Here is a 72,089-nt window from a genome sequence, read left to right on the forward strand (position 1 = left end):
ATGTTAATTTGTACTTTCAACCTTTGTAAGAAAACAGCAGAAAAAAATACAGTTTAAGTTTACTGTCCAGCAAGCCGGGGGGGGGGGGGGGGTCCCTATCATACTGTACTTTCATTTGAATAAGGAGTATATTTTCTCCTTATACATGTACCTAGATGTATTAAAGAAAATTCATTCTGTTATCGCTCCTTGGGGAAGAATATCTATATAAGCTTGAAGTTTTGCTTAATCATGATTGACTTTTCTAATAGTCAAGGGAAACATCTGGGTTCTACTCATTGTGCATTGAGCAGCATACCAATATCAAACATCCATCTACATGTACAGTGTACATGTACATTGAACAGTATAATTAGAGAAGAGTCAAAATAATAATAATATTGCATTTATAGAGCACTTAATATCAAGTTCTGTATAAAGCGCTTTACATTAATTAGAAGAATTCTTGAATTACAATTATTGTACATTCTACATCATTATGCTAACATTAAATATACAATATTACATGACATCAAAACCAGAGGTGTACATGTATTCTTCCTGCCGATTATTTAAAAAGAAAAGCAACTGACTATACGAAATGAAAGATCATTTTGCATGTGACACAATTTAATATTCATGTGACTAGAACGGACTAGTCTGCAACCACAGACTCACATTTGAACCAATAGCAGGTCTAGAGTGGAGACTAGACTCCAAAGACTCTGCCTGTTTCCTTGGTCGAGCCAGCCATAGTACATGGTGAATGTAGTCTCACTAATTCAGACTCTGTATTATGCACTATGTGAATTGCGAAAACCAAAGGTCTGTGCCTGCAGACTATTGAAGAACAGACTGGATCAGTACAGTACAAGGGAAGGGTGAAGGCTGTATGCAAATTTACTCTCATGTTTAATACATTGAAGTTTGAACTCACAAGTTGTTTTGACCTTACAGTGAACGTCATCCATGTTCACAGTTTATGAATTTGTTCAAACAAATCAAACTGGATACTTGTGTAATCTGTATACATGTATGTAGAGTACACCCAGAAATATCACATGGGTGACCTGGCAAGTAATATAGGACCTACATTTAGGCCTTCTTTTGTAATTGTATTAAAATGGAAAGAAATGTTATGAAATTATTGCACTTGATTTTTTTTTTGAAGAGAGGAAGGTATTAGTGGGTATGTACATATACAGACCTGTGTATTGTATTTCTTTGTCTTCAGATTACCCAAAGGCCTCATCTTTGTCAGTATACATGTAGAGTCGTGAACAAGTATTTTTGTAGTATTTTCAATCTTGTTACCACCCTCTATGAGGCAAACTTGATGTAAGTTTTCTACAGATCATGGAATTATGAAGCTGATTATTTAAGATTGATCCAACACAATAATCAATGCAATCAGTTATAAAGTCCGCCCCACAATCAATTGCTACACCTTATGTTACAGGGTTTTGGCATTGCGCGACACTGGCACTGGTCCGACGGCCCGAGACCGGTAAAAATGGCTGTCGGCCCAGTAACTTTTCAGAAATAGTCAGATTTACTGGTCCGACATTACCAGTAAATATATACATGTATATCAAACTGATACAAATGATATTTTCTCATCATCTATATATTTAAAAAATGGCTCTTTAAAATTATGAAATGGCTCCCATGAATTATGTTGTGTGTGTGTACTGTTTGTATTTGTGGGGGGGGGGGGGCAGGCGGGCAGCAATAAAAGACAGAAAAAAATAAACTCGAGTCTTTTTTATGTTTTTCTTTATTTCTCGAGACTAGTAAATTTTAGGTTCGGACCAGTAAAAAATTGAATAGTACACCTGTAGGTATCTACTGGTCCCACATGAAGAAGTTGGACCAGTAGAAAAAAAGGCTAGTGTGGAGCCCTGGCTTTGAATAATGTTGGATTGGAATGGATTGAATTTCTTCATTTAGACTACATAGTGATTGTTTACTGATACAATGATAGTCCTTGTCTATATGGGGATTTTGTAATACAGGAAATCATCTAGTTATCAATACATGTGACAAAAACATGTTGCGTTTGTTGTCACAAGACGATACCTATCCGACCTTGAGAGGAATCAAAATAAGAATTGAAAAAAATATATACATGTACATGTATATATCAAAAATATATGGCCTTTGCATTACATGTACAAAATCATGTAAAATGAGGGTGTTTTTTTTCTCAGCTATTAGCGATACACATGTATTTGTATACAGTGAAAAGGTTAGCAAAGTTGCAAAAAATAGGGTATCAACAGCTACAGTCCTATCTTGAAAATGAAATATTTGAGGCTTTATGTCTAGGGTAGGGAAAAAGTGGCAAAAAAATACTTAAATTAGGGAATGATTACTTCTTTAAGGGTCCATTTTGAAGTCCAGGACAGTGGTGTTCAGAAGTTAGTGCACCCCACCAGAAAATGAACATATTTCAAATGTTCAAGTTCCTCCATGCTTTCAATATTTAATTGTGAAGTCAGGGGTGGTAAAATATTGCATTCAATAAAGTTTGTTTCTCAGGGCCTGTCGAACATTGTATTGTTGTCTATATTCAACACTCAGCATGAAGGAGTGCATTTTGTGATGGGGTTCACTAACTTTTTTAGCACAACTGTATTGAGAGCATGGTGTCCATCTTGTAATGACAGTGCCACCCCTCTCCCCTCCCCCTTTCCTCCCCCCTCTTGCTCCAGTCCCCCTCCCCCGATCCCCATTCAAGTGATAAACATTCTTCTTGTTTTATCTATTACAGGGGTGTGAGAGTTCAGATTTTTATCTGATTTCAGATTTTTTTGTTTTGATTTTCAGCTTAATTTCAGCTTAAATGTTTGGCCTTCCTCTGTACAAAAAGTATGGGAGCTCTTTCTATTTCAGACTTTTTCAACACTCTTCCGTCTTCAGCTTTTTTCAGATCTTTTTATTTGTGACCACTCACACCCCTGCTATTAAAGTCATCATACTTTTCTTTCACACTGCAAAACTCTTTGTGACCTAGAAGAAACTCCTCTGAATTTCTTTTAATTATGAAAATAACCAATTACTTGCAGGTATTTTCTTTCGGGGGGGGGGGGGGATACCACAAGTAATTTGCTCTCACTCTTCACCAAAATACAATTTATACTTTCTGTGATTGAGTGGGTGTTAAAGCACCTCTTAATAGTCTCAAGAGAAGCTACATGTAGCTAGATATAGTGTTCTTGACCCCCTATAAATCTATCAGTAGACTATTCAATGGCTTTTTAGATAAGAATGTATGGTATTAAAAACTGTTTCTTCATCAGCCTCAGTTTGCTCATCTCCAGATTCTAGCCCAGTCTGCCCTGTTCCGATTAACCTTGAGATGCAAGAAATGCTTCATACCAGCCCAAGGGAGGGGATTCTCACTTGAGCATGGAATATCTCTAGTACACCTAATCTTCAATTTTTTTAAATTAGTATAATTTTGCCGGATTAGGAATCACATGATAATTAGAATGATAACAATATTAATGTAACGATTTGACGTAGAGCTTAATACATCGAAAAACTTTTTTAGGTGATACATGTACAGGGCCTTTTCACACGTAAATCTTGAATCATCATTGTAATGATGATTGCAGGCATTAGTGATTCTAATCATGTTCTAGTTTGGTGTCACACATGCTAAAAATCATCAGCCTTATTTTTCACTGGAATCATTTAAATTACAATTTTTTTACTGTGTGAAAGGGCGGACAGATAGGCCTGTATTGATACCCCGGTCATCACATCCCGGCTTGCCTTCATGCAATGCATGCACTTTCTCCACTTCCTGGGGAGCAATTCCAACAAGCGTTTGCAAAGTCAATTGCTAGGCATAGTAGGCTTTTGCATCTTACTAGGTACCCATTTAAAACCTGGGTTGAGAGTGGCAAAGTATGGACTAACGCCTGATACCTGGAGGATGCTTGTCCACAATGGGAACATACATACAGCCCTCTGGTTACAAGAGAAGAGTCAGAACCGCTGCACCATGACACTACTTGGGCTGTTGCAGATTGGCTTTATAGGCTATATGAAACGAAACAATTTTCAGTGTATCCAGACTATTCTTTTTTAATACTTTTTCCCCACAGGAACAGAGTATAGAAATATAGATTAAACATAATTGATTGTTTGATAGTCTCAATTTACTAGCCAGATTTACCAGTGTGAAGACTGATCCAAACTCGTTATACTGACTTGAGTAAAAACACTGCCCTTTTTCTGCTTCCTTTCCAATGAAATTTGTGTGCAAAGGTTTCATTACCCTTACATTGATCCAAGTACATGTATTTGAATCCAAATTCAAGTGTTTGCAGATCACAATATTTTGAAGGGGAACATTTTGAATTGCAAATTGCAGACGTACATGTAGTTTAAGCAGTCCAAACTTATGAAATCTAACTGAAACCTATTTGTAGTTAGCAGTGATAGACAATGTAATATTGAATTATGAATAACGGGCACAGATTCTACAGACTTGCTGAGTCATATAGACAAGTGTGTTGCATATCATGAAATCTACTGTATTCAAAGGCTACAGCATCCATGCCAGCCTTGCCTTAGTTGTTAGGATTTAATTAAAGATATTGTAGGTTTGCCAGGAAACTATATTGACAGTATTATTTGGTTGAGTATATATATATATATATATATATATATTCTGCTCAAGGGGTTTATAAAAAAAAAAGCAGATAATGTGTTGAACCTCGGTGTTCCTCGTCAGCCTGAAATTCATAAAGAGATTTTTTTTTGCACTTTATACTAAGGTCACTAAACAATTTGTTTCTTGGCCTGCTCCGAAAACAATCATTTAAGATTAGCCTTGATGTAACAAGCATTGGCAAGAAACCGACAAATTTGTTTAGCGATTTTATCCATTTATGGGCATTTTGGCACCAAGCTGCGAAAGTCGCGGAAATAACGTAACCGTGCATCATCCGTAACTGTCGCCAGGCGCTAACCCTGCGGATTGTCTTTGAGATGGGAGAGCAGGCGTGTGCAGCAGACGGTGCGGCAACAGAGGGGTGTCACATGAGGTGGGCGGGGCATGTGGGCGTTGATGGAAGGACGCAATGCTGCATTGATCATGACAGTCACAATGCTTTGATACAGGACGGTCATTGGGTTGGGATATAAACGATGCCCATGTAAATTAACAAGATGCCCAGTGGGTGATGGTGTGTGGGGAGGAGAGAGGAAGATGCACATGGATTAGAGGATTGGAATTAAAAGAAGATGATACTGCATAAAAAAACAATCTTCACTTTAATATGAATTGCACAATTGATGCTCTTGAATTTTGATAGTCAACTTTATGTAGAGATATATCAAACTTAATACTGTCCTTAGGGATTTTTGAAAGCTGCTGGGTGATGAAACAAGGCAGAAGATGCGATCTGGTGGTGTTGATGATGGATGATGATGGTGATTGATGATGATGATGATGATGATGATGATGTTGATGGTGATGGTGATGATGATAGTGATTGACGAGGATGATGTTGATGATGATGGTGATTGATGATGATGATGATGATGGTGATGATGATGGTGATGATGATGGTGATGGTGATGATGATGGTGATTGATGATGATGAGGAGGATACTGATGAGGATGATGACAATGAAAATGATGATGATGATCATCATGATGATGATCATGATGATGGATGATCCTGATGATCATGATGATGGATCTCTGAAGCTAACGGACAAGGAAGAAGAAGGTGGTGATGATGACGATGATGAGATGATGATGACGATGAGGATGAGTATGATGGTCATAACTAAGGTGATGATGATGATGAGAATGAGTATGATGGTGATGACGACGATGACGATGAGGATGAGGATGAGTATGATTGTCATGATGATGATGATGAAAGAATGGGAAGGAGCATTAAGAGGTTTGAAATGGTTTGCATAAAATTTGGGGAAAACTGAAAATATGGTTGAAGAATGGTCCAACATTGAAGATAACAAAGGCAAACTGTACATAACTGCTGAGTCTATATTTTTGTTGGTGATAATATTGGCCTATGGACAAACCAATTGAAAGAGCTTTTAAATGTATAATATCCAGGTTAATCAGAGGCTTTCGGTCTGCCACAGGTGGTCAAAAAGGAAGCGGTTTCTAAAACAGAATTATTTCATTTGTGAAGGGAAGACTTTTCAAGGATGGCCTCAATAAGGGTTGAAAAATGAGACTCAAAATGAACTAAAAGCATTATCTCTTTTAGAAATGTATGAATACTTTCATCAATATGATATTGCGGGAGACACGCCAAGTTTGATATGTACATCTTGTGGTACATAATATAAGCTCTCAAAGGTGTAGGAATGGATATAACCATCTTGCGATTCAAAGGTGAATGATGTGAAAAAGTATATTAGGTAAAGCACCAAAAGCAAAAATAACAAAGTAATTGAATTTGAAAGTTTTAAAGTGCATTATTTTAGGGAAACAGTACAATACATATTATGAATTTGCAAGAAGTGAGCTAATGATATCATATCCCAACTTTTTTTAAAGTTCATTAAATGAAATCTTAATTACTTCATTTGTTTTATATTTTGTGCATTTAAATATCTATTTGTAACAAAATACAGATATGATTGTTCCCCCAAAATCTGTAGTAAACTCTATTTTTACATTATGGGTTAAAAAAATTAAAAATGATTTTAACTGATATGATAAATTTGCATAAAATTTTCTCTATAGACCAATTCAGGATTGATGCATTGTATTTATAAGTAATGTCTATTTGGTGACTTCAATTATGCTAAACAAACATACAGAAATATCTGCAACTCCACCTCTCTCCCCTCCCCACCCTTCCTAGTCTGCTGACACAGACCCTGATTGAAACTTTGATCAACAAGTGGGTCTCCACACAAAGACTAACACATACAAAACTTGCTGAGCGAGAGGGCCTTCAGTACACAAGGCATTATAGGCTGCACATTCAGACCCTTAACTCGAGTGAAGGGATTGCACAGCAGACTACATGTACCCTTTTCCCCACCCTCCCCTTTTGTCCTTATCTCCCTGCCCCTCTCCCCTAAGTGTGGGTCCCCACCCCCAATGCCTCTGATATGAAGTTGCATCAACCCCCTGCCAAACAAGAGTACCTCAAAATCTTGGTACAACTGCCCAATATAGTAGACAGTTGCCATGTTATGTGCTAAACTTCTTTTAAAGAAATGTCAAGCCTGTCATTTTTCAGGAATTGACCTTGCTTTTGGCAGGATCTTGTATCTTTCACACATAACACTCAAAAGAGAGATAATTTATCTTTATACATATTAATATACTGTATATAGGCCCATTATATGTTTAGTGTATATTTTTTGAAAATGTGCACAGGTTGGTACCACCGCCCATTTACTTTGATGTATGATAAAAGAGCATTGTTGATTGAATGCCTTGCTCAAGGACATACCTGTGCTGTTGCTGGGGATAGAACCTTGGACTTTTTGTGTCTAGTGGGGTGCCTTAGACCACTTGACCATCGCTCCTGCTGCTGCACACTTATGCTTTATTGGTGTATCCAGACAGGAGCGCATGCCAACATACATGTATACATGTAGGCAAGTTGCAGAGGATAAAAACTTTTTCAATATCACTTTTCATTTTTTTTAAGAACAGGAAAATCTCTCTTGTGGTTGTTAATTCACCTGTGTATGGACTCTGGCCTTGTGAAAGAGGTCATTGTCCTATTGTTTTCGGTATGATATTTGTATACATACATCTCCTATAGGCCCCCTTATGACCGTGACTTAGAGGTACATTAGGTAGGGAGAAAGTGACTGGCATTGGAGTCTAATTGATAGAGCAAGGGCATGATGGGTAATGAGCCAAACCTCCATCGATTGACACATCATCAATCCATCTTTCTTTTTCTGTCAATCTTCACAATATCAAACTTTTTAAAGTTCTTTTTATTTTGAGTAAAGCAAGACAGTTGGACCTCGTTCTCATTTACATCCTTAAACTAGTTTGTGGAAACCAGTTTACCATCTAATGGGTATGCTCAAAGTGGTCTTGGAAGCGATCTTACGTGGTCTTTCAAACCGGTTTGGAAAACTACCTTGCGATGTGGTTTATACGATAGCTTTGTTTTGTTAAACTGGTGTAATTGGAGGTGAGGACAGAACTGCTCTTCGGAAAGCGATCTTCGCATTTAAGTACAAGAGTGTGTGCTTGTTGGGCTCAGTGCATACTTGTACTGTGTGCAGAATGCCTTCGCTGCAGTTTCAAATTTTGTGTAAAACATAGGACTCCACTGAGAGTGTTCCCATAGCAAGAAGACCACTTTGCGTGAAGTGGTTCTGGAAAGTTCAGGAGACGGTGATGAGGACGCGAGCAAAGTGATATTCTAAGCTTGTTTCCTTAACTGGTTTAAGGGATAGAAATTAGATGAGAACAGTGTCTATGGCTACACTGCAAAATGACAGACCATTTGTGAGATTTTCCTTCATTTATTTTAGATACAGGAGACTCTGAGAGTTGGAGGAGGAGATGGGTTGTTGTCCTTCCAAATTACAAATTGATTACCATTTATATTATATTTTTTTAATTTTCCAAAAAAAAAAGTTATAAAGAAAACATATTTTAATAAATGGAATATAATCCAAAGTGAACACACCCCATTTTTCATTCAATGTTATTATCATATATTTAATTTAATGTACTGGGAACTACTACTTACAAGTTTTTATAAACTTTTCTGTAGTTTCCAATTTTCTGATATTATTTGTCATTCCTGTACATATTGTATATATATATAATTTTTTATGCTGATAAAAATAAAAAATTTCAGCCTGAGAATTATACAGAGAGACTATACATTTTACAGGATATTGAGTTCAATCTTTATGCAGAATATACTATATCTTGAATTATGAACTTGTAAGTGAAGAAATATTTAGATACAGTCATATTTGATATAAGAATTAGACAGCTAAGCCCCAAAATATTCTGGAATCTTTTACCGGGGACTATCCTTTAACCCTATTTCTAGATGAGGCCTTTAAAATCCGCTTTTGGAAGATGATGATATTATTATGATTATAAGTGATGTGCAGCTGTTTGGAATTAGCTCGCCAGTCAAACTGAGTTGTATACATGGTAGCGCCTCACTATTAGCGGTGATCATAGACTTAAAGTCTTTATGAAATAATGAGGGGTGATTCCCATTAGATTTAGGAGGGGTTCGCTCAACGAGGTCTGGTCACGCAATAATCTGACCATTGCTCGTGTCATTGCCAAGTCTGTTGCTGGTTTCTACTGGTCATTCAGATGGTCAGTTAGCTACGACCAGGGGTCTGTTGCATGAAAGAAAAACTCTGGCAAGTTTTTTGCCAGAGTTTTTTAACGTGTAAGTTTCAGTGGCATCATTTTGTTTGCCAGAGTTTTTTTTATGGCAAGCGTTTTATGCAATAGCAATAGATGTCTTGCTCTAAAACATTTCCTTTGTAATGTATAAAGATTCCGTTGTCAGTTTCAAAACAGTGGGCTATTTCGATTAAAGTTTTAGGGGCATGAATCGTTGGGGAAACAAAAATCAAAGTCAGCCCCAATGGCTTTTTAAAAATCTAAGAATATCAATGCAACTTAAGTCCGTCATGTTTTCAAAATTACCTCATAAACTTAATGAATTTGATTACAAATCTAATAGAAAGCTTGAAAAAATAAGAGAGATTTGTGCTGTTTCATTGGCAAGCCTACATTGCCCCCTCCCCCGATTAGTTTACATGTCTACTGAATCTCATCAGCTGCTTGTTTTGACAAATATTTCCTAGCGACAATTCCCAAACAATGATCATTGTTCCCTCATTCACCATACCTACAAAAAACACTCTTAAAAATACTATGACGTATTTCACTCCCGAAGCAATGTTACATTAATCACTGAAGTGAAGGGTGTTTGGTATTTAGCAGGTAATGGGTTAAAGAAGGCAAAAATTCTTCTTTTTTGGACTGAAACCCTTCTAAAGAGGGCAGGCCTCAAGACCCGAGCCAGGATCCCTTGAAGACTCTGTCAAGTTTATTGAGCAAGACAGCAATGATTGTCTAAAGGTTTGGCAACTTTCTGTCGCATTGTATTTACAGAGAACTCACTCCTATTCTTCTTATATTGTACAGAATCCATTCTTTACAGATGGAAAGTAGTTCACATGAACCATTGTGAATTGTTATAAGTGAACATCACAAGAAGTTAATTGATTAATTTTATATGACTTGCTTTCTCTATTGAATAGCGTTGATAATTTATAAAGCAGAAAATAAGAATGAAAGGGTAGTCTTGAAATACACATTTTGACATAAATTTTAGTAATACAGTGTATGAATTCACCGACGATTTCATTTTATATGGAAACTAAAACTAATTTGAGGGGGAAATTACTTGTTTTGCTCCGTGGTAACATAATTATTGCATAAAAATGGATTCAGTAGTAAATTAGGGTTTTATGAAGGGGTCAATATTCCAAGACTACACTTCTCAGAATGTTGCATTATGGGTTATAAATAATTGGCCATAAAGGTCAAGTCCACCCCTGAAAAATGTTGATTTGAATAAATAGAGAAAAATCAAACTAGCAAAATGCTGAAGATTTCATCAAAATCGGATGTACATGTAAACTAAGAAAGTTATGACATTTTAAAGTTTTGCTTATTTTTCACAAAACAGTGAGATGCACAACTCAAATGAGACAGTCATGATGTCCCCCACTCACTATTTCTTTTGATTTTTATTGTTTAAATTATACAATATTTCAATTTTTTTGTAGATTTGACAATAAGGACCAACTTGACTGAATCATATAGTATTTAACAATACTCATTCCACATGTTCAGGGAGGAATTAATCGTTGTTTCACTTGACAATGAGGAGAAAAATAGAATATTCCCTATTTCATATAACAAAATACAAAGAAATAGTGAGTGGATGACGTCATCAGTCTCCTCATTTGCATATCCACCAGGATGTGCATGTAACTATTTTGTGAAATTAAGCAAAACTCTAAAGTGTCATAACTTTCTTATTTTACATCCGATTTTGATGAAATTTTCAGTGTTATGCTTGTTGGATTTTTCTCTTTTTATTCAAGTCAATTATGGTTGGGGTGGACTTTTCTTTAAGTGACTTGAGGTGGTGCTAAACAAGGCTTCTGGTTGGTAATGAATTACAAAACCATGAACAGGTGTTCAGAAGCTGTCAATAATATTTTATCTATAGAATCAAAGAAGAATATAGTTTAAACTGTTTATGCTGTATGCTGAGGAATCCTTAGGACTGTCTGCACCAGCCCGAGTTTTCAAATTAGCGCGCTATTTCTGATCCGGCGAGTTATCCCGATCTGAACAATCTCGAGATTATTTGTAATGGAGACGCAGTTATCACGCCAGTTCGTAGGATTAATCTCGAGATTGCAATCCCAAGTCAACTTGCGATTATTTGCAAAATAACGCGATATTTTACGAATTATCCCTCTAATTCGCAAGTGCAGACGCACTCGGGATTATTTATTCATGGGGACGCACTGTACAGTGTACACTTATACGCTTGGTCTACCAGTACAGTTTGAATGATTTTCTTTTGTTCACATATTTTTCACGAGCTTCATAAGCCTATTGTCTTTTGATTCACATTTCAATTTCAATTTTGATATTTTCATCATCACTCGTGCCATGATGACACCCCCTCCTTTCACTTCTTTGAGGCTGTTCTCACTACGTTCCTTAAACTAGTTTACTGGAAACCGATTCAGGAAACCACTTTGGAAGATCGCTTTGCTAGCATTCCCACTTGATCACACGAAAGTGGTTTTCAAAATCACTTCACGTAAAGCGCTCTTGTTGCTATGGAAACGCTCTCAGTGGGGTGACAAGTTTCGCGCGAAATTCAAAACCGCAGCATAGGCATTCTACACGAGCTTCATAAGCCTATTGTCTTTTGATTCACATTTCAATTTTGATATTTTCATCATCACTCGTGCCATGATGACACCCCCTCCTTTCACTTCTTTGAGGCTGTTCTCACTACGTTCCTTAAACTAGTTTACTGGAAACCGATTCAGGAAACCACTTTGGAAGATCGCTTTGCTAGCATTCCCACTTGATCACACGAAAGTGGTTTTCAAAATCACTTCACGTAAAGCGCTCTTGTTGCTATGGAAACGCTCTCAGTGGGGTGACAAGTTTCGCGCGAAATTCAAAACCGCAGCATAGGCATTCTACACCTGTCGTGTGGAGTAGCGCGCTCAAAATGTGCGAAGATCGCTTCCCGAAGAACGGTTGTGTCCTCACTTACGCTAAAACCAGTTTAACGAGGTGAAGCGATCTTGAAAACTACATCGCGAGGTGGTTTTCCAAACTGGTTTGGAAGATCGCTTCCAAGACCGCTTTGACCGTTCTCACTACGTGTTAAACTAGTTTCCAGTAAACTAGTTTAAGGAACGTAGTGAGAACAGCCTCTTTCTGTCTTGAGCATTCTCCTCGTTCAGAACAGCCTTACTCCTTCCCTCAAAATATCTGTCCATGTAATGTTTGATGATATAATTGGTACAGAAGTAAGCTCTGAAACAGGCAATTTTTTACAAAAATGTTAATTATGCAGTGTGTATATTTTGTATAATTAAGAATGATGTTACATAATCGAAATGATTATTTATTTTTCTTTTCTATCTTTTTTATTTTCTTACAGAACGATCACTGAGTAGTGAGTCAGATACATTATCTGTAGGGAGTGGAAGCGATCCTGATTTGCAAAGTAAGTCAAGAGTTTTTATCAGTCTTAAAGCATTTGTTCACGATATATATTGGTTTTAATAAAAGTAGAAAATAGATAGTATATTGTTGAAGATGTGATGGAAGTCCATTTAATGTATAAGAGAATTAAGTTTTTTATTTTTATTTGTGACGTCATATGCCCCCCTCCATATATCATGTGATATAAATTCCATAAATTCAGTTTTGTAATGGAATATGATAAATAAAATAAAAGTATTTATTCTTACAGAAGGGGATATGAAATGATGTATCTGATGATAGTTGTACTCATAAGTTAGTGAACCCACCACAAAATGCACTCCTTCAGTCCGAGTGTTGAATGTAGACGACAACACTACAATGTTTGGTGAGCCCAGAGAAACAATGTAATATTTTAATGTAATAATTAATGTAATTGAATGTAATATTTTATCGCCTAACTTCACAATTAGATATCTAACACATGGCAGAACTTGAATACTTTAAATATGTCCATTTTCTGATGGGGTTCACTAACTTGTGAGCACCACTGTATCATTAATCACTTTCAATTTTTTTTTTGTGGAAAAAAACATTTTTTATGGAGGAGGACATATGGAGAAGCTGCTCATCTGTGACGTCACAAAATCAAAACTTTAATGATTCTTAATTCCATTATTATTTGAAGGAATTTGATCAAACCTGCACCAATACATTTCTTTTATTTTTTCTGCTTTTATTTCTAACTAACTTATCGTCAGTCGGGGTGAACTTCATCTTTTTATTGTTTTGTGAATGATATTCAGAGAGCTTCTTATGGTGGAACATTTATTAAGAGAGTTTCTTATCACTAAAATGTGGTGTATGCAATTTCCAAAGGGGCGAGTTTTCAGTGAAGCTAAATTAATTTCTTTTAATAGTGGAAGTAGAATTATTTTGCTGGCTGAAGTGACTTTTGTTTACCCTCTTGAAATGTTCACTTGTGTTATTGTGGACTGTTTTTACCCTCTACTACTTGAAATATTCACATGTTTTTGAGTGGACTGCCAGAATGAATGTTTGGGTTCATTTCAAGAGACACTTCCAAACTCACCGAGTTGGTTGGCAGGCGGTACTCTTGGATCCTTTCAACCAAGAAACCCCAAACCAAACTCTCCAAACATAGCTGCGGTTTCTAAAAATAGACACCGGATGTACAGAACGAGCGTCTATTAAACGTTATGGTCTGTTTATGTTTTGCTTCGGCATGCTGTGTCCTTTGGGTGATCATTTATATTCAGATGGGAGGGTGGAACATGCCAAACCTCCAATTGTGGTCCAGGTTTTTTTTTTTTGGATAGTCCTTCTGCCAAACTTGTCTGACTCGGCCAATTTAAGATGGATGCAGCCCATATCGGATGCTCTGCCACCAAGCGATGCCAAGGGGGTTCCCTCATGGCTAGCAAACATCCATCTCATGCTGTTAATGAGCATTGCTGATGAATGCAGTACGCGATCATGTACCACCAGACTCTGCTCACAGAGCTGCTGGGGGAACGTGCCAAAGGGATTCCCTCACAGCAATTTTGATTCTGCCCCAGACTCTATAGAGGTTGATTCTTCAGATTTGGATTGGGGACAAACAGGAGTAGCATGTATTACTGACAGATGCAGGAGACAGGCAGGTACTACTGATAGATGTAGGAGATAGATAGGTACTACTGATAGATACAGGAGACAGACAGGTACTACTGGTAGATGCAGGAGAGAGACAGGTACTACTGACAGATGCAGGAGAGAGACAGGTACTACTGATAGATGCAGGAGAGAGACGGGTACTACTGATAGATGTAGGAGACATGCAGGTCCTTCTGATAGATGCAGGAGACAGGCAGGTACTGCTGGTAGATGCAGGAGAGAGACAGGTAATACTGGTAGATGCAGGAGACAGACGGATACTACTGATAGATGCAGGATATGGCCAGATACTACAGATAGATGTAGCAGATACATGTACATTGTAGACAGGTACTACTGATAGATGCAGGAGAAAGACAGATACTACTGATAGATGCAGGATGTGGCCAGATACTACAGATAGATGTAAGAGATACATGTAGACAGGTACTACTGATAGATGCAGGAGACAGACAGGTACTCCTGGTAGATGCAGGAGACAGACATGTACTACTGATATATGCAGGAGACAGACAGGTAGTACTGATAGATGCAGGATATGGCCAGATACTACAGTTAGATGTAGGAGATACATGTACATTGTAGACAGGTACTACTGATAGATGCAGGAGAGAGACGGATACTACTGATAGATGCAGGATATGGCCAGATACTACAGATAGATGTAAAAGATACATGTACATTGTATACAGGTACTACTGATAGATGCAGGAGATAGACGGATACTACTGATAGATGCAGGATATGGCCAGATACTACAGATAGATGTAGGAGAGGCAAGATTCTCAGCTAGTGAGGCAATTCTTTGAAACCTTAAAAGCATCTTGAAGTGAAAACATTCATATGCTGCGAATGGATGTATCCATGACCATTATCACAAGGAGTTGTTTTTAGAGGTGGATTGATTAAATAGAGCATGAGATGTAGCTATAGCTCATCAGAAACAAGAATTGAAAGATGATGCTTATTTCTAGTAGTTCGGGAATTTTCTATGTTTCTTTTTCCTCTCCTAAATTATTTTATGCCCATGCATCATAGAGGGGGGGTGTCAATGTCACTTTCATAATATTTAAAAGGGCTTTGGTATTCAATGAAATTGAAATACATCTACTGTTTACTGGATGTGTTCGTTGCATTATCCCCATTTTGACAAGACGGAATAAAAGGGGCAGGGAAGTGGGACTGGGCATAAGGGCAGTGGGCTGCATTCATACATGTACATGTACACTAAACTCGGTATGAGAGAATCCTCCGCTTCCCTTTTTACCTGCAAAACATATTCCGATCAAGGTCAAAATTAGACCTATATTTTGTGTTATGACATCAAGCTATAAGAGCATAAATTATGCAATTGTTGAAATCTGGCAGTATGTTTTGTGCCCGATGGTCTCCAGCTTTTATCAGATGTACATGTATATTTAGATTTGTCATAAACTGAATGGTATGTGTTGATTTCATAAATGTTTCCGGGGCTTGGAGCCTAGGCTTTGTCAACTTTGTGACTGAAATTGTACAGAAGACTATACCATTTTATACCTCCGAAAACTGCATCTCAAATGCAAATGACAACATGTATAACATTACATATGTTGCTACATTTTCATTTTTGTGTTAAAACATCAAAGTGTATACTATCCACTAAAATTTAATGATCCGAACGTTGGCTTATGTAACCAACTACACATTCTTGGCTGAAACACTAGACTAGATCATCTCCAATAACCTTTGACATATGATGCTATAAACAGAGAAACTTTGAGAAATTGTGCAAATGTATGATGGAAAGGTGGAGGGACCTTTTGGGATACATCTTCATCAGTTAAAGTTAGCCAACTTACGAGAAGGGGGGGGGGTGGTCAATAGGCCTGTACATGTACATATTGCATGTTGAATGCAATGATATTTTTGAGAGAGGAATTAAAGGGGAAATCCATGCCCAAAAAAAGTTGGTTTGCATAAAAAAGAGAAAACTTACACATTCAATATGTCAAAAATTTCATCAAACTCAGATGTAAAATAGTAAAGTGATAACATTTTTGCTGAATTTCATAAAACAGTTAATTGCACATCCTCATAAGTATGCCGAAGTCGCATGGTTAGTTTTGAATTTCCATACAGAACATTACAATGGATAGAAAGTTTAATTACAATGTATATGTAGGCCTGGTAAATATTTATGACATTTATGTTAATGTGTTAAATCTACTTTTGAATCTTTTACCAAAATTGTTTAATGGCTTGTTAGAACGCACTTTTCTGTTAGGACCCAAAGGATCAATTCACATAGCATTCTAACATGTTCCAAGAAAATGGGTCTTTATGTACCCCACCATGTGCTCAGAAGGTCAATAAACTTTTAAGCCATGACGCACAGGAGTGCTGTGTGCAAAATCGTGCCTGTTGTGCACACCACACCCCCCTTCTCTCTCTCTCTCTCTCTCCCTCCCTCCCTCTCGAGCTCGAGAAATCTTAGTATATGTTGGGTGGACACCACTGATAGTGATACCTGCATATCAAGCTGTGATTGCCCAACAATTATTGATATTTACTTAAGAGTAGATAAAGGATTTTCAATTATTACATATTGGCAGATCATTAATCAGTTTTGATTGACGTGAATCTGCTTGATAAAAACAGGGCCATACTGTAGACACTGATGAAATACTACGAATGGATTCAAGGAATACCCTGAGGTGTTCATTTCTACATCTCTCCACTCCGTTTGACTTCCACTTGAAAATCCTAATTGGTTTTACAATTGAAGTAGGCCCAATCCTTTCGACCAAAAATTAATAAAATTTTGAATTTTGAGTTTGTCTGATTATAGACGTCCAGGTGTCCCTTGTTCGAATCCCAGCCATGGCATGCTGTTTCCTTAAGCAAGAAATTAATCCTTATTATGCTGCTCTCGACCCAGGTGAGGTGAATGGGTATCTGGTAAGATGTATTTCTTGAATGCTTGAGCACCAACATGGTGCTTCAGCTACAGTATTAAACGCATAACATATTTGTATGAAATATTACAGTGCTGGGCACGTAAACTGCACCATGTTAAGGGATACTTTATGAAAACATTAAAATCCATACACGCTACATGAGATGGTAATTTGCCAATTCGTCTACTGCCAACTAGTCCACTCACCACATGGTCTACTTTCATTTAGTCTAATGCCATTCCGTCCATCAACGTTTTGTCTCACAACCATTTGGTCCATTAACCATTTGGTCCAATCATCACTTCGTCTAATCACCATTTTGTCTATGACCATTTCGTCTCATAACCAGTTGGTCTAATATCCATTTGATTTTCATTCATTTTGCACAATTTAACACTAAGTCCATTCAAACCAAATGGTATAATGACTAAATGGCTTTTGGACCAACTGGCTATTAGACGTAATGGCATTAGACTAAATGAAGGTAGACCATGTGGTGAGTGGACGAACTGATGGTAGACCAAATGATAGTAGACGAGTTGGCAATTGGACGAATTGGCATTAGATGAATTGGAAATAAACCCATGAGATGCATGAGAGTATGTAAAATTTGTCTTAAAGTGATTGGTTAACATTGGTTTGACTTTTAAAAAATCTGAGCTAGAAGGTCACACTTGTCACCTGTGTCTGTGAGGCTGTTCACACCGCAAGGGGGGACCGTGGGCGGACCGTGGATCGCGCTATCGTAGCGCGATCCACGGTCCGCCCATTGGCATTCGCCGGATTCACACCGCAGTGAGATAGCGCGGTCTATCGTAGCACCCCCTTTTTTGAGAGGTCCTGTTGCCATGAAGCGTGACGTCATGAGGTCAGAGCGGTCAAAGATTTCGCGCGCTATTACGAACCCGTACTAGTTAGTTGAGAGCTCGATATCGCTGTGCCTATTATGCTAGCCGGCCTACGTTTATTTCATGGCGTTGTATACATTGTGCAAAATAGAATGAGTATAAAATTCCCCGCGTGTAGAACGATGACTTCCGGCGTGCTATCGTAGCTCGGGTTCACACCGGCAGAGATAGCGCGATCTAGCGCGCGCTAGACCGCGCTATCTCTCGTGGACCACCCCCAAGAGGTGCTCCAGTGGCACGCCGTTTTGGCTCGCCGTGGCTCGCTGTTGGGCGGACCGAAACGACGTTGTACCTTCCACACCGCAGAGATAGCGCGATCTAGCGCGCGCTAGATCGCGCTATCTCTGCCGGTCTGAACAGGCTCTGTGATATGTTACAAAAATGAAGCCCAGAAAAAATTGCGTTCGAAAATAATTATTTAGTGCTTCAAAAATTGAAATATAAAGTGACCGAAAACACCATCTTAATTTCATCCCATACACTTATGGGCATTTTCACCACAGATGGACACAGAGGCAAATAAATCAAGTTGATATTCATGTAAAATGCTTTATGTTTTTTAATAAAACAAGACCTGAAGTTTCTGAGACAAAATTTTTTTCCGACTCTAGCAGCCATTTTTTATTTCAAAATGGCTGCCAAAGTATGGATACAAATTAGTGTTGAAAATAGTATATTGATACATATTTTGTTTTGACAGATTTTTAAAGAACAGGTTTGATCATGATGTTTTCTCCTGTGATTTAGCTTGCTATTATAACACTTTTTAAAATCCCACAGAAAGAAACACCAGTAATTCATTCATCTGATAAAAAAACATTGATGAAGTATGTGATATGGTATGTAATGTCAGTTACCGAAAACATGAACTTTTTTTTCTCATTTCCTGGAAAAGAGGATATATTATATGAAACTTGGTAGATTTCCTCTCTAGGTAACACCCCTCCCTTCTACACCAAAATTAAAGATTACCAATTAACAATAAAGCCATAGGGTACCATTAAATATTTGTAATGTCAGTTACCAAGTGGAAAATGTAAGGTCAGTTACCGAGATGTAATGTCAGTTACCATGATAAAACGTTGGTTACCAATATTGAAATGCAAATATGTGGTCAATTTTATGGTGAAGAAATATTGTATACTTGTTATTTAAGTCAAGTCACACCAAAAGGAGCTTGCTATTGACTTTTAAAAGGTATAGTTCACAAGGAATACTATATGAAATTATGAAGGAAGTTGCATTCCCATCATGCAAAAAAAAATTACTATGAAATTGTTTTGTACATGCACTTACCAAGTACCTAATTGTTTGTATCAGACAATTTTTTGTTTGGTCTTTTTTTTTTTTTTTTGGGGGGGGGGGGGGGTAGGGGGTACTTTTCCCAACCTATTGCCTAAATCTGCAACATTTTTAAAGCTTAACATTGTGATGAAGGGGATTTCCAGGGTCCCTTTTTTAGTTTCTAGGATTCTTTTGAGCATTGCCTCGCTAAAAGTAAATTCCTGGTTTTTATACAGTAGTGTGGATGTGTGATACAATTTTGTTTTTGGTTTACAAGTATAGATGAAAAGTGAAATTTGACAGTTCTGATCAATGTTGCATGGATCTACTAAAACTGTGGTGTTTTTTTTCTAATTTACAAATAGTTCAGTTTCAGTTTAGAAGCTGGAGTTTATTTTTTGTTGAAGGCTTATAAAAGAAATTAGCAAAGAAAATTATTAAACAAATTATGAAGAGAATTGAAATCCGACAGATATGAACAAGCATTGCTTGCACTGACCAGAATAGAAATCAATAAAACTACATGGCTGCATGAGATTTGGGGGAGGGGTACATGTAGCCTAGGGGAGGAGACCCTTATTCATTTTTGCCTTTTTTGAGGGGAGGGGGAGGTTGGAGAAGGAAAAGGTTTGAAAAGTCAATATAAAACTGATGAATATATTATGGGTGTATAGTCAGAAAAATCCATGTGTACAGTCAATGCAATATTAAATTACTATAGGAAAACATGTAGCTGCTATGACCCCCCCCCCCCCCCCGAGTAAGTAAAACATACATTTCTTATCTTTTGATAATTAAAAATGTGAAGTATTATGAAACTTTTATGATTTTAAAAAGCCTTACATATAAGTACCAAGAAAATTATGCCTTTGAAAATCATATAGCACTGGTAAATGTTAATGTGTATTGTCAGTTACCGACAAGTAATGATAAAAATGTTCAAATCAAAGAAAGGAATTAAGAAAAAGAAAAAGTTTTTCATTGAAATGTTCCTAAAAACTCGGGTATACTTCCACATCAAGCTCACTTTCATGTGAAGCCCTGCACAGAAGATACAATGCAATGATTTCACACATTTGACTTCCATGTGTTATCTCTATGGCAAATTAAGTGTAATGTCAGTTACCGTAATGTCAGTTACCAGCATGGTTGTGGAAAAATTATCATAGTCCCCAAAAGACAAAAACAAATTTTTTAATATTTTGACACATCTTAACCTAGTAACGGAGGTATATTTACATATTCAAATTATTACTCTATCTACTCAGGGACATGAGATATTTCAATTTTAATGAACACCCTGAAATTGCATGTCCTTTTGCGTAATGTCAGTTACCGACACATTTTTGCTTGCTGATGCGTAAAAAAATGTGGTTACATAGGAAAACTTAGTATCAGAGTATACAGCAAGGTTCACTTTATTAACTCTATCAAAAGCAAACTCCCATCATTTGTTGTTTTAGAGATACACACAATGAAAGGTGTGAAAACATTGTGCCGTGTAATGTCAGTTACCGTGAAAATGCCCTTATGTGTACTATTTAGGCGTCTATAAGACACCTATTTACAAAATCGGGGTTTGCCTTGTAGTTTTAGCTTTTCATTCTCAATAATGGTTGTTTTCAGGGTTTATTAGTTCTAATACATGCACTTGTACACATGTTTCATCTTGGTTTGAGAATTTTTTTAATCGGCTGCTCACAAAGTTAAACAATACCTTTAATGCTATATGCATGCCTACACAAATCACACACATACCATATTTTTGTTTTCACAATGCCTCTCTTTACTATCTTTTCACACGCGTTTGATATTGAATAGAACAATCAAGGAATTAAAATTACAGGAAAAATAGAATCTACTTTCTCAATTTCCTTCTTAGGAGATCATATACCAGGCCTGTGTATTTAAATCTTTGTTTAAGAAAAAGAGAGATATGTCTTGAAAAGTATAATTACTGTATCTATGAAGATATTCTCTGAAATTTCAGGGCAAACAGGACTACTTTGTGTACTGGTGATGAAAATTTCACCTCACAAGAATACATTTTTTCTTCACTTTGACGTCAGTGTCAGTATCGCTGCCAGTCAGATCAGTAAACCGGGAGGAAATATTCAATTTCATCTCCGTTGATATCTCTAAACGGTTGTCTCTCTCGATAGCGAGAATTGAGATTAGGCAAGCTTAAAATACTCTCTTGATTGGAGAAGGAGAGGACAATGTGAACACTTGTTGAAATGTGTACTGCATCCAGATTGAAATACACTTGACCCAGATTGGTAACCTTTGTGTATAAATGAATCACAGATTCTTGTAAGTTGCGGAGTTTGTCCGTTCGAAACCTTCACTCAAGGAGTGGTCTGAACATGCAGCCTAAAGCCCCCTGCAAATGACTTGTGTACAGGGAGTCCCGCTCAAACGGCAAGTTTTATTTGTGCCAGCTAGTCTTGTGTGAAGACCCACATTGATACAAGGGTCTGTGCTGGCAGACTAGTTTCTGGCACCATTTTGTGAGATTTCCTTGCGTGCATTCGAGCTTTTCGACCTAGTTTCAGAGACTATTTGCTGCACATTTAACATATTCTGGGAAGAAAAGGCAATATTCTTCACTGGGGAAATTAAAAAAATTACAAACATTAGTGAGGCCCTGTGAAGCGTCTTGAAAGACTCGCTCCGAAAAAAGCTTCCTCAGGTAAATTTCCATGGCAACATACAAACTGGCTTGCTGTAATTAGTTATTGCTCGATGCAGCAGCTCATAAGCTGTCAATCAATTGAGCTTCAGTAGTAATGACAGATTGTGATTCGTAATATTTGTATTTATTAATCGCCTTGAGAGCTTCATATAGGGGTTGTCACGATAATGTTGCAACATTGTCTCGTTGATTAAAGGCAAGGAACCTTTACAGTTGATATTGTATAGTTTATACAAAAGTTTTCATGACAAAGTCAGTACTTGATAAACTTTTAATCAATTTTTGACAATAGTGTATTGTCAAAAATCTTTTGTTTAATTATTGTCGAGGTGGCAGCGGTGGGATTTGCCGTAGTGAGAATGTTATTTAATCATGTAATGTGCTCAATTAAGGATTTGTTTTCATGACAAATGTAAAAAGATGTTGTTATTAAAGTTATTGTTATAAATCCCAAAATCTTCACAACAGACATTGGTGAGGTTCACACAAAACCGTGTCCACTATTTGAATTTAGGTTGTGTAAAACCATGGTCCTGATATACATGTTTCTTAAAATCTCAGACTCAATTCATGGTAGAAAATAGGAATGGTCCCTCAAAAGGAATGTCCAGTAATTTCTTGTTCAAGTCATAACTTAAGTTCTTAGAATGTTATATATCTATGTTAACTTCATTTGTACACCTGTATGTATGCTTGCCTGACATACCGTCTGCACACTCAGAATCGAACATTCATCTAATGTCCAAAGGTTTTGTGAAGGTCATCGTGAAAGTTACTGTTTATGGCAACTACCATGGCAACCATGCTCGACAGCCAATCAAAGTCCTCCATGCACGAAAGATAGCACTGGATGGTTAGACTTTCTTTTATGCAATATGCCATGGCCCTGGTAGTTAAAAACTCATTTGTCAACACGGCCATGTTCCACCATTCCCTGAAGTAGGGAGATGTAGGATGTTTTGAATTTATCACTATATCTTGGCTAGAAAGCCCATTGAACATTCTATGTATACATGCTTGGTTGGATTGGAATGTCAACATCAGTCTGGCTGCTCGCCAGGTGGGTGCTATTAGGTTCCGATTTTAGACCCCTTTGGGGTACTGGCCTGTTTGTCGATGGTGCTATGATGCCTTCTCCACTGGCGATAGGCAAGCACTAGAAAAACTGAACCAAGATCATAGGTGTAGACAGACCACCAGGGAACTCCCACTTCCCTGCTTGTACCAGGGACCCTGCAAGTCCCATGGAGGTTTAACCTCCTCACTCTTGTATGGACTTCTGATCCAAAATAGTGAATATTTTCTTAATTTTCAGTCTTAGGGTGCTTGGGTTTTAGATATTTCTATTCAGTTTGTTCTTTTCTAAGACTTAAAACCTGCAAATTGTTTTCAGTCACATTTTTGCGCAGCCAAATATTTTCTTGATCTTTTTTATCATCTTTGTTGCCATACTACCAAGTACCATCTTGATTTCAATGTTGGCCCATGACATAAGTCACTTTGCATTCACGAGCTGTAACTATACCTACATTATGAAATTAGTGCATTCTTTCATACCTTATTAAAATATTTTCTACGTAATTTCATATTGCTTAATATTTGAAGTATTATGCGCTGGTTCTGTTCACAGATCTTTGGCTTTTTTTATTTATTAGGAATGAGCCATACTTGTAAATTGTAAGCAGGCCTATTCGCCTGCCCGACCTCTATTAAAACGTCGCTGTGCTTGTTCTGTTATATTTGAACAAGGATCTATATCAGTACACACATCTTCATACATAGGAGCCTATGTAATATCATGGAGGTAGAATCATGGACCTACTCCTCTGAAGGTCTTTACATGTATATTAATCATTGGACCATTATTTCACATCCTGTGTTCTGTGTTTTGATTTAGAAAAGGGGGATGTGTCTTGGAAGTAATTACATTCCAAGGACAGATCGAATCAAACTGTGTATTGATACTTCCAGAGGTGTATTTGGACCACCTCGAGGTTCAAGAATACCAGAGCCCTGTTGCATAAAACTAAAGTTACTATTATAGTAACCTTGCCATCCAATGGTAACTACCATGGTAACAATGCTAATCAGCCAATCAGAATCAAGGATTTCATGGAAGTTACTTTTATTCAACGGGGCCCAGGTATTCTCTAGTCAAGAAATCTACACCGGTCAGAAAATACCAGTTTTTTTAGGGAGTCTTAAGCAAATTACTTGTAATATAATTATAAAAGGAAATACCCACTAAATGGTATTAAGTTGTAAAAATTACGATAATTTTTGCGGGGTATTTCATGAGGTCGCTTGTATTCGTTCAGCACTTGGGAAAGCAAATTACGAGAACGTTCTCAACCCAGTGAGCAGTTGGGCGCGAATGCCGTAGCCCCGCCTGCTGCAGACTGCATTACGCATGCTCATAGCTTCAAGAACTTACCCTGGGAGGGTCTGTCTTGGGCCGTTGTGAATGTGTAAAATAAACATTAATTATTTGGGGGCATGAACAAGTTCTTGTAATAAAAAAAAACAGGTTTTCAGGTGATTGGGTCGGTCTGAATATACCTCATGAGTCAACCAATATTATGAGTGCCCCTGGTCCAATTAAGGGTCTTGATCTCAAAGACTACTAATAGGTAACCAGAACCATATGATGGGAAGAGTCTCCTGGTAAGAAGTAGGTCATGATGACATCATCAGCTGGAGGTCACCAGGAGTGGTGTGGGGCTCCATGATTTTAGCAATATCCTGGATCCTGGATTGGACAAGATTGTTGGTCTTGAGATATTATTAGGTAATATTTTCATCTTTTTTTTTCAGTGAGAAGCAGGTTTTTATATTCATTATCAAAACTTGCGTCCTGGGCCAATACAAACAAGTTTCTCAAAGGACTCATTTATCATCTCACCTTACAGTCTGAAAACCTAATTTAAGTACATGTAGGGATAAGACAAACCTGATATGTTACCACATTGGTATTTATAGCCAAAGTGGCTAAAGTAGACTAAATGAATGATATACGGAATGATGATATAGAAGAGTCAAATATTAGACCAACTGGTAATTACATCAGGAAAATAGACTAATTAATATAGACCTTATGAATTGACATAATGCAGCTGGCATGTCTCTGACAACTCCGTTTACACATATTCCTATATCCTCTGAGGGAGGGCGCTATAAGATTATGATGTCATATGCATAAGGTCTATTAGACCAAGTGGGCATTAGACAACATGGACATAGTCTAATGGAAATTAAATGTGTAGTAAAACGGCCATAGTATAATGAGACTACTTAAGATGGTTATTGGACGAATTGGTTGTAGACCAAATGCAATGCAAGGATTGAGGGATTGATTCTGGCTATTATACAGAAAGTACAAATGAATCAAGCCATCGCATATCTGTACATGTAGCTGTCAGTGTGTTTGCTTCCCCCCCCCCCATACCCTCCTGTAGGAGTATAGGCAACAGGTTAATATACACCCCACCCCCCCCCCCCCCATTCTCCCCATTCATGGTGATGATATCACATGACCTCATACTTAGTCATGTGACCAAATGAACAGACCTATCGAGTTCAGACATATGTGCGGAACCTCTATAATTCTGACCTTCCCCCTGGTGCGCACTGAATCATGTGACCCTATGCAAATGAGCTTGAGCCGCCAACCCCTCTGCCCAAAAATTATTACCCCCCCCCATATTTCCCTATTCTTTCTCAACTTTTGAATACATAAGGAAATACTATTCGGAGCCTATGATTGGAAAGATCAAATTTGAGATTATATTTTTATGGAAAGCTATGATCATATCTCCTAAAAAACACCTATGACCAACAATTTATTTTTATTGAAACGGTGCAGATTGGTAACAAACAGAGAATCCTTACAAAAATAGTACCAAGTTTACTTTAAAGGGGAATCGGGAGGATGGAAGCAGGAAAGTAAAGTGATGTCTTGTCATTTTAAAAGAGGAACAGGAATATTAGATTTGAATATATGAGAAGGAAAGAGTGACAGAGAGGAAGTGAAAAAGGTTTATTTTAAGAACATGAAGGAAGAAAGCATGCTCGATAAGATAACACTTTTCAAATTTGCTATTTTTCCCTGTTTAAACTTTATTTCCTGTCATCATGTATTGTACCTATATTAGTTCTAAAAAAATATTTGTACTTTCAAAGTGAAATAATGTACAGTTGTACATGAGCAAGAAAATGTTTTACTTTTGCTTTACGTTATCGATTATGTTGTTTCTTCTGGGAACTTTAATACATGATTGTAGTAAAGAGATATCAAATGAAAACTGCTCTTTCGTATGTTGTGTTCTATGCAATCTATCAATTGCCATTAGAATATTTTGTGTTTTCTCCTTTAATATTTATGTACCGGGTAATTGAAATTAAATATTTCATGAATGATTGTATGAAATTAATTAATTGATCAATCTTGAACCATGAAGATGGTGATTTCTGTCATTTGAAATACAAACATATATAGTCACTATGGGAGAAGTCTGAAGGTCAGATCACATTATTATAGATAAACATAAAGTTTGAAGTGCCTAATTATCCTTGGATTTCCACCAAACCCATATTTATATATGCTCCTCAAATCAATGTTTATACTCGTAAAGAAAAAAAAAGGCCCTTTTAATGTCAGGGTGAGTTTCCCCTTTGAGAAAAATTCCCTTGAAAAGGAACAACCTTGATGACAGTTGCCTTGGAAATAAAGCTCAAGTGTTTTCAGTGTAAATACGTCTCTCTTTAGAAGAAATGTTCTTGATTTTACAAACCTACTTGTGTGATTATAAATAAATACTTTTCATTTTATATTTGTGTTATTATTTATCATTTGATACATTTGTGTGTTATGATGAAAGGGTCGATGCAGGGTGCTACATAAGTACTTGCCCGATTGCCCGGGGCAAGTAAACGTTAGAGTCGGGCAAGTGTTTTGAAGTAAAGACCAAAACTACTTGCCCAAATTGGGCAAGCAAAATTCTTTCAGTAGAATGACCAAAATTAGGGTCAATATGATATGATATTGACCCTAATTTTGGTAATGGCAGGCAAGATACTAGAAAAAATACTGGAAAAAGAAATGCAATAACAAAGTAGATCAGTTCATATCAAAAGAGAGAAAAAGGTCAATGGTTTATTTTTTTAATGATTTTTTCGGGCAAGTGAAATAGATTTTTGGGCAAATATATTCCAACTATTTAAAAATTTACTTGCCCAACTGGGCAAGTGGTTCTATAAAGTTATGTAGCACCCTGGTCAGTGGCAATTCCAGGAGGAGCATGGACCCCCCCTCCACTGGATGGAGAGTTGTCCTTATTTGTTTATTTCCTTTCTGGCTTTTATTTTTTGGTGAGAAACTAACAATTTTTGTAATTGGCAGGGGGTAGTTAAATAGAGAAAACCTTTTTGCCGTTTTGCATCTTGGTATTAAAAAAAATTAGAATATCCTGGACCCTCTTCTGGAAGGAGTTTAGGATGGGAGGTACAAGCATATGTTTTTTTAACTTGTGAGTTACACAGTCTTACCTCAATCAGTTCTTGTACACCGTTCTCATTATGCTTACTAAAAGTAGTTTACTGGATACCGGTTCAGGAAACCAGTTTGGAAGATCGTTTTGCTAGCATTCCCATTTGATCACACGAAAGTGGTTTTCAAAATCACTTTACATAAAGCGACCTTGTTGCTATGTGAACGCTCTCGGTGGGTGACACGTTTCGTGCAAAATTTGAAACGGCAGCGTAGGCATTCTACACACAGTGTGTGGAGTAGCGCGCTCAAAATGTGCGAAGATCGCTTCCCGAAGAATGGTTGTGTCCTCACTTACGCTAAAACACGTTTAACGAGGCAAAGCGATCTTGAAAACTACATAGCAAGGTTGTTTTGTGAACCGGTTTGGAAGATCACTTTCAAGACCGCTTCCAGTAAACTAGTTTCAGGACGGTAGTGAGAATGGTGTCTATCTCTCTTTCTCTTTTATTGTTGAGGCTGATATTGTTTTGACGATGACAGCCATGGTACTTGTTATACAAGCCCCATACTGACTCATACCGGAAGGATACATTCTCCTTTAACAATTAGATTAGTGAAATAAACCCATTTCTGACCATGTTTTAGAAAGAAAATTCAGGCGAATCATGCCCCAAACGTTTGACAATAATTTTTTTGTACATAAATTGGTTTGTACTTTTTCACAGCTAAGACATGTGGGTAAATTCCTTATTTTTCATCTGGATAGGAATTATTAATCCACTCAGAAATTGAAACGGGTATGAGAATCTGAGTTTCAGACTAAAATGGATTCTCACTTTCTAAGGAAATGGAGGGGGAAGGAGTGCTGTGTCTTAGGTATAGGAAACACTAAAATGACATCTCCCTGGTTAAGAGTGATAGTCAAACTCAATCTATAATATAATTTTGTTTGTTCTATGGTTTCATGGAAATCCTCATTCATGGTATAGATGAAAAATACAGACATTTTTTATATACAGTGAAACCCATCTATAGCAACCACCCAAGAGAAACACAAATCGTGACCTTTATAGACAGGTGGCTGCTACAGACAGGTTCTTATATCCACTATCTGCCTCCATTGGGTTTCAGTTTTGATGGTCAATATAGGCAGGTAACGTCATCAGTTTGCTCATTTGCATAATGACCAGGATGTGCATTTAACTGTTTTGTGAAATTAAGCAGAATTTAAGAATGTCGTGACTGTCTTACTTTACATCCAATTTTGATGAAATTTTCAGTGATATGCTTGTTGTATTCTTCAACTTTTATTCAGATCAACTTTTTGTTTGGGTGGACTTGTCCTTTAATCTAATTCCATGTGGCATGAAAGGATGGTTTGCAGAGATTACCCAATGGATGTACATAATTAAATTCCTCATCCTTCCTACCAACACAAATCAAAAAACAAAAAACAATGTTTTTGGAGAGCATTTAATCACAATATGTTCCCTTCTTTGAAGTCCACCCACCACATTGTAGATCAGCAACTTGACCTATATGTAGGAAGCAAGGTCAACCTCAGAGTGTGTGCAATACATAGTTATAGTTAACTTGTTGGAGAAATTGTGCATATGTTTATTATAAAGGGACCATGATGAAGGCCTATTGTAGAATCGTGATTGAGATCTTTATTTTATTCAATCAAACTGTATTTGTGTGTGTTTCTGACTGACAAAAAATTGATTAAACGCAGTCTTGGTTTGAACTTCTTTGAACTAAATGCCTTTGAAAACTTGTGATTAAGGGTTAAGGGTAACAAAGTGCTGATTAAAACACATCTGTACAAGCCATATAATAATAAATGATAATATAGGGGATTTATATGGTACATATTTCCACCTTGTTAGGTGCTCAAGGTGTGCCTATACCTTGGCTGAATTATTCTACCGATTCCGGTGCTCAAAGCTTTTTGAAGAACTACTTCCTGCCATTATGAATAACTTCCTGTTGTTACCCATTCACCTCACCTGGGTTAAGTGCAGCACATTGTGGATCAATGTCTTGCTGTATGAAAACATGCCATGGCTGGGATTGGAACCCCTGACCCTCTGTTTCAAAGTCTGGAGAATTATCCACCGGGCCACAACTCTCCACAATATGTCACCAAGCTTGATGTTGATGGTGGCAAGTATCTTGAACATCAGATTTCTTGCCCGTTTAATTCATGAAATATTTTCATTCCTAAGAAGCTCCAAGATTGTCTTCCCTGTTTGTAGATGTTTGCTTCATTTATTTTCACCTACCCCAATAAACCAAATCTAAAATGGAAGCATTGTGATGTAGTGGGTCTGAGTCTCGTCCTGTAATATGAGGGTCATGTGTTCAAATCCTACCATGACCAAGCTTGCTTTGGCAAGGTATCGATCCACACTTAGCCACTCTCCACCCAGGTGTTAAATGGGTACCTGGTATGATGTGATAGCCATTGTATTTCTACCAAATCGAGTCAAAACTCTTGTTGGAATGCTCCCCAGGGAGTAGAGAAAGTGCATACAGTCACGGTAATATCTGTACTAAAGCCACTTTAGATGTTGTCACAATGTACACTATATAATAGCGTAATATTATTGATTATAATGGAATACGATTTAGTTGGTTTTTGTATGCCTGTCCTAGACGGGACGTATTATTAAGTTTTGTATCTAATGTTGGCAGTAAAAAAAAGTAAAATTCTTATATTGATTGATGTTTTGGGGATACCACCATTATACCACAGGGCAATTCTATGGAATATGTACGTCCGACTCCCTATATGTGGGACCTTCTTCAATTCATGAAATTTTCTCTGTCACTGATTTCTTGTTCTTTTGACAGTCTGTAATGTTCTCAAAGGACCATGAATTGATCAGTTTATAAAGTGAAGTAAGACTTGAGAAAAAATGGGGGTCGGACGTACAAAAAGGTTGATCATTTTATGGAATCACCCCACAGTTACCCCAGCGAAACCTACTTCATACCGACCCTAGCTTGTACGTCATTTCCAATGACGTACCATTGGTCGGTTTTGAGTCCATTTTGTCGGTGTGACTGTAGTGTTATGATTGAACTGGATTGCTTGTTGCTTTGAGAAAGAAATTGCTGAACAACAAACAGTGTTTCTTAATGAATCGACTGTCTCCTAACATTGGTTAGAGGGCGCTTCACTGGTGTTCACTTCATCAAGGTCCTGTAGTCTTCGACTGGGTCCGATCCTCTCTCTCAATCTTTGCTTTAAATCTTCCTAATAACCATCTAATTCCTCCCTCAGACACGCTTCCTTAGTTACAAGAATTGTTATCATATTACATGCTTGTTCATCTGATGGGCTTGTGTGCCGTTGACTAGTAGCCCATCTTGGCTGTCTGATGTGTATGTAAATAAAGTCACAACTTTGATCTTCAGCTTGAAGTGTTGCGTTGTCACAAGTGCATACACCTCTGACATTTTGGGTATGATACGATCGTGAGCGAGGGCGGAAGTTATCTTTACTGGGAGGGGGGTTGGGGATTTGATCTTGGGACGGACGCCAGCCAGCTAGGACTCTTCGGTTGCCACGTTGCCAGCTGCATTTGTTTGCAGAAAAAACAGGAGAGGGAGGCCTGACAAAGTGTGTGTTTGTAAACATGTTTGCTGAGTAACACATTTTGATTAATCATGTTTAGCAGACGACATGGCTGTAGAAGCCGATCTTGATGTCTCTATTGGTCCTTGTTTCCGCAAACAGCAGACCGGAAAATTTCTTTTTCCAGCCTAACCATGAGAGATACTTACATGAATCTACAAAAAAATATGGCCAACAAAAAAAATATACCCTCTTCCAAACTGGCTATCGCCTGTTGTGTTGAGGCTAAACATAATTATTATTCGGAGAATGTTTATGTCTGCTTCAGAATTAAAATATCATTTCCTTTGGAAAATACTACCAGATAGGCGTAAACATATATGAGTTCTGGGGCCCGTCTTACAAAGAGTTGTGATTGATCCAATCAATCGCAACTATGGAAAGCCAGCAAAGTCAACATATGAAATGCATGTTTATTCAAAGATTGTTCTAGATATGAATGTATATATCCATAAAGTCATTGATTTCTTGACAATTTGGTGTGTTTTCCTTTGTTTACAATGGACATTGTGCAATTTCCTGTAGAAAAAATTATGACACTGATGGATTTCCATAGAGTTACAATTGATTGGATCAATCGTAACTCTTTGTAAGACGGGGCCCAGATGTCCGTAGAGTTGCTTCAAAGAAAATAGAAGCTAATTCATTATTTGTTTACAGGGTCCTAGTAAAAAAGATTTGGTTATGATCTTCTAATTATAACTTTCATATAAACTTTGATTTCATCTGTTTTGGACAGTGTTGAAAGATTTATTCAAGAGAAGCACAAAGTTGAGTTACTTTGAATGGCCTCACCTTACCATCACCATGAAGTACAGTAGAAAGTATGGTCTGGTAGGGTTAAGGAGGTCCCATGGGAAGCTTGTTCAACCCGGTTCATTTTAAATTAAGGAGTTTGAGAACATCAATTAGACAGTGGCAGCTCATTCCACTTATTGAGGACCCTTGATTATTGAAGTGTTTCCTAAGGTCAAGGCGGCTTCTAGTTCTGTCAAGTTCCATGGACTGGACTGGCCTCTTGATCCATCATAACATGGACCTACTACAACATGATCATAGATACTGTTAGCTAATTGAAAGTAATTCTAAGGTTTGGTTTTGTTGATTTGCCTATTAAAGGAAAATGAAACCTTTGGAACAAGATAGCTTGTGTGAAAATAGAAAAATCAAAGAAACAGATCAACAAAAGTTTGAGAAAAATTGAATGAATAATAAGAAACCTATGAGCATTTGAAGTTTAGATCATTATTGTAATGTAGATTCTCCCATTGGTAATGCGACAAAGATGTGTGATATCACATGTGAACAACTTTCCCATTGCTTTTATATATATTTCACTTAAAATGCCTCTTTTATCACATCTATCAGTGGATAATTAATTATTTCTGTGGGAGGGCTTGAAATACAGATTTTCAAAGAATATATTATGGATAAAGAGTTTGTATCACCATACGAAAGAGCAAAAAGAGACATTTTGGGGGTATTTTATAGTCCATCAAAGGGAAAGTTGTTCACATGTGACATCACACATATCTGTCGCATTGCCAATGAGAGGATCTCCATAGCATTAGTGATTGCAATATTCACATGCTCATAACTTTCTCATTATTTGCCTGATTTTTCTCAAACTTTCTTTGATCTTATTCTTTGATTTTTCTCTTTCCACACAAGCCCACTTGTTAAGAACAGAGTAAATGTATGGTCAAATACCTGCCATGACAAAGAACAACTACATGTAAGAAGTCTGTGTTGAAAATCGGTGAATAAGTTCAGCCGTTTTGTCTTAGATTCTGGACAAGAACATCTTTTCCATTTTTCATCAGCTCTGAAATTACAGGGTGTAAGACAAAACTTCTGCTCTTGTTTACCAGTTACCGACAAAGACTTCTTAGTTGTCATTTGATGGGCATTTGACACTATATTTACTCTGTTTATCACTGAGCAAAAACTCGCTACATTCATGTAGTAGGTGCAGAACTCGTCAAACAAAATCTAAACCCCTTGATTGATTGGCATGAGAAGCTGTTCATTGTTATTGGACATTCTGTCACGCTTACATGTTCAACAGTACACAAAACAATAGGATTAGGTAGTGTAGTATCAAGGTTGAATCTACCCTTCTTGATGAGCAAACCTCCTAGTTGTCAGTTCCCCTTCTTATTAGTCTTTGATGGATTGTGTGTGCTATTGGGGCATTGATGAATCCACCCTCGTCATGGCGAATTCATTTTAGTAACATTTATGTTCCCCGAGCGATGGGCTTTAAGTCATTGTTCCTTTTTATAGATCATTGTAAGCTAGACCTGACTGTACAGATTCTCGGCAACATACTGAAGTAATTTGCCATGGTAGCAGTTTTACTTGTAACTGTTCATCATCAGAATGTGTACGAACAGAAGATTTGTTAGAATTTCTAGATAAGTTAAAGAGGGGAATATGCATAGATGTTGATAGAGGTGTTGTGGACAAGTGGATTCAATTCCGGACTATAAACCACAAGGTCCAGGGTTCAGATCCCACCACAGCGGTTGCATCTTCTGGCAAGGCATTTATCTACTTTTGCCACTCTCCACTTAGGTGTAGTAAATGGGTACCCAGTAGGAAAAAAATATTGAGTGCCTAGGCAGTCCTGCTAAAGCAAGGGTATAATTAGTTAACAAGTAATTATCAGGTTAATCAGTGCCCGCTAGGTGAACATTTATCAGAAGTGAAGTGGCTACCCCTTGGTAAATATGAAATTATTATAATCTAATGCTTTATCAGTGGTGTTGTTTATAATATATATAGATCTCTCTTTTTGTTCTCCCTCCCTCCCATCCTACTTGTCTCCTACAGTGAGTGTGCTGAATGGTCAAGAGAACCATCACATGTTTTCTTCCAGTGGTGTCTTCACAGCATTAGAGCTTAGGAGAATCACACAAGGTAACACTATAAAAAGAATGTAGAATAAATCTTGACAACTGAACAAACAAAATATCAGTTTCCTGTCCAATCATGGATGCTTCTTCAACTGAGGGCGACGAGCGATGTAGCCCTCATCGCCGCACCCAAAACTGCCAATGAATTTCCCCAGATGTAGTGCTTTGAGGCGGCCATCTCTATATGCCGCAGATTAATATTAGCATTTGCCGCATTGCCCGCATCATTGTTCATTGCACACAAGAAATAACCTTTGAAATGAAAGAAATAACCCCTAAAATTCTCCCAAATTACATTGCATCAGCTCTAAATGCTGTGATGATAATGAGACGAGAAATTATTTTCCACCTCACTAAGTTAGAAAATGAATGTGTTGAAGATATTGTTTAATAATAATGCTACTACTACTACTACTACTACTACTATGTTGTTGTTGATATTGGAGGAACAATTAATAATAATATAATTTAAATGAATTTCATATATATTCTTTATCCTGTATAGTGCCAATCCTAATGGGAGGCGGTGATACCGGTCTAGGTAGCGCCCTCAATCTAAGCGAGCTCCCTTCACCTACCTACTACGCCAACAGCTATGCCAACAACGTTCATCCTGGGCTTGGAGTCGGCCAGAACATGGGTGGTCTGAGGCGTAACATCCCACTGTCGCTCACGCATGGCAACAAACGCATCAAGAGGAACTCGACCACGATGTCGTCAGCGGACGACGAGGTCGATAGCATTGGAGAGGAAGGGGATAACATGGGAGGTTTCTACGGGAGGTCACCGGCCAACTCTCTGAGTAGCCATTCGAGTGGATGGCATAGTGACATGGATGCAGGTCAGTAGTATAAAATATTACACACCATTGAGGGCATTAGTAAGAATTATATGCACAAGGTACCCTTGGTACAGTTCTAACACGCCCAAGGCAGAGCCGAGGGAAGTTGGACTGTTGAAAAGTAAGAACTGTGGATGCGGATCCTTGTTATTTGATAAACCATCCTCAACTCAAAACCATGATTGGTCAACAGAACAAGTCATTAGTATCAGTCATTAGCTAAACTTAATTACTGGTCATGTGATATATTTCAGCCAATCGTTGAACTAGGATCCATACTACTGTTTAATGATATCTTTCTGAAGGACGGGAGGCTGTTTTGTTTCCTTGACTTGAGATATATCATGGAAAATGTATCTGACATGACATTTGGTGAAATCACAATAAGGGGAGTAGCATCCTTAGAAATAATGGAGAAATTTTTGAAATTTCCGTCAAGTCATATTAAGAGTTGTACAGCACTAAACATGTCATTTTGAAGCAGTATTTCCGACTTGAGGATCGCCAAAGTAAGTAAATCAATAGTCTTCACAGGCTGTTGAATACAACTTAAAGGAAATTTCATTTAATTTTGAACAAAACTGTCAATTTTTTTTAATTTTTGTAAGAGTTTGTAGAAAAATTGATGTAATGTTGAGATCCACATTTATATTGTTCTCTTCAAATGCAAGATGTTCATATATAAGAAGAAAAAGTAGGAAAGAGAGAAGCATTTCCAGTTCAGTGGCTACGTCATAACTAAAGGAATGAACATGGAATAAAATTATCTTTTTTTAATGATTCTTTGATTTTCTTTGTTCCCCGCTGCAGGAGCAAGCCCAGGGATCCACTCTCCTAACATGAACAAGCCTAAAGCGGGTCTCCCTAATGCACAGTCTCCCACAGGATCTAGGCCAGGAGGCATCAAGATTGAAAGAGATGGGTCTATGAGTGCCTGTACGTTACCTGATGGTAGCCCACAAAGTGGTGAGTGTCTATGGTATCTTGTAATGTAATCTATCCAATCATGAAACAGGAAAGAGATGGTTCTTTGAGCGCCTGTACGTTACCTGATGGTAGCCCACAAAGTGGTGAGCAACTGTTGGGAAAATATGACATGAATGTGAAAGGACAAAACTGTATCCTTCTTACTTCTTGCCGAAGAGAAAAATAATGAAGGGGAAGAAAGAGTGGGAACACACATGAAATTGTATGTGCGGCACAGCACATTTTGTATTTCTCGCACTTCAGTTAAATTTAAAAAAAAATCAGGATTTTTTACTGCATAGACAAATGGAAAATTCTATTTTGGTAAAGTGCTACACACTGCAAATTTTATATCATAGCCATTTGAATCAAACTTCTTCACTTAGCATTGATCAATTCTGGAACACTTTCAGTCATGAATACAGTTTTTAATGGTTGAGAATAAAAACAATGAAACACTTAAAATATTGACAAGACAATAAATAATATATGAACAAAATCGGGTTTGATATTTTTTTTCGGAAACTGTGAAGTTGGAAGTTCTTTTGGCAAAGTCTTTGCAAAAGATCTTGCATTAATACACTAAAGTTGATCAAATGATGACAAAATATAAATATGTGCATCTAATTTGCATAATTTAGTAAAAATAGACTACAGAACAAAAAACATGTAGTTGAAATAGGTTAGCATGTTTCGCAATTTTGATTCTTAACAACAACAAAAACATTTGTATAAACATAGCCTGAATCACCCCAAAGAACGGATAAGCAATGAATCGACAGCTCAGCCATGTTACATGATACTATCCCGTAAGATTAGAACAGGAACGTACCTAAGTAGAACCAATGCGAAACACGGTTCGTTAAGCTTCCTCGATCGATCTTAATGCTGGGTGGAGGGATAAACAGGAGCTTGGCGGTTTGGAGAAACCAAGGAATACAGGAAGTGTAATGGATTATGGGATATGGGTGACAGACAAATGGGATTCTTAATGGGAAGTTATAAAGAGTGTAATGAAGTTCAAGATCAGTCGAGATAAGAGGAGGGAGAAAAGTGGCAAGTGACTTCGATGTGAACTTTCAAAAATAATTTGATATTTTGTTCCCTTTGCTTTGTTGGATTGGTTTTAGATTATATTCAGTCATTTGCTTTATGTTTTTTTTTTGAAAGACAGTATTGTAAAACAAAGCACTATGTTGTTATGCCTGTTAAAGAAGGAGAAATGAAGAATATGACTTCCATTTGAACTTTGAAAATATATGTAATTATCATCTCATTCTTTCTTGTTAAGGTTGTTAATTAAGTCATTTGATGTATTTTTTTTTAAGTTTATAAATTGAACAAATTACCATAATCAGTAATGACAGCATCAAATGTATCCTGATCAAATGTATCCTGATATAAGGTTGCAGGCGTAGACTGGTATAATGATTTATCTCTTTTACGATGTCATGACTCATGTCGTATGATGTTATAATGATTTTATTATGTCATAAACCAGGATGAATGATATCAGAAGTTTATATCCGCATTAAAGTGGAAAGATTATTTTGTGTTATCTTTTTCTGATTTGCAGTAACTTTGAATTAGATTGGTCTACAGTTTTGCTGGCAAGCAATTGCTTCAAGCACAAGCAATAGCTTACTAAGCAAAAGATCATGCATCAGAAAATGCTTATTTCGTATGCATAACCCTTTGCTAGTGCTTGAACCCTTTTCTTGCCTTCACAAAGCAATTGCTAGCGGTTTGAACAATAGCGATGTCACACTGGTGAGAACACGACTCACAGAAAAAGGCAGGACTCGAACGCAAAATTTTGTGGCAGTGCAAATATTCTTTCGTGTAACATCTTTTCCTCAGACGTGGCTGTAAATTAACTTACTTCTTTTTTGATAATTTACGTATTTGGCATTTGGTTTGCACTTATTAGGAAGAAATCATGTACATGTAAGCTACATTATACCTTGGGGTTCTCTCTCAGGTGCATAAACATGATTAAAAAACACCAACGCCTGCCCTGATCAAGCAAACGCTCAAGCTGCTCTGACGGAGCTTGAACAAACCCAAGCAAGTGCTTAAATGCGCAAGCGAAATGTTTGCTTTATGCATACGCCTTTTAGCAATAGCTTTATCGTCAAGGAAATGCTAGCAGTCAGTTAGCGATTGCTTGAACTTACTAGCAACTACTTTTTGTATAAAGCGCTTAGAGACATGCAACTTTGCTTATGTATTTTGCGCTATACAAAAACGTTTCATTATTATTATTATTATTTATGCATCTGACCTCGTGTCTTAATGTGCATTTATGCTACAGGGTTCCTGGTTTGTAATTTTCATTCAAACTTGAAATTCCTAATCAATGTATCTCTCCTTTCCTATTATGTTTACACTATCACTTGGTTCCTCGTTTTACATTCTATTCTCTGTATCTATCAATCTTTTTTTTTTAATAGTTGATCCTGTCTGTACTTCGTATTTGCTTCCAGTTGGTCAACCAAACCTATCCTATGCCAATATGGCGCCCTCGCCTGGTCCGCCTTCATCAGGTTACTATCAGAACCAGCTGAGAGTTCATTCGGCAGCAAACCAAGAGAGTGCCCAGCTTTCAGACTATGTTCAACTCGTCAGCCATCAGGAGACGACCCAGAACCATCCGGTTAGTATCTTTACAGAGATTTAGGATAGGACCACCCACGGAAAATTAACTGGGTGGGCGCAGGATGAATTAGCCCTTGAAATGCACAGAGCTCTGGAAATCTTTAAAAGAATCCTGGAATTGCCCAGAGGGTTGCAATGTAAATTGTAATACAATGCAACAAATTTTTGCTCTTGGTCTCATCAAGTAGCCCCAGAAATTTTTATACTGGGACAACCACTTGGATGGAAACCAGAAACTAGCCAATTGTAGGGATTTTCTCTGTTCTAGGTTGGTCCAAGTTACCCCTATTCTGGACTCTGATCACTAAGATTTTATTCGTTGGAACATTCATATCAAATGTTATTACAATTTCTTTGAAATTCGGATCGCACTGGCTCGCATAGTGTGCGCTGGGCTTAATACATTAAGCCAGTGTATCTATTCATGAAACACCCAGACATAACAAACCAGTGATAATTGAAATAATATTTGCAAACAAACCTTGAACCTTGAAAGAACATCTCATTCACTGACCACTTCTCTTTTCCTCTCTTTGCCTATTAGGTCCATGTGAAGACTGGTGCTGCTGTAGGTAATGCTAATAGTCCAACTAAGATTGCCGGCTTCATCCCTACCGCCATGCTTCCACCACCGCCACCTCCACCGGTAGCAAGACCGGTTGCCTTGACGACATCCATCGGTCAGATGGGGACCCTGTCTGGCGTCAGCAATGGGGCCAGCTCAACTGCAAATGGAAATATGTGTAAGTTTTTGTGGTTATTTTTGCTTTTTTTTTTTTTTTAGGGGGGATGGTATTAATTGAATGCAGGTATGAGGTAAATTTGAGCTGTAGCAAAAAAATTGAATTGTGAAATATTGAATAAAATATGAGAGAAACATGTCAGAACGTTGATCTCATTCAAATTAAATTACCTTGCATAATGGGGATCTGCAATGGATCACTACAAATTGGTAACTCTGTTATGTATCTTGTAGTCTCTCCTGCAGTCTAGGGATATGTCTACCTGGGTGAGAGCTAATGGGATTTTGATGATTTTAGTACCAAAACACCACACCAATATTCAATGTCTTCCTGATTGTTACATTGATCACATCTATTGAAAATGATAAAAGAATTTCTCTCTGATTTTGCTGTATGTTGAAGATAATAATAATAATAATAGCTGGATTTATAAAGCGCTTTTTGCCTGAGGACACAAAGCGCTGCTACTATTACCCCGGCTTTAGCTCGAGCTACCATCACCGGCGCTCAGTGCATGAAAGGAATTACTCCTGCCGGGTACCCATTCACCTCACCTGGGTCGAGTGCAGCACAGTGTGGATAAATAGGCAGTTCTAATCTTTAATTATTTCTGAAGAACCCAGATATAACGTTCCATTATGACTTACATTATGAAGAAAATCAAAAGATCTAATTTCTGTTCTTCTCCCCCCCCCCCCGACAGCCACGAGCACCACCCCCTTGAACCTGCCTTCAACGTCCATCTTGACCAGCTGCCCTACCACTCCTCCGGTCAGTAGAAGCATCATGACCAGTCCATTCACTGTCCTTGGGCGGCCAGATAACTCCTTCGTCCACTCTCAACAACAGGTCAGTTCAGACTAAAGATGACTCTGCCTAAGTCAAGTCCCTTGGAACAACAGACAGTTTGACTTAGGCAAGATTTGACATAGAAGGTGTTATTAAAGGTCAAGGCCACCCCAGAAAATGTTGATTTGAATAAATAGAGAACAATCAAACTAGCATAACACAGAAAATTTAATCAAAATCGGATGTAAAATAAGAAAGTTCTGACATTTTGAAATTTCGCTTATTTTTCACAAAACAGTGATATGCACAACTCAGTGACATGCAGATGAGTCTGTCGATGATGTTCATCACTCACTATTTCTTTTGTTTTTTATTGTTGGAATTATGCAATATTTCATTTATTACAGACTTGAAAATAAGAACCAACTTGATTGAACCATATGTAGTGTTAAACAATGCTAATTCCTCATGTTCAGGCAGGAATTATTCAGTGTTTCACTCGACAATGAGGAGAAAATTAGAATATTTCATATAATAAATACAAAAGAAACAGTGAGTGGATGACGTCATCAGTCTCCTCATTTGCATACCGACCAGGATGTGAAATAAAGCGAAATTTCAAAATGTCAGAACTTTCTTATTTTACATCCGATTTTGATGAAATGTTCAGTGTTATGCTTGTTGGGTTTTTCTCTTTTTATTCAAATCAACTTTTTGTTGGGGCGGACTTGTCCTTTAACACATCTTTTGCATCCGTTTCATAAACCTTGTTGCAATAACAAATTTACAATAACAATTAAAAGCTACTGAAGTCCTTTACTCTGATGGGTTGATAGTAAATTTGTTTTAGAAATTTTGCATTTGTTATAATAACAAGGTCTATATGAAACAGAATCAAGGTCTAAGATATTGATTTGATTTAGGCAATTATTTTACTTGTGTAGGTCGACTTATGTGGAGTCTAGAGTGTCAAGTGTAGAGTGTCAATAAATTGTAATAATTAGCCTTCATTTGCACGATGAAATATTCCTTTCTGGGCCCCATTGCATAAAAGTCACCATTATGGTAACTTTGTATGTTCTTTGGAATCTAAACTTGTGAGGTGGAATACTAATAATTGAACTTCATTTCAATCTTATCTAAACTAGAATTTAGACCACACTTTTCCTGAATGCTGGGTTTCATAATATTTCTTTCATATTCATGGCAAAAATAATGTACCACGATAATCATTCATTGAAATTCATGTTATTCTAGTATTTTTCTATTCTCATCACACGAAAATTAATTTTTTGACAACTAATGTTGCGAGATTGGGAAAAAAAATTCTTGGTGAATGAGTGAACAAGTGGCACTCCATAAAAGTTTGGTTTTATGCAAACCCAAGGTGAGCTTAAACATGGCTATCAGAATTAAACCTGTCATGGTCTTAAAAGACAAATGGTCCTTTTATATATAGATGTTGACATAAACTTCAGTTTTGACTCTTTTCGACAAGAAGGCACCAATTATATTACCATAATTTTACTTTTTTTTACATTTGATTTTTCATCTAGATGCTGTCTTATCCAAACATAAGCCCTGTCAACATCTCTCCGACGTCTCTATCGCTTCTCACGTCGCCTGTAGCCACTCCCCGGAGCACGCCCAGATCCACCCCTATCCCGCGATGGAATGCTCCACTCATATCCATTGATGAAAGCTCGGACTATTCCTTGATGTCCAGTAAGTAGGGGGTTTCATCCCAAAAGGAAGGACATACAGTACTATTTATGTTAATAGGTGTAACAGCCTGATAGGGTATTATGCCCAACGATGTTGTACATTTATATTATTTCAGGATTTGTAATTGGTTGGAAATTTGGAATTGATAATTTAATCAGTGTGGTAGGATATTGGGGAGGGGCAGAAATGTGTAGCCCTTATTCTTAGACCATGAATCCAGATCATGCACTCCATACCAAATACAGATCCCAATTAGCCATATATTACCATCATGAATATCAATTTGTGGGACTACATATATGAATATCCTATTCAATAGGTGACTGTTTTGAAACTTGCATTGTGTCAGTGTAGCATTGACCATAGTTTATAATATATCTGCCTAACCCAATAGTTGCAGCTCAAGAAGCCTTCCTGCAGTTTGTTATGGAGGCTGATCTATCCACTAGAATGATTTACTCAAAAGCACAAAGTGAGTCGGCCATTTTGTCTTTTTCAAATCCTGTCTGTGTTTGTGTGAGACCACTCGAAAGAATCGCCCTTAGTCCCACCTAATGTCTGCCAATGATGCCCTAGCTCCTATTAGTTGTTGGTGGGTTCACTTCGTAGTGCACTAGGTAGCAGGGCACTGTTTTGTAACTATGGAAAGAAAAATACTCTGATGGTCTTTGATTTTTCAAGAGTAGATGGGTTCTTTTCATGGTAGGACGATGAAAAGTGGTTTAAAAGCCTCCCAAGATGTTTGTATTCATTAGTTGTAGGGACAATGCATTGAAAGCCGTATGAGCATCAATTTGGTGGATTCTGAGTTGGCTGTTTTAAGGCAAAATACGTATTTATTATTCTTTTAATATAAACCAAAGTAGTTTCCTGTGATTAATCACTTCTCTCTTTCTCGCTCTTTCCTTTTCTCCCCCTCCCTCTTCCTTCCCTCTCTCCCAACTCTGTCCGTCTCCCCTCCCCCATCTCTCTCTCTGTCTGTTACTTCTCATCCCTTCTCTCTGTGTCTCTCTGTCTGTCTCTCTCTCTCTCCCCCACTTTTTCTTTGTCTCTCTCCCACTTTTTCTATGTCTCTCTCTCGCTCTCAGGTATGATGCAGGGTGGTGTCTCGGAGGATAGCCTGCTGAATCAGGAAGGTGAGATTTGACCTTTGACCTTTTCATACCATACACCTAGAAGATATAAAATGGTCAGTCCCTCTGTAGGAGGTTATGTAAAAGTAATAAATGTGATTTGCAATGCGCCAAATCCACTCCGCAGAGTGCCCAAGGTGCCGTAAAAGAAAGAGAGAGAACAGTACAAATACAGAGATAAATCAAGGAACAATTAGAAATAGGAAGCATTGAACAGACGCGTCTAAAGGTAGCGTTTAAATGTGTCAATGGAAGTGCAGTCACGGATAACCAGGGGAAGGTCATTCCACTGAACAGGGCCAGCATGAGCAAAGGCCCGTCCCCCCCCCCCCCCATGTCTTAGCAGATTTGGGAACAACTAGGGAACCAGAGTTGGATGAACAAAGGGACCTGACAGGAGTGTATTTGTTAATTAAATTAGTATTGTATTGTTTCAAAATATGATTTTAAAAATCTTTCACAGAAACTCCTCGCCATATTTCAAAAAACAAAATTTTAAAATAAACATCACTATGAACCCCTACGAAATCAATGATAACAGTTGCTTCTCCTGAACAATTGCTTCTGCCTTACAATGGCACATCTCTCATTTTCCCATCCAAAATCACCCATGTCTTTTTGCAGAAGAGATGGCAATTTCATGCACGATTTGTCACGTTAAATATTAGAGCCCTTTGAAATCTTTAACTCTTCTCATAATCAACTGGTTGATCAGTACTGACTTGAGAGAAATCTCCCCATACGGATTGGTGGATTGCCGGACTGTCTTAATATCGCTTCCCCCACTGTGTCGAATAAGTGTGGATCAATTACTGGTGACCACCGTCATTGAAGAGGACACCAATGAATCCAGACAAGGAAAAAAAATATGACATGCCAATCACTTCCATAGTTCAATTTCATTGATATAAAGCTTGAATTTGAATATTAACATTGTGAGAAAAAGAATACCAATCATTACCAGCATGAATTGTGCTACTCTCTCTTATTTTGTGGAGTGGAAAAAATGTTAACGAATCTAATTTTATTTGATAGCTTCTGCTGCTGAGGCCTAAATCCCTGGTTAGTTCACAAACATATTAGAATCGTGACTTAGAATGATTCCAAAACTGCTGTAATCTCCTCACCTGTCGGTCTTTTTAAACTAACTCGTTTGTGTTTTTTCCCTCTTGACAGCGAGGTTTGTCCCGGTGATGAACTCTGAACCTATGGACACAGGTCAGAACAATGTGCCTTCGTCCAAGTGATGACCTTTGACCTGCGAATCACAAGGAATTTATGCCATTACCCATTGGATCTTGTGTGTGGATGGACCATATTGCCAAAGCCCACCGAAGACTGCCCTCTAGAGATTAGAATGTGTTCAATTTGAGGTCAAAATGTCAAAGTTCAGCCGACCTATCAGAGCTCCAGTGCAGTGATGTGGAAAATATGTTTGCTTTGCGGAGATGTGGATGGGGAAAGTTACGATGTCGTCGAGAGGAAAGCAATATGTGCAGCTGAAATGATGAAAGTTAGACATATGCCAGGCAAGGTTTAGGATGTGTGATAAGATGACAATGAAATGAGTGCAGGCCATCCACATAATACACACTTGATGAACATATGATGATCATGTGATTGGTAGTATCATGTATCGTGTGACACAATGATGTGCCTCCATAAACTGAACCTAGCAGCCAGTCTGTGTTGAATGCATGCTCAACCTGGCTTCAACGAATACCAAGAACTGAAGACGGCGACAAAAACAAGACTTTTTGTTTAATAATGAAGAAGAAAGCGGGTATTCTGTAAATAGTCTATGATAATAATTTGAGAAAAGTATTTAATTCCTTCAAATCTTTTTATTTGATCTTCTATTGCTTGTATCTTATATTATAATTCATATTCTTTTTGTATTTAATTTTCTTTGTCATGTACATGAGATATTGTATTCTAGAACTTGTGCAACGTGTGATTGTTATAGCTGAAAATTTTCTGCAAGAATCCACAAATTATTGTAGATTTTTGTAGTCGGGCATGTCATTGTACATTAGCTCACTTGCGACGCAGATTAGGCCGTAATTGTTCGTCTGTTCATGGTCAAAACAAAACTCAAAGCTATTTTTTAAATAATCCTCTTTTGATTGAAATTCTCTCTCTTTAATATTCTACTTTACTTTCTCAATGTCTCTCCTTTCTCTTTCTTTCTTTTTTTTAAAAATCTATATCTCTCTTACTATATCTTTTAATTCTTGTGTTTCTGAGTAGTTATTGTTCAATTAAAAAGAAAGAATGCTGCAATTTGATATTAAGCCGTGCATAAAGCCAGGGAAGGAGTATCCCCTTTATTTGACTTATGGAAAACTTATTTGAATAATTCAATTATCTTCAGGAGTTTTGTTACAAGCTCCACATGGAATTTCAATACGGAATCCGTAGACCATATCACACATGGCCACATAGACTGCTGTCAATTAGCAGTGCAGTGCAAGATAGATAATAATAATATCACTATGTGTGACTTTTTTCTAGATTATGGTAAAATGTAAATGATGTTTTTGATCAGCAATGAGCTATTCAAGTACCATTCCCTGGCTAAAACTCTGCATGCTTGCCAATAAATTGCCTCTAATTGTAGCTCAACAGATTTTAAAATCTATTAAGCTCGTGATTCAATGTTCTGCAACTTTATTTCAAAGTTTGAGCAAGTTTTCAATTCATAAACTGAATTCTATTTGCATTTTGATGGCAATAAGTACACTTTTTGATGGTAAAACTTCAAATCTGAAATTTGTCGGAATTTTTTTTTTCCTAAGTGATTCTTCTTTGTACAAGATGTCTTCCCTGTCGGTTTATAAAAGTCTATTTTAGGTAAAATATTTCTACAATTTGATTGTTACATTTGTTGATGTGTACATGTGTGTGTTTTGTCAATTGCAGTATTGTCTCGTTTGAATTGGATTGTTGTTGAACTATATGATAAAATCAAATTTTTATATTGATTTACGATATACATGGACATGCTGTACATATATATATATTTTTTCTTCCTTTGTTTTTTTTTCCAAGAGAGAAATATATTCAAGTGAAAGATATGTATTTTGATTTCGTTGTACAGGACTAAGAGAGAGAGAACACTATATTTTTATGCATCTTTTTTTGTTGTTGTGAATCTAGGTTTTGTAATTTGGATACCGGATGTGAAACTTTCTGAGATATGAAATGCCTAAACGTTGTCATGGCGTCTCCATAATTGAATTCTTTTTTGTATGTATGCTTACGCAGATAAACGTGAGCAGTATTTTCAAAGTGCTACTTGTTTATATGTATTACCCAGCCTTATCTACGTAGTGAATGTTACTCTCAGTTATATTGTGTATGTAAGCGATGTATTTTGTAAGGTTATATTTGTATTGGTTACCATGTTATTACACTCATTCGTACTGTCAAGGATGCTTTAATTAACTCGTTACCTGAGAGAAGGATTTGCATGTGATTTTTGATATATAGCTCAGTACATCTATTTAAGACTTGTGTATAAAGCAGTGTTAGACTGACCCTTGATTATAGCTGAGAATAGCGGAAGGATTGGTGTTTGTATTGATTGAAAAACTAGCTGATGAATTGGAAGACGGGATAAGGGCCTCTGACCTTTCACCTTTGACCTCTTATCATTTGACCCACATGAATCGGTCTACTTGTCCGAGATGCATAACTTCATCAATGTAGAGAAGTTCACAATATCATTGTAGCTCTCAAACATTCGTCATTATGTACAAGAAGAAAACAAAAGAATGTATTTTTATTTGTTTTGAATTTTCATTTGATTCTTTATTTAATTGTTTACTTAATTTCCATTCAAACATAATACAAAGAAATATAAAACAGATACAAATTTAAGGATTGACATATTCAAGAAAAGCAGTATAAAACTAAGCATGTGGAAAGGGAGCCAAAACTAGCTTACATGTACATTGCCTGTTTATATTTGGTCCATCAAGTCAATCGAAAAATATACACATGAAATAAAGAAAAATGACACTGGCAACCAAAATGGCATTATTACAAATTTCCATTACTTGAAAAGCAGTGATAGTGATGGGGAAAGTAAATGATGGTATGAATATAGTGAAGAATATATCAAATTATGTTTGGTAGAAGAAAAACACATTGCAAGAAAGAGGGGAGTAAATGGGAGGTATTGTGCTAAATATTAGTTTTATTTGGAAGGCACCGTGATTTATTGATAATTTCTTTTTGGAGCATAGCAATAGTGAAAAAAAGAAGCTAAGATGATATTCTACAAAGAAGTTATGGTTAGGTCTTCTTTTTTTCTTCTTCTTCATATTTAGAGGTGTTGTGGCTCAGTGGATAAAGTCTCCTTACTTTGAACCACAAGATCCAGGGTTCAAATCCCACCACAGCACTTGCGTCCGGTGGCAAGGCGTTAATCTACATTTGCCTCTCTCCTCCCGGGTGTAGCAAATGGACACCCGGTAGGAAAAAATTCCTTGAATGCTCAAGCGCCTGATCAGAGTAGCCATACTAAAGCCGGGGTAATAAGATGCAGTGCTTAGAAACATTGGATTAAGCGATACTAGTATATAATTTTTTTCCTTCTGGTAATGATTAAATTATTATTATTATGATATTTATTATTTGGAAAGGAAACATGGTGACTAAATTGTTGGAAATGCCAAAGTCTGACATGGCTCTCTATCCCAAGATAAGAAACAAGGTGATCTATGTTATGTGAAGCAATTTCTTACAAAACTAGGATCGATAGAATGAATAGGTGGAAGTACATTCAGAAGGGATGCAGAGGCAACTTGGGGGCGGTTTCATAAATCTGTTTGTAAGTTAAGAGTGACTCTAATAATGACTGGTGATCCTTTCTTGTAAATGATATTCACCATTAAATGTTCATTGATGATTATTTAGTGCATAAGAAAGGTTCACCAGTCGTTCTTAAAGTCGCTCTTAACTTCCGAACAGCTTTATGAAACACCCACCTGTGCTACATCAGTGACGTATGACAACCATGACGTATACCTTGATTAGGCCTCACATTACGCCCTCAGGACGGCAATGATAATCTAGCCATGCGTTCCATTGATATGCACTGAGGAGGAAATACACAATGGTCAAGTGGTTATCTATTGAAAAAGTGTTTCAGAAATATATATAGATATAAAGATATATTCCTACTTAAAATTTTCAAATAATGGGTGAATGGCAAAACTCTAGATAAGTCTACCAGATTCACTGAGACTTCCTCTTCTAACTGACGTTAACTTCATCGAAATTGGGCCTGAAAATCTCAAATCGTCGTATCGGTGCAGGAGCGCCCTTAGCACCACACTTTTGTGCACTGCGTGCGTACAAAAAAACCCTTAGTAATGCGCATAAGGGCGTTTCTGGCGGTAGTGTGGTGCTAAGGGCTTTCCTGCACCGACAAGACGAAATTATCTAACAAAATGTAGAGAGCTGTAATGAGTGAAACCAGAGTAACAAAGGAGACATCTTGCAGAAAATTGCTCATTAAGAGCAAAATTGTACTTATTCAAGTTGACAGAGGAAAAATATAAGGAGGGGCAGGGGGGGGGGGCCAATGGCATGGAATTAACATTGCATCATACAAGACCTTAGAGGCCCATTGCACATTGCGCCAAATAATCACATCAGTCCTATCTTAATATTAGCGTCAAACTATATTAGATGCCAGAAAATTCAACTTTAAATATGACCAAGTTTCAAATGGCTGGCACAATTTGTTCACATATAGATAGATCTGTAAAGAAGGCGTTCACATATACTGATAGATTGATCTGTAATGTAGTTAGAGAAGGCATTCAGATAGCAATATGTGAAAGGGTCTCATCATTCTATCGATTGTAGTTACCTAGGTTGTTGACACCTCATGGTCCTTAGAAATACAATTAATTGTCTTGTATAATGAACATAGATAAAGCAACAACATCTTTTTAAAGTTCTAACTTAAAACAAGAAATGTCCTTTTCTCCCAACATGCATCTCTTGCGTTTATCTGTCCAAAGAGCAGATAGTATTTGGGATAAAGTTTGATGTGTTTTTTGTTTTTTAATTCTTGATATTTTTTTGATAGTTCATTTCGGACTTCATAACCCAAGACTTGATGCATCCAGAAGTACATGTGATGTACCATAGTCAGTGGTTGAGAAACATAGTTTGTGTTTCTTAGGGGGTGTTGCAAGAAAATATTTGCAAAAATTCCATTGGAATTTTCCAATTGATAGATCCATTTTAGATGTAGCAAACCAGATTACACTTTTCCATGTACCGAGAAGCAGATCAGCTATTAATCGCAAGTTTTTAATTGAATACGAGACGTGTGATTGAATTAGGGACTGAAAGTAGACTTATAATCGATCGCATGTTTCTTGCGAAGCCCCTTTAGGCCTTGTTGGGCCACCTGGAAGTCAGATACTCTGATGGTGAACAGTGTGTAGCAAATCTGAGAAAGCAAAGAGCGGAGTCGCATTTGTAGATAGATCGTGGATATTATACAGACTTGTCTTGAAATTGTTTGTTGTGTAGGGTTTTGTGCTTCTGAAATAGATTCTTTAATTGCCTATGGTCTTCGTATATTCTACATTCCTAGCTATTTCTACAACGACAATTCCTCTTCTGTGTTGTACAAAAATTTGGTTTTACAAATTTATATAGGAGATTGGTATATTTGAGAAAGAAGAATTTATTTTGAAGTATTGTATTTTTTGGCTGGAAGCAAGCTGTTAAGATCTTTCATTTTCCCCGTCTTTGGTTCAAATTCTTACCTCAAAACTTTTTATTTTTTTAGGAAATTCGTTTTATTTTGCTCAAATTGTGTTTGGTCTTCCGAAGGAACATTGAGTGTCTCTGACATAGATGGCGCTTCGTCAGTACTACAGAGTGTTGCAGTACATCTTCGTTTTATACAATCATTTTCGTGTTTGGCTGTAAGGTAGAGCTTTTTTAAAATCTCATGTTCTTTCTTTTGTCCTTATTTGATTTTTAAAACTGGTTGAAAGCTTTAAGGGGTTGCCCCGGTTAAGGAAAGTACTTTAATGTGTGATAATGTATCAAATAGTGCCCATCTGTGAGACCTCAATTTTGTTTTCTTCTCCCGAGCTTTCTAAGATGTTGATTTTGGTTGGATTGCTAAAACTAGATTGAATATCTGTCGGCTTTTGCATGAGGTTTAATTTTGAGAAATACGAGCCAGAGATTGGGTATTAGAACCTTGTGGCCCATTTTCATACATTTTTTTTTCTGATAGTTGACATCAGCTCCAGAAATTTGATCAAGATGTTTCTATGAGAGTATGTTTGCAATTGACAAGAATGGTTATGGATGTCCGCTTGACCGTTATACAGCATTTTTGTCATTGTACCAATATTTACCCATTGGAAACTCAATCTTTACACTTGACGGGCAAATAATTATTGAAAGATGAGTTTGAAGAAGCGTCATTTAGATGACCTTTGATGTTCTATTTCAGGAGCATGGAGATGAATTGTCAAGTGGGGTGTTAGAAGAGTTTTAGTTTTAAAGAACGATTCTCAGATTTGGCTACACCGTAGACTAGTGAAATAGTGACGTCCCTCTCAACCCGTGAGCCGATGTTAAAAGCTACCGAAATCGTGCAACCTGATAAGCTGACGACATATTTTTCTTCGATTGTAGAATGGATGGCAATTTTTTCTGAAATTGGCCCTCTGAAAATGAATAGATGATTATCAAGACAGCTTTTTATCAGAGGATTTGATAGAAATTTAATGGGTTGAAAACGCATCAATTATATACCAAAGGCATTTTTTCATTATTAGGAATTAAATAAGAATCCGTTTAAAGTAAAGTTTAGGCTATGATAACTTTCTATAGTATTCAGAGTATCTGTGTGAGGTGTGATAAGGTGTTTAGGAACATGGAGGTTTTTTTATGGAACGTTTGTAAGTATTTTGTATGTAAATAATACGTAATCGTTATCAGTTGTTTACTACATGTACATAAGAGATTCCGCAGAAGTTGTTAAGGATATATGATTTTTTTTTAAAGAAGATTGTGCAGTGTATATGTTGCAAGTAAGATCTTTTCTTAGAAGTTTTTATGTTTCGCCTTGTGTATTCACATGTATAGAAACATTCAAAATTGAGAAAGAGTTTGGTTTTTTTTGTTCACTATCTTTATTGCAACTATGCATTGCAGGTGCGAGGGACCAAAGACTGTGCCGACTGATTATTTCATGTGGACGTCAAGTGTACTGTATAAGTTGTACTTCTGAGAATTATTTATTGAAAGAGAACTGTGCATGAACCTCTTAGGTCCCTGTTATAAGCGCCTGTTTCGTTGCTCTTTTTTTTTAGCTAGATCTTTATTTTATTCTGTGCATAAATATTTTCTATTCTCCATTTTTGTCTTTTGAAGTGCAATTTAATGTAAGATAATACTTTTAAGAAGAAAAGTCAACTAGATACGCCCTGTGATGAATATTCTTGATTCTTTGAAATTGTAGCATTTTTTTTTGTATCCCTTGCTCGTTATGTAAACAAGGCAATTTATGATATAGCCATTATTTTGATATAATCTCATATCAATGAGCATAAATGCACAAATTCAAACCAAGTATGCACTTTGAAAATGAATGCTTTGAGACATGTCTTGATATGTAGCAGTATTATTTTGATGGCTTGGAATTACCCTAACTCTTACTGTAAAAAATAATACCCACAAACAGATAATGGGTCTATTGGCTGTACACTTTTGAACTATAGAGGGCGTTTTCTCCTAAACCACAGAGGGGTATAAATTACTAGTATAATGAGAGTGGTACCATGTGTATTCACACGCTCGTTTTTTTAAAGTCAGGTGTGTGTGGTCCGAAGGCAATTGAATGGCTTTTGACACGGTCACTTTGTACATTAAACAAATGGAGAGAACCATTTGAAGCTCCGTGAAATAATTGACCAATCAGAAACGGTTTCAGCTTGTTACAAAAGCCAAGGCCTGCCCTCTATTCATTGATTTTACTGTAGTGGTAGTGGTGGAAATCGAAAGGCAGAGGAAAGCTTTCTCATTCTGTGTCATATAATTCCATCTGTTGTTGCTTGGGGTTGCGTATGAATTAGTTGTGCACCGTTGATAAATGAAAAACAGTTTGGACAAATTAAACTCAACATTGTTTCTCATTGAAATTATCCGCTACTAGTATGTGACATTATACTATATATGAGTATAAACATTCATGACATATATCATGTTCATTACTCAACTGCATACGTTGTAAGTAATATCTGTACAGATTTTCATTGGAATCTAACCTTTTTTATTATGTTCATATTGTCAATATTGATTTTTTTTTTGTGATGAGTGAAATATTAATTGTCTTGCCATGTAGCATAAAAATAGATAATTGACCGTTTCTATTTATTCCGTGTCCCAAGAATTTTCCTGTCCCAAATTCTGGTCGACCTTCGTGAAGACTGGAGGCAAAAGCTTGAAGAAATAAAGCAGAACTAGACAATGGGCACCAATATAGATTACATAGAATCAACTGAAATATTGTATCTTGTATAGATGTAGTATAGGAATACGATTAAAAGCAACCAATTTTCATGATTGAAACAATTCTATAAGGGAAATAGTAATAGAAACATACACCTATTTTTTATGGTTTAAACTGTGCCATTGGGGTATCAAGATTTTCCTCCAAGCTGAATTTTGAAATATAATTTCAAAAACACGTTTTTGTTATTATTTCTTTTCCCTATGAGTTCATGTGGAGAGTCATTCTAAAGCATAGGGAGTATTATTTTCATGTTTCTATCCAAATATTTGTATGTTTGAAATGTATCCCCAAATTACAGCCATTCATCAAGGAGGATTGATAATGAAAAGAAGCAAGAAATACACTTGAATAAATGAAAGAAAGTGGACACGTTTGTAGTTCATATTTGAGATGAGTCTCTATTAGGAATCATTTATTTGGATTAACTTAAATATCTTTCAACCACTCTGAATGTCGTTCTGTAGTAAATCAACACAGACAAAACGAACCGTAAGAAAACATAGAAACTACAGATTAAACAAACCCTTCTCTAAGGCATATTCTACTACACAGCAAGTATTCTGTTTGGCATGTATTTGACATTCATGTTATATTATGATGATTTCAAGAACCAAGAGAATAACGTGATGGCTTGCTGGGTTGGACATGTAACCAGATCGTTACAGTAAGATGCTGATAAACAGGACTAATTCACAGAATGAAAGGTACTTCATGCAATACGTGCATGTTGAGATTGAAAGCTGTTGTAATAGTTACCATGACGTCGACCATTTTCTCATCAAACATTTCGTCACCCAGACATACACAATTGCGGGTTATTATAAATTTGAATAGACAAGCAATTTTTTTTCCTATTAGACTCGGCTGTTCCAGGATAGCTTGGCCTTTGCTATTTAAAAAATAATCTTTGTCCTAAAGCAAATCAAGAGTTGTGTAAGAAGATTAGTAAAATAAGGGAATGTTTGCATACAAAAAAGCTCTGCCTGGATCATACTTTAAAAGCTTTGAATCAAAATAATGATGATCTTGTTTGGATCATGCTTGTCAAACTGAAGCTTACGCCCGTAAATCACCATTTCATGATCTATCCTTGTTAGCGTTCGTACCCCTCGGGACATTTAAACATATTTGATTGACAGAGGAACCTTCAAAATAAAAACAACAAGCGAAGACTGAATATAATTTGTTATTATGTTGCCATGACAATCAAATATGTTCATGGATTGTGATTGTTATTAATACCACCTATATACCAGGTGTTTTTAAACATAAATTGCACATTTTGACCAACTCTTAATTTATTGAAATTCCAAAATGGAATCCTGTTATCAAGTAGTGGCATGATGGGTTTTTTTCTTTATTTTTTTTTCTTGTAAAACTTTTGGAGTCTTTTTGTAGGGCGTTTTTACAGATTTTTGTGTTTTTATGTGCAATGAATAAGGAGATAGATTATATATTTTTTAAGGAGAGTCTTATTTCTGTATGAGGAAATAGTATTTGAATGAATTGTGTGGTATTGAATCTTGAAAAAAAAGGAATGTTTGTAATATTGTTCATGACTTTTTCTGTTCGTCAGAAATATTGAATATTCAGCTGTATCAATCCTGAATTCATATAATTTCATGGAAATCTGCTTACTATACATTTTGATAATAAACATTTATTTGCATGATCAAATATCTTCCCTATTTCGATGGGAATCTAGCTAATCAAATTAGAATTATATTCATGTCTATTTGATCCAATGTATGTGCATGCAATACAGCTCACTCGCATAGAAGTCTTGTTCTCATTTTATAAATAGCTACATAAATATTAGGTTTGCATTCTTGCTTCAAACGAAAATACAAGCATCTCTGCATTCGTTGAGTAAGTTTGATAGATTGCTATATAAGCATAGCTCAGATCTACTTTGAAACCCACCACAATTTTTGTTGAAGGCTAATATTTTTGTGTTTTTCTGAAACAAAAGTATATCTTCCAAATGATTTTGGTGGATGTCTGTGTGAGAAACTCCATGTAGTTTGAAGGTAAACTAGTAATCTTGGCTTCATTATACTGTACAGTTTTTACACAAGAATTTTGATATGGGATATTAAAATTCTCCATATGAAAATCATTTTGTGTCATGTTTGACTTTTGTAGTTTTATAATGCAAGTTGTTGGATGCAATATGCTGCCTGTACACAGTAAAAATGCTGATTGATTTTTTATGCAATACTGTTTACCATATAAACTTGACAGTAGTTTAACAGTTATAAACAAGTTTTTAACCTTAAACAACAAAGTTACTAGTAAATATTAACCTTCAATAAATTAAGGATGGTTATTATAAAAACTTGTTTAAACTGACCACTGTAAAGGTCAGATAGTGAACAGCGTTGTATAAAAATGAAATGAAAAATGAGACAGCAAATTTACTGTGTACGTGAATCGTTTTGTATGAGAATGGGATGGTGTTTGCATGATCCTGCTGCAGCGTATGACATTTAGATTGTAAGATGATTATGTAAAAAGGTGATTTTATGAAAGATGATATGACAATGCGGAAAATAGCAGTGATGTGAATAGTTCAGAAAGAAAGCTAGCACTGCAGGCTTTGCGGAAAATGGCAGTGATGTGGATAAGTCAGAATTAACAAAACTAGCGGCTTTGATATACAGGATAATGGTGATGCTGCAAACTATATAGTGGTGCTGAAAAGTTAGTGAACCCCACCAGAAAATGAACATATATGTGTCCAAGTTCTATCATGTTTTAGGTATTTAATTGTGGAATCGGGTGATAAGGTATTTTACATTCAATAAAGTTTGTTTCTCTGGGCTCGCTGAACATTGTAGTGTTGTTGTCAACACTCATCACATTAAAAAAAAAACATTCAACATTCATCATGAATGAGTGCATATTGTGGTGGAGTTCACTAACTTTAGAGCACAACTGTACATTAATCTTAGCAATACATTGAGCCCCCAAAATAACACATAGCAGGGGTTGATCTGGGTTAGACCCTATGTGGGCACTTTGAAAATATAAGAGTTAACAAGAAAGTATGCAAACAAAAGGGATAATCATGAATCCGGAGAGCATTTTTTGGTAAAATGATCGACCAGAACCCCCCCCCCAAAAAAAAAAACACACACACACACACACTTGGTCAGGGGGAGGGGGTGCAGGGCTCACTCACCCCCCCCCCTGATCCGCACCTTATACAAAGTGCATGCCAGATGTTATCAAAAGACTCCTGCAGACCTCTCTTGCATCGTACTTCACCCGACCCGACGACCTCTGTGACGTAATTATGTAAGGTATTTCATAAATTATACATTTCAATAATCAATGAAAACACGTATACCCCCAAATGTTCTTTAAAAATGTGCCACTGGTAGATTTCAGGTATACCCTTCAGGCCTTCAATAACAACTGTAGAAAGCCAGCAACGCCAACATCTGAACTGCATGTTTGTTCAAAATATTTTTCTAGATTATGATGTATATTCGTATATTAATTGTTTTCTTGAAAATTCAGTGTGCTTCTCTTTGTTTACAAAGGAGAATGTGCAAATTTCATTTTATAGAAAAAGTTATGACATTTATGGATTTCTGTTTAGTTGACGTTGATCGAACCAATCGTAACTCTTTGTAAGACGGGACCCTAATCATTATTTTAATAAAATGGTCTCGTAGCGTGATCCTTCTCTCCATTTTCACAGGGGTAGCTACAAGTCAAGCTGCATGGAAGGTACATTCTATCAATATTTTGACAAATTAATCCATTGAAATAACTGGATATTTATATGATAATATCCGCATACATTCGTAATTCCGAAAGTTCGTTAGTCCGAAAACGAAATGAGGTTCGTAATTCCGAAGGTTCGTTAGTCCGAAAATGAAGTGAGGTTCGTAATTCCGAAGGTTCGTTAATCCGAAAACGAAATGAAGTTCGTAATTCCGAAGGTTCGTTAGTCCGAAAACTAAATGATTAACGAACCTTATTTCGCTTTCGGACTAACGAACCTTCGGAACAACGAACCTTATTTCGTTTTCGGATTAACGAACCTTCGGAACAACGAACGTTATTTCGTTTTCGGATTAACGAACCTTCGGAACATCGAACCTTATTTAGTTTTCGGATTATCGAACCTTCGGAATAACGAACCTTCGGAATAACGCCACAAATGTTCGGATTAACGAACCCTTTTACGTTTTCGGATTAACGAACATCGAGGTATAGGCAATTTACGTGTTTCGGAATTACGAACCTTCGGAATAAAGAACCTGCAGAATTACGAAGTGTAACCATAATATCTATCTATACAATAGCTAACTGGCTATTCAGAAGATATGGTAACTGGATATAGTTGCATCCAGCTAACATTGAAATCTTAAAATTGCAAGGGGCGGTGCCAAGGTATCACGATAGGGGGATGCTACGACCTTAAGGTTATGCCATTTCCTTTTCTCAATCTGATGATAGGAATATTATATAGATCCTGGAACAATGACTTTCTCTTTCAATGCTTTTTTTTATTCTTGCTCCTTTTTCACCATCCTATCTCTTTTTCTCCCGGCCCTTTGATGGCTGAAAATCATATGAGGTGGCTGCCCCCAATGTGGCACCATACTGCAAAAACACCGGTGTTAACTTAACACCAGCCTGGCATCTATATCGGTCCACACCAGAGAAGTGTTGTTGCTTAAATGTAAAATTGGTATTAGCCTAACGCCAAACCGGTGTTATTTCAACACCTCTCTGGATGCGGACCGATATTGATACCAGGCTGGTGTTAAATTAACACCGGCGTTTTTGCAGTGCACTACACTGAAAAAATGCCGGTGTTAATTTGACACCAGTCTGGTATCTATATTGGAACACACCCAGATAGGTAACACCGTTTTCACGTTATAGGCTAACACCGGATAGGCATTTAAGCAACACCAATTAGTGTTAAACCAATATCGGTTTGATTCTAAACTGGTGTTGTTTCAACACAGTCTCTGGTGTTTTCCGATAGAGATACCAGGCTGGTGTTCAACAACACCGGCGTTTTTGCAGTGTACCAAATAATATAGAGGACGCTTGAGGAGAGTCGGCAGGCCTATTCATATCAACTAGGTCGTTTTTCGAGGAAGTATCATAATAATAGGATTTTGTTTTACAACATCCTATGAAATAGACGGTCGGGTGTGAACTGTCTTTAGCTGTGACAATCATTCTACTTGGCAGTGAGGACGCAGTGAGGATGCGTACTTTTCGAACAAACACCGACCTTGAACTGTTGGAGTCTTGAAGATGTAGTTATTTACACAGGTCTTCTCTGACACCTTTGCTGGGATGATATTTGTATATTATTCTAACTAAGAATGGAAGCCAAGGTTACCATTGGCATAGTCAGAACTTTTTGTTGCGAGGAGTTTGATGGAATATCATAATGCGCGCGCAGCTTGAACTCGATGAAAGTCGACCTCTATCCATTCCCCCACATCAATCGAAACCTTGATATACAGTATCTGAAAAGTCAAGATATTTGTGAAAGCTTTATAGAGATTCATAATTGCAATGAAAATATGCATGAAATATATTTGGCCTACACTTTCAGAAAAAAAATAGATTGGTTAACATATGAACATACCAACTATTGGTTAAAAGAAATTGTGAGTAAAACGAATGGATTCTATTTAACCAACCGTTTTAAGTTTATTATGTTTACCAACCTGGGGCCTGTTGCAGAAAGAGTTGCAATCAATTGCAACTCTAAAAATCATGCGCAACTTGATTTTCCACCAATCAACAGAGCGCATTTGGGACTTGCGATTGAATTTTTGACTTGCGTTTAAACGCAACTCTTTCTGCAACGGACCCCAGGTCCCTTTTGTGTACATTTTAACTTGCAATTTTTTTTTCTATTTAACCATGGACATGATTTGCAATCTCGGGATCTCTCGGAGTCTGATATCAACAATATCTTCTTCCCTTTTAATTGTTATCAAGATTTGGCCCCTCCCATGGCTGCATGGTTCCAACAGAAGTTTGTTTGAATATTGATTCTTCTCACTTACTTTAACAAGTCTTCAATGCCGTATGGTTGAACTGCACTCTCCTCCCATTATCCTTCAAGTTTACCTCCATCCATATTATACACCCACATCAAATTTCCACCGCTTAGGTAAGCTCCAGAGCTTACATGTTTATATAAAAACCCCAGTCTTACACAAAGGGGACTCTCTTTGATTTGAAAACTTTGGCTATAGTTGACTGTGTTTTAGCTCAAGTTCAACCTGTGTCAGCATAATCATCAGGAAATAAAAGAAATAAATCATTTTCGGAAACTCTGGGGACAATCGCATTTTCAAAATGACTTCATTCACCCGGGTAAGTTCTTTATAGACTAAAGTTGTCTCTTGAATTACATAGGTCGATAATGACGGTTGTCGTACTTAGATCACCTAAAAAAAATTACCCCATTCTTTTTATTAAAACATAATTGATTTAATTATTGAGTGATTTTGTTCGCAAAGTATGTCACAAGTGGTAAAAATTATAAGATCATGAAGATAAAAGTAACGAAATACCTTGACAGGATAGTTATTGAAAAGTGGATAAATTAAAAGTCCAGTGTTCAGGTCGACGGAAACGTCAAACATTCTAGCTAGCGCTTCGCGCTCACATAAATTGTTTAGTGAGATACAAACCTTGATCTGGATAACAAAAACGTTAAACCATGTCAACAATTCTCAGCTTGCTCTTTGCCTTCGCATTATTTGATAAGTGAGATTGTATCTTTTCAATGAGTCCTTGCAAACAATTTTTAAAATGATTCACACTGTTAGAAAATTTATCCTTAAAGCTCGTGGATAGTGTTGGTAAAGGATACAAAAATTCAACTTGAATGGATCTTTTCAATTGAATAACAATCGCTGATAATAGTTCAATGAGAAATTGACAGAATTTCTTCTTGGAAATATTAAAAGAAGTTCCTGCAGCAGAGTCTCGAGAACACCTGTAATCTTACCAGATTGCATAATCTTACAGGAAATTGGTATTTGGTGTATGGAACCTTACAAATTTCCTTAAATAAAAACAGCCTTTTCCCCTTTTTAAACAGACCTGTTCTGTTAAATTGCAGAAAACTTCCTGTTTTTATGAATTTACAGAATTATTCTGTTATTGCTTTTTGCAAAATCTACTGGGTTTTTTAACAGTGCAAGTCAGTAGGCCTATTTTACAAATTTCAGCTCTCATCTCACACTCCCTTTAATTGTGTGTAAAAATACATTATACACATTTTGTTCAGGATCACAAATGCTTAAAGATGAAGTTCACCCTTACAAAAAAAGTTTATTGTAAAAATAGCATGAAATTAATGAAAACAATATTGCCGAAGGTTTGGAAAAAATCCATCAAAGAATTTTTAAAAAATTATTAGAATTTGTCTTTCTTGAAGCTGAAGAGAGAAACTGAGCCTGGATTTTGCAACGTCTTTAACCAAACATCCAACATTTAGTGCCTGATTACCTCTTCCAAAAAAACTTAAACATCAATCTCCGACATACTCCTAGATATCAGCAATACAAATGTAAAACAAATCGATTCTGCAATAGCCTCATATACCAAACCCATTACTTCTTCAAAAGCAGTACCATATCTGCAATGTCAATTTATTTAAAACGGACGAGGAAAGCAACACCCTTATTTAATATCCATATCTTATACTTTTGCTTATCTTGTTTTTATTGGTCTTATTTAACCACTTTCTCATTATCTTATGTATGTTTATTTATTGCCCAAGTAGTCTTACCTTATTAACTACATACATATTTCTTTTCTCAGTATTTTACAAATGTTTGCTGTTTTTTAATGTTTGAAATATATAATGAGTCTATTAATTGTTTGTACTTTGTATACATGGCCAATTCAGCCATGTGGCTGCTACTCATGTTGTTATCAAATTTGAATTGAATTGAATTTTAATTATTTGATTTGTGACGTCATATGCGAGCAGCTTTTCTACATATCGTATGGTAAAAAATCGATGAAATGTAATTTTCTCAGAAAATTGAAAATAGTTTTTACTGTACCTTCAGTATATCAAAACACAATTTCACACCCGTCTATAAAAAAAAGAAAACAAAATAAGTCATCACGAACCATTAAGAAATTAAAAATTATGCATTTTATATTACATAAGTCATAACATATGGGGCAGCTGCTTATGACGTCACAAATCTTAAATTTATATTTGTAATAACTTTCTTAATCTTTAATGGATTTTCCTCAAACCTTCATCAATATTTTTAATGATTTTTTCTGCTATAGGCCTATTTACAACAAACTTTTCTTCAGGCTGAACTTACTTTTTAAAAGTTTCAACTTTCAGCTCTAAATAGGCCTAATTAAGAAATATCGAAATATTTCAGCTCACGCTTCATACTTACATATATTCATCAAGGTCTTATGAGATACCTCATCTTAATTTCTGTCTGAAAATAAAGCTATAGGATCCTTAAATCTTCAGTCTTACTGTCTTCCAACAACAACTAAAACAACAAACGTCAGTTTTCAGTTTTTAATTCAATTTTTTACTCGCTTGGCTCACACGCATATCTCTTTAGATTTTTGCTCTATACCTGCCATATCTGGCCCCTCAAAATTTTGGCTCATCATTGTGCTAAGTATACGCTTCAGGAACGAGTGCAATTATAAGCTTGCAGGTTGTCGCGTCGTTTGTTTTTGTTTTGTTGTTGTTATTTTATTTGTTTTGTTCTGTTTTAAATGATATATCCTCTTCATATGATTTTCCAACCATAAAATCACAATAGGGCATAGCCATAAGTCATACACAACGAAAAGTACGGTATATATTGCATAAATAACATGCACACACACAAAAAAAATCATAAATTTTGTCAACAGGCAGAATGTTTTAGCATCATACCATACCAGGACCAAGAGAAAGAGTTATTGTTCTTGGTAAAATAATGCATAATTCGAATTAAATTATTATTTTTGGCCTTGTTTGGGCCGGGGCGTGTAAATGTCAACAACAGCATGCAAGAACATGCTTGCAATCACATTGATTACATTACGAAATAAGATAAAATTAGAATTTTCCAAGCGGTCCTTTAAACCCATAAGTTGTTTGGGGTTTTAGACCATTTTTTCTTGGACATTGTAAACAGAGTGTGTAATAGCGCCCAAGTAAAACCTACATACGCAACATCGATTCAGCTCGCTGTCATTACGCAAAACAAATACATGTACACTCTTTTCGTAACGCGATTGTCTAGCTCGAGGAAGGTCTGGGACTGGGAAACTGAACTTACACAAGCGCAAGCGCTGTTTCTGCAGTTTATTTTGTGCTTCTTTTGAGATGGAACCTCATTTGAAACTTTCATTATTGCCTCATTGATGGATAGCTTCAAAAATAACAAGAGACCACAGGTAATTCGATTTGAGTTCGAGTTTGGAGTATCGAGTAAGACTAAGATGTTTGGTTTGTTAGTTAACTCGGCCGGTGGCTATTTCCTAAAGAAGGTCTGTGCGATATCTTATGCACAAAAGTGAATGGAGGTTATCAAGTTTTCGTGGTTGAGTCCGAATGACGGAGGGGAAGGGGAAGTCTGTAGACGCAAGGAGAGTAAAATCATTCACTAACTAACTTGGCTTTTGTTTAATTGAAAACAATAAGGTTTATCTTGTATCAGCAAATATCAACAGAGCCGGAGGAAGCTGCACCGCGAAGCATGATGGGATTGAAAAGGGGACAGAGACCGCAGTGTGAGTGTGCGTAGCTTAGCTAACTTGCCTTGTTCTCGATCCCATGATGCATTGCGGTTCTGATTAGCGATAAACCTTATTGCACAATCATTGTGCTGATCACCAGCCCACTCAAGGGTTAATTACATGCCGCCGAGCACAGAAAAAATCAAGCCATATAAGTCGTGTGTTGTGGACGCCAGAATGGCGTCCGGCATGCGCGACCCACTAGTAAAAAATCCACTGCCAAATGCGGTTCTTGGTGCGAGGTTAGTAGGTTATGCTAATACTAACCTCGCACTAGTGTGAGTCAACAGCCACTTGTTCACTGCAACCACCCTGCCTGTGGGGAATCTACAGGTAGGACTATGTCATGCCAATGCTGTACAGAGCACACACTTAAGAAAATCATTAAAATATCATTTTTGTGACCAAAATTACTAATTTCCATATAGTTGCAATTTATTTTTCATAAGTAACTTGGGAATAATTTTTGTATTCACTAGAGCGCTCAAAAACTTGAATTTTGGGCATATTTTTGTGTACGCCCTCTATTGGTGGAAAATAATATGGCAAGAAAATTTTCATTTTTTTATCTCTATTTTTAATTAAGAAAAAAATAATTTAAAGAATCAAACTTATTTAAGGGCCAAGTTGTATGAAGAATAGGTGTAATGGAAACTGTCAGTGTAAAAAAATCAAGCATTTGTCCCAAAGAAAAAGAGAAAATAAGCCAAAAATTGCCATCCTTATTTTGCCACACATGGAGATATAACTGAGAACAAGGTTATATCATAACCTTGTTCATTGAATGAGTGTCAACAGCCAGACAAATGAAACCATGCCTGGCATGTGGTATTTTGATTATCTGGCTGATTTTCGGTCCATTGACATTGTGCAACTGCTTTCTAGTATGTGTAACATTAGTTTGTATCTGGGTCCATTGATTGGCCAGGAGGATCCAATTTTTTTTAAAATATGGCTGGAAATCCTTGAAGAGTGATATTTTACTGTTGGGAGGGGGTGGTATGCCTTAGCCCTGAAGGCAAGAGTTCCATATGTACCCCCCACTAAAATTGAAAAATAAAAATATGGAGAAGGTTAAAAATAATATATCTAGCCCTAATATAGAACTTATACATGCATATGATGGGGGAGGGGAAATAAATACCAAAATATGACTTTATTCCATCAAATTTCAAGCAGGATCTAGTGCGTGTAATTGTCCATAGACATTGGTTTATTTAGTCAGTAAAGGGTCTCTGAGTCAAGACTAGTCGAACTATCATCTGATAATCGCTGAAAACCCCTTCCAATATCAGTGCTTCTCGCTAGCATAGCGGGAAGAGGCCTTGACTGCAGATACAATAAGGTGAGTTAGAGTCCCAACTAAGATAAGCAACAGTAAAAAAAAATGATAGAAAAATCTGAAGTGAACGCGGAACAGTTTTCAAAGTGGGGGGGGGGGGCTGACCATGCAAAAAATCACAATCACATGGTCGTTTTTGTACACCGTTTTTGAAAAAAGTGGGAAAAGTGGGGGCTGAAGCCCCCCCCCCCCCCCCCCCCCCCCGCTTCCGTGGCCCCAGAATCTTTAGTTATTTTTGGTGGGGGTGCATATGGAACTCTTCCAAACTGAGAATGGTTTCATGAATCAAAAAGAGATGTGTCAAAAGTTTTATCCAACAAGTCCCATTTTATCTGACAGTTGCCATAGGAACTGTGCTTCTCTGCCAATCAAAATCAAGAAAACTTAAGCCCAGAGCACACTCTGCAATCCAATTCAATGCGATTTCTTAATAACTCGCATTTTGCATTAAATGTGAATGTTCTAAGAAGTAAAATATCTTCATTTGAAGTTTGCCATATTGTTAATCATTTTACTTTGCGGCAAGCCCTGTGGTCATGGTGAAGTCCAAATTGGCATCAAGTCGCAGTCGATGATGATGTCATTACGATTTGAATTTGCTTTTATTCCTACAGGGAGGCTTGAACTGGACTGAATTCCAATTTCCGTAGTCCTACCACCATTCTAAATTCTGAACGTTAAGATTTTATTGGTTGGAATGCTCATATCGACAGCTATTTCAATTTCTTTAAAATTTGGATCGCAACGAATCGCACAGTGTGCACCGGGCTTTAGATCTGACAACTTGTCAGATGAAAATGTTGATGAAATGCCCTCCAGGATGGGGAGAGGGCTGATGTTAAAAGAGAAGAAAGAAAGGAAGGATATAAGTTTGTACAGCACTAGCAGACTTTCTTTGCCAGCCCAAATGAAAATTTGGCAAACTATTTTTATCTAATTTTCCCTCAGTTTGGCTAACTTATTTTAGCTTTTTAAATTGTTTTCCAAGATTTACTCTTTAATTTCTAATCAATCCATTACCTGAATTTCAGCCATTTTGGGCATCACAAACAGCTTTATTTTGGCTTTTATCTTGACACCATTGCTGACAGTAAGCCATACTTTGTAAATTAGTTACAAAAGGACTTGAAGTTAGCAATCAAATTTCATGCAAACATGCATTTAGCTGTGCAGTCGCCCGATCGAATGAATTTTCATTGCTAACTTTGATTTGCTCATTTACCGCGGTAATGCTATGCAGTAACTGCAGTAATTAGGTTATAGTCATGTTATGGATATACAAGTGAATTTCACTCGTACGTTGTAACTCTCTGAGATATAGATCATTTCCTTGAGTTACAGATTAAGGTATCTTGTCAAAGTCAGAGCTCAGCGTCTTTTGCATGGGAATCCCGCAAGCGGCCAATCGGCACCAATTCTCACACTTAATCCTAGGCAAAACGTTAGGGAATGCAGGAAAGCCACTATGAAAAGATGCATAGAGCCATTAGAGTGTAGTTCCTGCTAAGAGACACAGCACAGACTTTTGACAAGGTACCTAACCCATGGAACTCTGATGCCAAGATACTTATATCAGTAGAGTATGCACTTAATTCTTATGTTAAAAGCAGTCCTATTTTACTGAATATTTTTATATACTTTTATCCTAGATGGTGATTGAGACCCTCGAGTCCAAGAAGAAGAGAAGCAAAGCAGAGATGCCAAATCTAATCAGTAGAGGAGGAGGAGGAGATGTGGACGGTTTTGATCACCGTGGCAATGAAGAAGATGATGTTATGCCCTCCTCTCAGGTATCTATGATGTCTGTAGATATGGCACCAGACTCTCAGACCAACAGGGATCTTGATGAAGATGGAGAAGCCATCGTTGCCTCTCAGCTTGACCTCACCAGAGACGAGACAGACCATGGAGACACTAGGTGTAGGTTGGATGGTGAAGTGTCCAGTACATCCCAGCTCATAGACACACCAAGTCTTGAAACATTTGATTCATCAATGACAGTTCTCCTCAACGTAAGCAGTGATGAAGAGGAAGAAGACAGTGCCCTTCAGAGGATATCGACAAGGTCTATGGAGACCATACAGCCTGGTGACAGTAGTAGATCATTCAACTCTCATGCTTCAACAGAATCAAATGTGTCCAGATTAGATGGACAGGATACTGTTCTTGTAGATCATGAAGCCACCAAAAGCCCAGAGAAACAAAGTTCAAGGACTTCAGATGTTATTAAGAAGGTGGCAAAGGACATAGATGAACCTCTTTTGACTCCTAATCCACAGCGATTTGTTCTCTTCCCAATAAAGTACCATGATGTTTGGAGATTTTACAAGAAAGCAATGGGTAAGTTACTTGTACATATATATGTGTATAGTATGTGTGGCTTGGCTGATCATCCATAAAGTAAAATGCGGTCCAGTTACATAACTTATTTTGAGGTCTTGGCTTGGTAACACAAAGGTTGTCAATGGATTGCAAATATGAAAGAACAATTCTGAGTAGTTCCTGTGTCTTGAAGAAATACTGCATCCCATAATGGTCTTGGTCGGTCGTTGGCATATGATTGCAAATCTTTGGGTTATGGAGCTAAGAAAGTCGTGAGCCAAAGAATGTCTATTTTGGGACATCTATTTCAGCTGTGTCCCTTGCAAAGCATTACAAGTAACCAGTATTGTCATTGCTTTTCACAAAATCTAGTGTCATTTTCAGCAAAATACAATCCACTGTATGAAATCTTGATGAGTCTCTCATCTACATGAATGGATGGATTGAACTTTATGATTCTAATACAGGAAATGTCTCACTACAAACTCGCTCAAAATAATAAAATGTAATAAATCTTTGTCAAGGTCTAACTGAAACTGGAATTGGAAGTAAAATTGTAGACTTGTACATGTAGGAAGGCTTTCAGTCAACATCTTAATATGTTTGTGACCTTCCCAATATACAGCTTCATTCTGGACCACAGAGGAGGTAGATCTAAAGGAAGACTGGAAAGATTGGGAGAAACTTAAGGTTAGTTATTTTCCCTCGGGCAATGCCGTAAAATAATCAACCTTCTTGTACATCCGACCCCCATTTTCCTCAAGTTTTACTTCACTTCATAAACTGACCAAGTCATGGTCATTTTAGAGTATTACAGACTGTCAAAAGAACTACATGTAGAAATCAAAGACAGAAAATTTTTTGAAGGTCCCACATGTATACATGTATATGGGGTTGGACGTACATATTTGATTGAATTGCCCTTTTACATGTACTCTTTATAGTACTACCACCTCAAGCACTCTGCTTGACTGTTTGTTTTACCTTTTCTTCCTCATCCCGCTCCTCTTCTTTTTCTCCCGTTCTTCTTTCTTCCTCACTTTCTTCCTCATTCTCCTCTTCTGATCCTCTACTCCTTCTGCTTCATTCTTTCTTTTTCGTTCTCCCTCTTGTCATCCACTTCCTCCTCTTCTTTGTTGTCTTCTACACTTTTATTTGCTTGATGCTTGTGCAAGAATTGAGTTAGGCCATGTTGTAAAACTTATAATAATTCCTGTTGAAAGATTGTTCGAAAATATGTATCACACTTGTACTTATTTGTACATACATGATGAATTTGATCATGATTTGCAATGAGTTAAGTGCATCTGCGTGCAGAGTACACAGCACTTACTATTTATAAATCACCTTAAGAATGTTATATTACAATTTTGAACTAGTCACGTCAAGCTGAAGACATTGTTTTCACATTTTTTCTTTTGCAACATGATATTCATCAATCATGTTTTTATTTTTCTATATTTTTTAGCCGAACGAGAAACATTTTGTTACCCATGTATTGGCATTCTTCGCTGCAAGTGATGGTATCGTGAATGAGAACCTTGTGGAAAGGTTCAGTCAAGAAGTTCAGATACCAGAGGCCAAGTGCTTCTATGGCTTCCAGATTGCAATGGAGGTGAGTGGAAAGGTTCAGTTAAAGGCAGGTTACCGTGGTGAATTCAACACCATTTTGATATTAATCCCCTGGAGTAGAACAAGATTTATGACCAGTGGACAATAATGCCTCTGGAAATTACGGTGCCTAATACTAAAGTCATTATTTCACTTTTCCTTGGCCCGACAGTTGCCCAGTGCTATGCAGGCATGGCCAAAATTTCTCGTTCCACAGTACACGGAGTTTGTTTTCCACCAAAGATGTCTCTGTGACATTCATTATCGATGCTTTTCAGGAAGTTTGGGGTCAGTGAATGCCCATCCAGTCTTCAGGAAATCTGACGCCCATCTGACTTTATTATTTGAGTACCCCCCTCCCCTGGGACAAGACAGAGGGAGTGAAATACAGAGGCCCATATTCTGAAGTCCTGCTTATTGTCTAACTCTGAGTTAACAATATGAGAAACCAAAAATTTCTAAATTGCATTTATATTGTATGTTTGCTATCTTTACTTGGCTCTTTTCTTGTGTTTTTACAATGGAGAGAACTATTTCAGTACTTTTTCTCAGTCATTTATGAATGATTTGAGTGTCAAAATTTAATTTGTACTGTTAGAGATACCTGTCTTAACCACAACTTGAGACCAGAGGTTACATTAAATATGAGTTCAGAATGCTTTGTCTTGGATGGACAAGATAGAACTGAGGAGCGTGTCTTTCTATTTTCGTTTTCCAGTCACTAAAAAAATCATTGTTCATAACTTTTTATTAAATGTTATGTACATATGCTTCCCAGTCATCAGTTTGTATACAAAACATAGATGCTGCAAGCAATGTTCTATTTTTTTACCCCCATAGAATATTCACTCTGAAATGTACAGTCTGCTGATTGATGCGTATGTCAAGGACCCACATGAGAAGCACAGACTCTTCAATGCTATACAAACTAGTAAGTCTTACACAGGGGCGAATCCAGGATTTTCCAAGGGGGGGGGGCACATTATTCCGAGGAAAAATTTAACAAGAAAAAAAAAAGGTCTTCACTTTAAAAAGGGGGGCACACTTCTGTGTCATTGGCTTTTTTACATGACAAATTTTAATTTTGCTTCTCAAAAGCGGGGGGGGGGGGGGGGGGGGGGCAGGGAACGGGCCAGCTGTGCCCCCCCCCCCCCTGGATCGGCCAGTGGTCTTACATTTGAATATATAGTATTTTAGAGTCCGCCCCCCTAAGATGCCAACCAGGGACTGTGTGTTCGTGAATAATCTAATCTAATATGTGATCAACAGAATTGAATAATCATTTAATTCAAAATGATGATTGACTACAGCAGTTGATGAATAAAATCCTGAATATGCTCAAATTCATTATATAAAGTTGTCAGACTGGTATTCATTCCCTCCAAACATCTCAATAAGGCCTCATACATGTATTTTAACAAGCGTCTATCGATAGCTGTTCTCCATGTTGAAAACTGATCATTTATATTGCATAATAGTGGTTACTTAATGTCATGTAGTTTGAGTTACATCTTTGGTCTACATTTAATTTTCTACAATGAATTCAATATTGTTATTTAGATAAAAAATGTCTTTTCAACATAGATTGCTGTACTATATATTATATGTTTTGTGTTGCATTATCAGGACCATGATGAAAAGCAGCTTTGCTGATCATGTATAAATACCTTTTTAAAAGTGAAGAAGAGAGCTAATTGAGCTCTAGATTTTATTGGCGGATGGTGTATGTATAGATTCCAATAAATACTAATTCAAAGATAAATACCAGTTATGGTATTGATCTCAAAATGAGTTCGAACAGAATCCAATGAAATTACCACCAAAGTTTTTGCAAGTATGTATGAAAAAAAATGTCTAGTATTTTTCCAAGCAATATCAATACACTGTCCCATATATGATTTTCTGTGTTAGTGATCACCCCAATGTCGGTTTGGAGCCAAGATTTCATGATTTCACAAAAATAAGTTTACATTAATGCACCAGATTTAGATATTTATGATAATATGGTGACAATTATCCTTGATTCAAAAGACTTTCTCATGAAATAATTTTTTGCTGCAACTACTTTCTTTTATATTTATTAACAGTGCCATTTGTAAAGAAGAAAGCTGATTGGGCTCTGAAGTGGATTGCATCAGATGAGAGTACCTTCGGTGAGAGGTTGGTGGCGTTCGCTGCGGTAGAAGGAATATTCTTCTCCGGCTCGTTTGCTGCCATTTTCTGGTTCAAGAAACGGTAAGAAACTGACACTGGATTATTTAAAGTTTGGTGTTGGAGCTGGTGTTTGGTGTTAAAACTAAAGGTTGATATTCAGTGGCTCATATTCTGAAGTCAGGTTTAGTTTAAACTCTAGTTTAAAGTTGTGCATTAACTATGGAATGCCAATGGTGACACAAATCTTCAATGGCAATGACAGGTACAAATAATGACATTTGACAACAAAATCAGTCATTACAGCCTGCTAATGATAACTGATATATTTTTTTCACCATTTGATTATGCAAGAGCACAGAGAATGTAATTCTAGCACAGAGTTAGACCATGGCCTAAGTTAAGTCAGAGTTCAGAATACAGTCCATTGGGTCTGCAAGCTGTTGGTCCACCTCTGATAGTCCTATACCTCACGGACTAGATCAATTTGGTCTTCTATTAATTTGATCTTATGGCCTTATGTGCTACACTGCACTTGGTTTAATAATATGGTTTGTGATAATTAATTCCCTGATCTATCAATCTATCTGTTTATCTTTCTGTCTTTTCGTGTTTGTGTGTATATATGTTTGTCTATCCATTCATCTATCCTTCTGTCCATCCGTCCATCCACCTACCTATCTATCTATCTATCTACATGTATCTATCTTCATACCTACCTATCTATCTATCTTGCTATCTATCTATCTATCATACCAAATTTGTTAAAGAAAAGAGGAGTTAAGGGCAAATACAAAGAAGAAGAGATGAAAAGTGAGAAGGATGTATTATTGTATGCACTTCATGTTCCTCCATTCAGAGTTCTTAGCCATGCAACTCAGTGACTTATTGTGTTTATATCCTGTCTCTTTCCATAGAAATGCAATTGATTTTAGGAGGGGGATTTAGAAATTTACATAATACTCCATATTGATCAAGTGAGGTTTTGCTTGTTATAACGCCTAAATTATTATGGGTGAGACTGTGTTGCGATACCATTTGCTTGTTATTGCCCTCTTGTTCCTACTACAAGTTAAAGTCCATGACAAATTATTTGAATAATTGTAGTGGTGTAGTGGTCCACCTCCATTCCCCCCAATCAGTTATATCGGGAGGAGAGACCTGCGGGTCATAGTGATTCAGTTCGCTTTTCGCCTCCCAGGCACAGGTGACGCCAAACAAATAATAATAATAATACCTTTCTTCTGCCAATACAAGAGCTCTTAAAATAAAAAACTTGAATTTTACTGAGATTTCCAATGTAAGGCTGTGACGGAAATGACTGCATACGAAAGCCTCGTGAATATGGATTGTAACTAATGCAAAGTCAATACTGTCTCCTCTAGGGTAATCAACTCAATTTTGTTAAACTTTTTATTTATTTATTTCGGTATAAAAAACATTGCACATAGCAGCCTTATGGCTGAATTGCATACAATTTAAAAAAATGATTGATACTTACAATACACATACATACAGGTACAATAGTTGATAAAAATTCAAGATATTGAAAGAAGACATAAATAACTTAACTCTGATCTAGATTCAATGAATATAGGTAATAGGATTTAACAAATGAATTTACTAAATGAAGATTTTATAATATAATTCAATACGGTTTCTTTGGGATGTATATGTCGAATAAATATGCCATCTTTAATATAATTCATGTACCCCATGCAAACCAATCACCTCTGCTGCAATAATTATACTATATGATCACAGCAGAGGCAGCCAACTGGCCTGCGTGAATTAAGGCACTTTTCGGTGCAAGTATAGGATTAAGGATACAAAGTTTAAGGTCATATAATTCATACAATATGAGTGGAAATGGAAATATTTTTTTGTATCGACAAAACACTGATAAATTGCATTGGCAAACGTGATAACGACTAGCGGGATATCCAGCTTGAAATGTATAAAAGGGTTTTACATTTGTGAAATGTGAAGTTCTTGTGTCACAGAGTGGGCATGGTCGAGAAGTTTGTGCTGTGATAATTGAAATCTTTATCACTCTTTATCCACCTGTATATCAATATATTGATAACTCCTATCCTAATTTTCCAGAGGACTATTACCAGGCCTGACGTTCTCCAATGAACTGATCAGTCGAGA

At 36.9% G+C, this 72,089-nt stretch overlaps 2 protein-coding genes across 2 annotated transcripts in view; both read left to right on the forward strand.

Moving 5' to 3' along the window:
- Window positions 1-5,668: 5,668 nt before the first annotated feature.
- On the forward strand, window positions 5,669-45,844 carry LOC129271774 (integrator complex subunit 6 homolog). Its single transcript, XM_064106625.1, has 13 exons — window positions 5,669-5,774; window positions 12,714-12,779; window positions 14,471-14,749; window positions 34,176-34,310; window positions 34,812-35,147; window positions 35,958-36,113; window positions 38,567-38,769; window positions 39,316-39,514; window positions 40,218-40,363; window positions 41,860-42,028; window positions 42,423-42,500; window positions 43,117-43,164; window positions 44,338-45,844. The coding sequence occupies exons 1-13, from the start codon at window positions 5,669-5,671 to the stop codon at window positions 44,406-44,408; spliced, it is 1,992 nt and encodes a 663-aa protein (XP_063962695.1). The 3' UTR covers window positions 44,409-45,844.
- A 16,091-nt stretch (window positions 45,845-61,935) lies between these two features.
- Window positions 61,936-72,089, forward strand: part of LOC129270813 (ribonucleoside-diphosphate reductase subunit M2 B-like) — a 16,074-nt gene continuing 5,920 nt past the window's right edge. The window contains exons 1-7 of the mRNA XM_064106744.1: window positions 61,936-62,167; window positions 65,501-66,191; window positions 66,799-66,863; window positions 67,642-67,788; window positions 68,625-68,715; window positions 69,872-70,019; window positions 72,042-72,089. The exon at window positions 72,042-72,089 is cut by the window's right edge and continues 223 nt beyond it. Of these exons, the coding sequence (XP_063962814.1) occupies window positions 62,135-62,167; window positions 65,501-66,191; window positions 66,799-66,863; window positions 67,642-67,788; window positions 68,625-68,715; window positions 69,872-70,019; window positions 72,042-72,089 (1,223 nt within the window). The 5' untranslated portion in view covers window positions 61,936-62,134. The remainder of the gene's footprint in view (window positions 62,168-65,500; window positions 66,192-66,798; window positions 66,864-67,641; window positions 67,789-68,624; window positions 68,716-69,871; window positions 70,020-72,041) is intronic.

The sequence above is a fragment of the Lytechinus pictus genome, chromosome 11, assembly GCF_037042905.1.
Source record: "Lytechinus pictus isolate F3 Inbred chromosome 11, Lp3.0, whole genome shotgun sequence".
Classification (NCBI taxonomy): Eukaryota; Metazoa; Echinodermata; class Echinoidea; order Temnopleuroida; family Toxopneustidae; genus Lytechinus; species Lytechinus pictus.

Excerpts from the sequence above, each read along its gene's own strand:
- LOC129271774 (XM_064106625.1), top strand. The coding sequence starts at position 5,669 with ATGGATGATCCTGATGATCATGATGATGGATCTCTGAAGCTAACGGAC. Across the intron at positions 34,311-34,811 it reads GCTTAGGAGAATCACACAAG|TGCCAATCCTAATGGGAGGC; the intron begins GTAACACTATAA and ends TATCCTGTATAG. Across the intron at positions 39,515-40,217 it reads AACTGCAAATGGAAATATGT|CCACGAGCACCACCCCCTTG; the intron begins GTAAGTTTTTGT and ends CCCCCCCGACAG.